At 48.8% G+C, this 71,871-nt stretch overlaps 1 protein-coding gene across 2 annotated transcripts; it reads right to left on the bottom strand.

Moving 5' to 3' along the window:
- Positions 1-2,058: 2,058 nt before the first annotated feature.
- On the bottom strand, positions 2,059-60,076 carry ICE1 (interactor of little elongation complex ELL subunit 1). Of its 2 annotated transcripts, XM_045089192.1 has the most exons (19): positions 59,746-60,076; positions 46,989-47,047; positions 46,435-46,469; positions 43,756-43,774; positions 42,902-43,013; positions 41,308-41,384; positions 40,258-40,295; positions 38,785-38,867; positions 38,562-38,601; positions 38,424-38,480; positions 31,488-31,574; positions 28,173-28,582; positions 21,288-26,069; positions 19,893-20,061; positions 16,963-17,123; positions 13,020-13,210; positions 11,005-11,111; positions 3,893-3,991; positions 2,059-3,120 (listed from the first exon to the last, which is right to left on the bottom strand). In XM_045089192.1, exons 1-19 carry the CDS (start codon positions 59,827-59,829, stop codon positions 2,939-2,941), a joined length of 6,792 nt encoding a protein of 2,263 aa, XP_044945127.1. In that variant the 5' UTR covers positions 59,830-60,076; the 3' UTR covers positions 2,059-2,938. The 2 variants fall into 2 exon arrangements, with proteins under 2 accessions (XP_044945127.1, XP_044945130.1); XM_045089195.1 differs by lacking the exon at positions 21,288-26,069.
- Between the last annotated feature and the right edge of the window lie 11,795 nt (positions 60,077-71,871).

The raw sequence follows: 71,871 nt of genomic DNA on the forward strand, positions 1-71,871 counted from the left end.
ACCCTTTGTGTCCAGCAGCCCAGCCTGGAGCGTGTGGCCCCATGAGAGCGTCATCGCAGGAGCAGAGGAGCAGATGGCCAGGCTTGTCCTGGCTGCTCAGCTTGGGCCACCCAGAGCCCGTGTGCTTCCCGGGCGCCCGGTGGACCCAGCGCTAGGCTAAGGCCTCCCCCATTCACTCCGGCTGCAAGTGCTCACTCACCTGTTGACACGCTCGTTTAAATCCTACACCCCACAGCCCAGGGATCTGCTTGGATACCAGAAATTCAGTCTAACCGTAGCTTAGAACTGCTTCACAGCCTGAGGTTGCCAGAGCGCTCCAGGGGACGTCGGGTCTGTCCAATAGGCCACAACACCGAACGGACACTGGCAAGTGAGCTCCACACACCTGGTGACCAGAGCTCAACAACCAATGGAAAAAGTCTGGGGTTCCCTATCCTCTGCCAATTAAAAACACATAAGCCTACTGAGCTTATAAAACTATGACCAACCCATTCACCAGAAATTCCCCTACAAGCCACCTGCAAACCTAATCTCTTTGCCTTAACATGCTTACCTTTGGGAAATGCTCCCCAAGGTCACTGCTACCCACTGAAGATAAAATGCACTCATCACCTCGCCTGACCCGTGGCACAAGTGGCCGCCTGCCTGCCTCCCCCCCTTCTTCGCTATGGCCAGGAAACAACCGTCAAGGGACCACACCACTGCCTCCAGCCCCTGCAACTTCAAGTCACAAGGAGGTACTTGTTGGCAAGGTCTTCTCCCTTGTGACTTCACATGTGCATGCACGCGCATACACACATACACACACACACGCACACAGGTACACAGCTTTTAAATAGTCTCCCCACGATGTCAACTCCCCAACTTCTGCCCGATTTATTCTACCTCCATACTTTTGCCTATAAAAATTATGCTCGTGATTCCCACATCCTGAAAGCACACTTAGTATTTGTGATTCCAACCACCAAACCTGTGCCCATCCCCAACCCATGGTGCCTAACCCAGTAACCTCGGAGTCTCGACTTCTACCTGGCCCGTTCCCCAGTGCGTGAATTTAGCAGGGAACCTCCAAGATAGATTTGAAACCCACGTACCCTTTGTCTTCCGCGGCCACCCCGGGCTCTCCCCAGACTTCCTAAGCGGTCTTGGTGCCCCTCTTGCCCTGCTCCCATCCTGTGGCCCCAGAACGGCCCTACTAAAATGTGATCTCGCATAGGAGACCTCTGCTCAAACCATCCAACCACCACCAAGCCTGGAGCTGCCAGGTCCAAAGGATGGCAGTCACCTGCATGACGGACCAAACGCTCGCCTCCTTCAACAGCGTGTCCGGGCTATACCAGCCCCTTCCCGCATGTAACGGGCTCCTCCCCTTCAGAGCCAGTCCCCGGTCCAGGACGGTCACTGGTCTCCTCTCGGGGCTGGCTCCCGCCTCCCAGACCCTAGCTCACCTTCTGCCTCCTCAGAGGGACCCTCCTTGCCCAATACACAGAAAGAGAGGAGTCACCCCTACTACTCCTGTGCACAGCTCCACGCTTCCTTCATGCCCTCACTACAATTTCTGACTGCTCATTCACTGGGGTGGGGGGTAGGATTTTCTCTCCCAGCAGGTCACAGGCCCTGGCTTTCTGCTCTCTGGCTCCTCCCAGCGAGGCCCCTAGCGCGAGCACATACTCAGCAAACACTGGAAGAAAGAACAACACACCAACAAAGAGCTTCCAAAGGGCAATGAAGAGTTATTTATAAATCTCAATTATGTTTGTTATAATTACTTTAAAAACACGAGGCAGGAGTAGCAAAATAGTTGTCAAATGTAATTTTTAAAGGGCAGCAGTACTTGTAAGTAAACAAACCCAATCATGGGGGCCAATCAGCATGTAATCATCCGGTTTCCAATGTCACTAAGAGCATCTCGGAGAAACCCGCTAGACAATGGTAATGTAGCATGTTTCTACCACTTGGAATGGCCGTTTTATCTTTGGTTAGAGTGGAGAATTTTCCGTCTTTGGTTAGAGTAGAAGGAATGCCAAGTGTCACTCTTCACTGATCAGAACAATCATGTGCATGGCTTACTTTTAATTTTTTATTATAAAAAACACATACAAGAATTTTAAGAAATGATGAATATAAGACAAATCAGAACCACGGTGAGTTATTAAACCCATTTTCTATGTACAAATACTAAAATTCCGAAAGTGGAATATCATCAAATGTGAAGCACATCATAGCACGGTCCATATATACACGGCACACACAGAGACCTGCCTGTGCGTCTCTGAATTGTCTATGTACAGGTCGCTGACACAAAGCCTGCAAGTGAACGTCTACTCTTCAGCCCTCCTCGTCCTGATACAGTGACAGTTTGAAGGGCCTGCAGAGATAGGAAGATGATGCACTAGAGCGGGTCTCTAAGGTTCTCTTGGGTTCTCCTCTGACCAGTCGCGCACTATACCTTGAGAAACAATTTGAAGCCCATTTCCAGCTGAGACAGCCGAAGAGTCTTCTAGCTCTTTCTCAGCCAGCTTATTTTTCCCTAGTCAATCATTTCAGCGCAAAGTTCAAAATTAGCCTGGGAACCAAATCACTGCTTTTATATTAAATTCATTATAAAATGCCACTCAATTTTAAAAAGCGACTAAAGGACACTTTCTGCAGCAAAAAAGGGCTAAGTTCAAGTTTTTGTTGTTTGACCAAGACACAATAATACAACCCACATGTCATGGGATCACAACAGCCTTAAGTGAAATGTATGCAGTTTAGGGAAAGGCAGCCCTGCCACGGCTGGCTTCTGTCTCCTCACCACAGTGAGGAGAGCCTCTGGGCATTTTCTCTCTTCGATGTCTTTCCTTTTAAAACCTCAGTTTGTGCTCCGCGGGCTGACTCATCTATTTGTACTCGAGATATGTAAAGGCACTTCTCTAGACACCGGGCGCGGGGTGGCTTAGCCGACTTCCTCCGCGCACAGCGAGCTGACTTCCTCCAGGCAGCTGAGCACCGCGGAGGGCACGCTGTGCGCGGTCTCTTGGCGCCAGGCCTCCAGGATCTTGGATATTTCCGCTGGATTGCTGGGACTCAAATCACAGAGCGCGTACACAGCCGCCAGCTGGATGCCCCACGGGATATCTGCAAGGAATTTTCATATCCGTCATTACACAAGAAGATGCTTGTGATTCAAAATGTTCATGCTGTCCTCCACTGAATCACTATTCACATACAGGACACCCGCTGCCGGCATGAAAAATATGAAAGAAAAGTCCTACAATGAAACAATGGGTGAAGCACACATCTGCAGATGGAAGAAACAGAAGAGCAGCGGAGCAGAAGGGCTGTGGGCAGGCCGCAGTGCTGACCTGGCCCCCAGCCCTGGCAGAGCCAGCACAGGCCATGCGGCCAAAAAGCTCCCAGCCTCGTGTGACCCGCGCCAAAGGTTCCCGGAGCAGCTCTGGAAGGATCACACTCCATTCCAGAGTCTCCATAAAATGTGGATCCCAAAGCATTTGGCAAAGTGGTGAGCCCACTGGCTATCCAGTGGGAGTTTTACACGTTGCTCTGAACACGAGGAACGCAGCCCTGCGGGGAGCTTAGCCCTCCCCGCCCCGCACACCACAGTGCACCACCGGAGCAGCAGCCGGGGCCACCGGGCCGCGGCCAGGCCCAAGACCCTGCTGTGAGGGCCTTCTCATTTCGCAGAAGGCTTTTCAGAAGTTATTTAACTAAAATCAGCTAAATTTTAGTTAAATTGTAATTTAAACCACACACCAGAAAACCCACAGCAGCTCCCACGCGGGGCGCACAGGCCCAGTGGCCACAGGCCGATCCCCGCAAGCGCGCGGCAGTGGGGGGCACCGAGCACCGCGCGTGACTCAAAAACCACTTCAATCAACAAAGGTTTTACCTTCGTCCCGGGCGTGCTGGATGAACATGCCGATAACAGAGCTGATGTTCTTCACAGCGGACGGGAAGCCCTCCTTCAAGCCCAGCTGGCCTAGGCGACCTGAGGACACAAGGAAACCAAAACGCAAGCCACCTTCAGTGAAGTGTGAACTTCTCGTAAAGCTCTAAAATTCTGGTTTCCTTCCTGTAACACCGTGTACGTGAAGGATCCTGAAGTTCAAATGGGAACATGTTTCTTACATGAAAACAGGTTAAAATGTGAGGCACCAGGGCCCCACAGAGCGCCATGTATCTTACTGGGGGCGGTGGGGACCGAGGCGACCAACCACCCCGCTCTCACTCACACACAGGACACAACAGCACCTGGCTGTCTCAGCAAAGGTATCACAAGGAGTGGAACTTGGGAGAAAGACTGGCTGCCGCAGGCTCACTGGGAAATGGTGGACTTCTATGAGGTTCCAGGAAGCTCCGCACAGCTGCCCAGCAGGCCTGGCTTTGGTCTGACCCACAGCCGTTCTGACCCAGCCGAGAAGCACAGCGACACTTGAGTGTGGTTCGCAGACCCCCAGAGTCCTCAGGGTCAAAACAATTTTCACACCACCAGCACTTTCACTCAGGAGTGACCTGCCTTCTTCCCAGGGCTCAGCCCAGACGGACGGCACGAAAGCCGGGGCCCCAGGGCCTGGGAGCTGCTGGCACGGGGAGCAACACCCACATCTCACTGAAAGAATGACTGACTGACTACAGCTCTTCAGACCAAGACAGACACTTTCTCAAAAATGAATAAAGTGAACCTAGTCACTGCAAGGAAATTTATCGCTGTTGTCCAAGATAAAATGTGAGCTCTTAAGCAAAACCAGAATTTTGGAAAACCTTCCATCAGCCACCCAGAGCTTGACAGCTTCAAAAATCTGATGAGATCAGTGACGACATTAATGCCTGTTTTCTCGATACTGTTGATATTTGGAAGACCTGTGCAAGTCAGTACTTTCCAAGTGCGCGGAGCAAGTCACAGAATCACGACTGGGCAGAAGGCCACCTCCACGCACTGCGAGAACCCCAGGCCGCTCAGTGGAGACTCCCTGGGGAGGCTCAGATTTCAAGCTGCATCCAGCCTTCCGGGAGGTCCCCCTTGTGGAAGTTCACCACAGTGTCGAAGAACATCCATAATGATCTGAAGAGGCTATTAAAATACTCCTCTCCCTTTATCAGCTCCGCACAAAACTGTATTATCTTCACACACTTCAACCAAAACAATGTCCTGCAAGAGCCTGAGTGCAGAGCAGAGAGGCCCCCGAGCCAGACAGTGAAGAGGTCCGCGACAGGATAAACGCCTGCGACAGGATAAACGCCTGCGACAGGATAACTGCCCGCGACAGGATAAATGTCCGCGACAGGATAAATGCCTGCGACAGGATAACTGCCCGCGACAGGATAAATGTCCGCGACAGGATAACTGCCCGTGACAGGATAAATGTCGCGACAGGATAAATGTCAGGATAAATGTCCGCGACAGGATTAATGTCCGCGACAGGATAAATGTCCGCGACAGGATAAATGTCCGCGACAGGATAAATGTCCGCGACAGGATAAATGTCCGCGACAGGATAACTGCCCGCGACAGGATAACTGCCCGCGACAGGATAAATGCCCGCGACAGGATAAATGTCCGCGACAGGATAAATGCCCGCGACAGGATAAATGTCCGCGACAGGATAAACTGCCCGCGACAGGATAAATGCCTGCGACAGGATAACTGCCCGCGACAGGATAAATGTCCGCGACAGGATAACTGCCCGCGACAGGATAACTGTCCGCGACAGGATAAATGTCCGCGACAGGATAAATGCCGCTGCGACAGGATAAATGTCCGCGACAGGATAAATGCCGCTGCGACAGGATAAATGTCCGCGACAGGATAAATGCCCGCGACAGGATAAATGCCCGCGACAGGATAACTGTCCGCGACAGGATAAATGCCTGCGACAGGATAAATGTCCGCGACAGGATAAATGCCGCTGCGACAGGATAAATGTCCGCGACAGGATAAATGTCCGCGACAGGATAAACGCCCGCGACAGGATAACTGTCCGCGACAGGATAAATGCCTGCGACAGGATAAATGTCCGCGACAGGATAAATGCCCGCGACAGGATAAATGTCTGCGACAGGATAACTGTCCGCGACAGGATAAACGCCCGCGACAGGATAAATGCCCGCGACAGAATAAATGTCTGCGACAGGATAACTGTCCGCGACAGGATAAATGTCTGCGACAGGATAAATGTCCGCGACAGGATAAACGCCCGCGACAGGATAACTGTCCGCGACAGAATAAATGTCTGCGACAGGATAAATGTCCGCGACAGGATAAATGCCGCTGCGACAGGATAAATGTCCGCGACAGGATAAATGCCCGCGACAGGATAAATGTCCGCGACAGGATAACTGTCCGCGACAGGATAAATGCCTGCGACAGGATAAATGTCCACGACAGGATAAATGCCGCTGCGACAGGATAAATGTCCGCGACAGGATAAACGCCCGCGACAGGATAAATGCCCGCGACAGGATAAATGCCCGCGACAGAATAAATGTCTGCGACAGGATAACTGTCCGCGACAGGATAAATGCCCGCGACAGGATAAATGTCCGCGACAGGATAAATGCCGCTGCGACAGGATAAATGTCCGCGACAGGATAAACGCCCGCGACAGAATAAATGTCTGCGACAGGATAACTGTCCGCGACAGGATAAATGTCTGCGACAGGATAACTGCCCGAGACAGGATAAACGCCTGCGACAGGATTAATGTCTGCGACAGGATAAAAGCCGTCCTCGTCCTCCTCACCGCTGTCGTCGCTGGGCAAATCCTGCCCACAGAGAATGAATGTCGTCTATGTTAACAATGGTTTATCGTTATTAATGTTAAATGAAGAGCTACATGTTATTTTCAATCCTGAACATGTTAACACCTGGTAGGTACGACCTGGAGTGACAGAAGCTCCGGGGTTTCTCGCTGGGGGCAGCGAACGCCAACTGGAGGCTAACGCAAACAAGAGGAGGCCACACAGCTAGTTCCCACTCACCTGGTCCTTCCATCATTCCCAGGATCCGGGGACTCGAGCTTGCTTCAAAGCAGAGGCCCCATTCTCTGTCTCATGGGGAGAGGACTCTGGGACACGCCCGGATGCACTCGTACCACCTTTCTCCTGGGTTCTTACGACAGGCCCCTGCGATCTCTCAGTTCTGCACCCACGTGTTCTCGGTACCACACACATTCTCGGGTCTGTAAGTGAACCCAGGCCCTCAGCTGCATCTCCTTCTCCAATATGGAGAAACAGGCCGAGGACACTACACAGACCTTTACTACTTACTATCCCCAAGAAAAACCAACTTAGTGCTGGTTACATGCACCCTAAATGCTATGACAGAGAGCAAACGCTCCATAAATTCCTACTGATGGATGAATGCCTGGAAAATTTCAAATCCAGGATGAAACTATAAATATCTGGATAATTTCTGGTAAATCTTCCACTGAGGCTGAAAAGTATTGTACTTCAGGGATCAGGAACTTCACTTACTGATCATTCAATAGCAGGTAATTATCTGCTTCCAATCGGATCAGACTGGTAATGGTATATCCCCAGATCTGTCCTGCAAGACAATCTACCAGGGGGGTTCAACCCGTTAGTGACAGCAGAGATAGGAACGGGCGTGTGCCAAACACAGATGTGGGCTCATCCATAGGATGTGAGTATAATCTCAGGTAATAGAGAACTCTATGAAAATGGCTTCTGTTCTTTCAATTAAAAATGCTTAATGAATTGGATTTTGTAAGTGATTTAAATTAATGGAGCTATCAGGGTTATAGTAAGAGGAAGTCATAACTCAGAGGTAGGTGGCTTAGGGGAAAAAACTTACATACATGATGACAAAGATGATGGACAAATTTGCTCACTACATGGGGAGAAAAGTCCTCCTACAGAAGGAATGTGAGTCCAGGGTGGCCCAGCCACATTAAAACATAACAAGTAAGAGATGTGGACTTAACCTCCAAGTCTAAGGACTGCCCAGCACCCAGGGAAGCGTGAGGAGGGCAGCTGGGGGCCAGCTGGGAAGGTGCCTGTGTAGCCACCAGGGTTTTCATTCAAGAGTGCAGATACAGACATCCCGAGGGAAAAGTGTGCTGAGATAATTTCAAAAAGGGAAAAAGCCCAAGAAGAGACTGGGTGCAAATCAACAATGGTTACACAGCTGGCCCCACAAAAAACTGCTGTGCGAAATGGCATTCTCCTAGCTTCTAGGATCCAGTCAAGACCAGATGGGCCAGGGGTAGTTCACGAGCTCTCTGGGGGCAGAAAAGGTACCACGTAGCCCTGCACTCAACGTGATCCAGCAGTATGCCAACTGCGGTCCCCGCTCTGCCACTCCCCACGGTGTGGCCCCAGAAACAAGGGCTGCGCCTTTCCAAGCTCATGTCTGCCCGACAGAGGTAGGTTCTTCCACTTCTCACGGCCCCCTGAACCCACAGCAATGCACTCTACAAAATGTGCTAACACGTCATCATTGCAGATGTCAGACCCTGATCTCATAATCCTACACTGGCCAAGAGCAATCTTCACACCCCTGTCCAGCACCAGACAACACAGAACTGCTCTGACAGGAAGCGTCTTTATTTCCCATGGAGTGAAACTCCAGTTAGGGTTTTGCAAATCTAGAAATAAAAATAAACATAACTCCTTTATTTTATGAATGATTAGTGATTTTGGTCATTATTAAATCATAGCCCAGCAATTTAATTACTTGCTAAATTCTTCAGTGTCAGCTTCAGAAACCGCAAGAAGTTCTCCAACGGACTATCTTCTTAGAAACCGTTCCAACTCCCAAGTCTGACAGGTGTGCAGATGGGCCCACGCACATCCGACCCTGACATGACTCCTCAGAACTCTGCCAGCAGGCCTCGCCTGTCTCTGCCCCCCACCCTCGCCATCCACCCGCATCCCGCCCCGTCACCCAGGAATATCGCTTCGGTGGACAGCCAGCCAGAGCAGGCAAAGCTGAGCCGCCACTGGCCAGCCCCAGCCCGCGGAACCATGGCCAGCCCGGCTGTCCCGGCGGCCCTCTCCTGTCTACGGAACTAACGAGGCTCCCCAGGCCTGCCTCTGCTCTCACTTTCACCATCGCCACCTCTTTGCTATCCACCCTCTGGATCACATTCGATATTTTTATGTTAACATTTTATCCCACAATACTGGTAACTATGTATTGTCAATTATTCCTGTAATATACAACTATGTATGACTTTAATTATGTCAGTATCCACACACACACATCTTCTAAAAAGCTTTTCAGGCACTTTGGACATCCAGCCAAATGCGGAAGACTCCTGAAAGCCCACTGTAGGGGAGATTCAAGCATGAGGCTGACGCTCTGCCACGGACGCCCAGGGACTGTGAGGAAGTTACCAGAAGTGACCAGCAGCCTTCCGCTCTCCCACACCCGTCCCCTCTCCTGTTAACGGCCAACACATATGTGTATGTAAACAACAGCAAAAATCACACCATATTTCCTAAGTGTGACTTCAAAAAGTTTATCATGTTCTTTTCAAGATTCCAAAGATACTTTATCTAGATCAATAGATCTATTTAAGGATTTAACAACATCTCCCAATTTTTTAAATTTTCAAATAGGTTCTATAATTTAAAATGTCATTTCCAAGTATGAACATTTTTCTTGAATCCTGGAGAGAAGATGCTATTGAAAGCAGAGCGAGATGTCCAGGTGCCAGTGCACTGCTGAGAACATGTCCCCAGCCCTGCTCCATCCGTACTGCTTCCGGGGTAGGGCTGAAATGGTTTCTCAGGGCTTCCTGAAATAAGGGACTCTGCACACTGTGTTTTGAGACAGTCCCCCAGGGAGCAGTTCATCCACTTTCACACCTCAAGCTGTCTTTGGAGGCATCTCTTCGAATTCCCCTACCGCCTCCAGCAATCACTTGGCCCACAGGCTCTCTTTCTGGTAACTTCCCCCCAGGTGTACTTCTGGCTCTATCCAGTGGAAGGAGATGTCTTCCCTAAGAGCAGGCTGCTGCTTGGACCATTTTGCACATTCACTTAGCACCACGTGCTTCAGAGCAGCGATGCCTGTTTACTGGGACGGCAACCTAACTAGCTGTTATATACACGTCACAGACGATCTAGTTATGGGACTTACTTAGGTAACTTAAATATTCGCAAACCTTACTTCAAGTGGTACTATCTTGAAGCTCTAACTAATTAAACTCCAAAGATCCTTAAAGGTCACGGTGAGTATGTTCTAGGATCTGAGGGGCTACAACACTAGTATCAGATGAGCCTTGATGGTGTGGCTCAGGGGGTAAGACTATGTGCTAGAGATGGAGAAGTCCGTTCAAAGTAAGAAGAGCCTTCCCCAAATTAACCGATCTCATCAGTGATAACTCTGCACAGTCTGGAGAGCAACTCGTCAAAGATGATGCAAGGAGGAAAAAATAAGTAAAAATAAAAAATAAAAAAGTATGGGCGACAGGGAGTAGAACCAAAAACCCCAGAGATCCTGCTTACCCACGATGGAAAAGCATCTATGTCCCATTTAAAATCTATTTAAGCAAGATTTTAATTTCCGGTACGGGCTTGGAGGAGAACAAGGCTAGTAGTCCCTAGTCATGGAGTTGTGTGATGGGACCCTGCCCGGGCCGGCAGAGAACGTGCTACACGAGCAGGACACAGCATGTTACAGACATCGAATGAGTCCCGAGCATCACAGGCTGCAATTCCATGTGCTGCTGGGCACGTGGGCATGTGCGTGTCCCAGGAGGAACCAAGCAGCACACGTTCAATCACATGTCCAGTGGACCGCGTGAAGACCTCATCTCTGACAAAGTCAGAGAAAACAGTGATTTATAAAGAAAGGGTCTGAGCGAGGAGAAGGAAGTGAGAATGCATCTGATGCGGTGGTGGCAGAAATCCGTCACTGCGGGAGGGTTTGGTCAGCGACCGCTATTACACTTATTCTCATTATTACACTTATTCTCCCACATATATAATATGTGATCAGTAACAATAAACATTTTATTAAAACAGACAACTCACCGATCAGCCTCAGTATCGACGCTATAATAATGTCAGGAGTATACGCAATGTTCGCATGTCCTTTTCTGTATTTTATCCACTTATCCATTACAGGCCACAGCTCTTTACTAAAAAACAACAGAATATATATATACATACACATGCATATACGTACACGAATGTGGAAAGCTTGCATGCTCACCGTCACTCAAAGATCAACAACTTCAAAATGGTCCATGAGAAACAGACAACTGATAAAGAAGGACTTTTCTTTTTAATTTACTTATTTTAAAGTAGGCTCCATGCCCAACGTGGAGCTCAAACTCACAACCGTGAGATCAGGAGTCGCAGGATCTACTAAGCCAGTCAGGCACCCCAGAACAAGGTCTTCTGAAGATGTAACCTTTTAGGTTAAAAAGAGACCAGACACAGGAAGCTCACACAGTCTCCAACCATTCAGATACTTGGGTCCACACTGACTAAAAAGAAGCTGCAAGTACCTATAGGCTTGGACCTTTATTCTGTTTCCACCCCTTCTACAAGGCTTTGAATAGGGACGCTAGACAATGTCCCCAAGTCACAGAACTGGAAGAGGTGGGAATCTGGATTTTTACTGGGGATATTACAGACGTGCATGTGGCACCTGAGTTCTAGAAGCCTCTGCCATGTCCTCGGAGGAGCGTGGAGCTCAGAGGCAGCAATCAAACCACACCTTACAAACTCTCTACTGACTGAAAACAGTGCCAGCTCCTCTTTGCTTTCCCTTTCTTCCAAAGTCTATTTACTTCTTATATAGTATTCATAGTATTAAAAAGTTAAATGCCAACACACAGAAAAAAAGGCAAATTAAAAGCACCTCAAATTAAGACATTTTCAGATAACATTACTCAACTAATTCTGGACTTTTCTTTCCCTGTACTTCTCTAGGCGCACAAGTATAAATCCAGTGAAGGTGAGCACAGCACTCGGGGCTCCGGGTGTGGCACTGGCTCAGGCACAGATCCCACTCTTCACCACTCTGTCCTCGCCCCCAGCAGGGGTGCCCAGAACCACCTGTGGTGGACTTACTTGTCACCCTGCCTGCTGGGCTCCTCTGAGGCAGGAGACGAGGCCACAGGAGGCACTCACATCTTCATACGGACAGTGCTAGACATGCTGCACTCCCTTAGCCAGCAAAGCATGGGAGCTACTTCCATGTCAGTATCTACACATCCACTTACAGCGATTCCTTTAATGTGGCAGTACCATAATTTAATTCCCTATCATTTGACATTTAGACATATAATCTGTCCCTACTGTTAAGGAGGAACAGTTTTCCACAGAACACATTCAAGTACCTGCAGGATACGGACTATTAATCCTTTGCGAATCCTCTATAATGCCACAGACTCCTTTAAATCAGTCTTTCTCAATCAGGCTTCCAAGAAAATTAAGATCTATGGAACAATCACCTGAATGACGATTTTCTCCGCTTTCCCACCTCCTGTTCTTCCAGAGATAGTATATGGCTAGTGCTAGAATTCTCCATGCACAGAGAAGAGCAGATTCATTACATAAAACAGATGCCTGAGACTAAGCTCCCTCCAGAAAGCCAGGTGAGAAGAGCTGCTAACACGGCATTTTTCCTATGTCTGTTCACATGGGTTTCCCAAGTATCTGAATGTTAAGATCTGATCATGGCACATTCCCCTACACCAGTCATGGAGGGCTGCCTTTCTGGGCACTGCTCTATGAGTTGGGGATGTTCCAGTGAACCCAAACCCCTCCTTCACAGGGGTCACCGCTCCTTGGGAGAGAGAAAGTAGTATCAGAATATCAATAAGTTACAGCCACCACAAAAACAAAGCAAGGGGATGTAACAATAATGCATGTCTTTTAACAAGAGTTTTACCAATTTTTAACCAAATCAAATGTTGCTTGTAAAATGTTTCAGCAACCTTCAAGAGCAAAACCAATTCAAACCACAATTCAAACCATGTGACAGCCTACCTTCCAATTCAAGAACCCAACTTTCAGTAAGCACAACAGCCTCGTACCTTATAATGTTATCATGTGTCCAAATCCACTTCTGATGGCAGCAGAGCAGGTCGATAGCAAATATATACTCCCAAGTGTTATCACTTAAGTCTTCTCCAAATTTTTCACTGGACTGAAACTCCGTTTTGGGACACAATTGTATGGTCAACAGCAGCTTAGAAACCATGAAACCCACATCCACAGGAGCATTCTAGGAAATGCAAAAGAAAAAAGAAAATTTAGAGTTTCAAATATAACACATCTTATATTAGTCATCTCATAAGTAAGAACGTAATAAGCATTAGGTGAATAATCATTTAATTTTAAAAAACATTTATTCAAAGTTGTATTTTAAAAGGAACTCTATTTATCGTAGTCCTATACTATTTGCCCTAAGATGATTATATGCACAGAGACTGCTAGGCCAGATAAGAAAACTCCAGGCAGGGGCACCTGGGTGGCTCAGTTGGTTACGCATGCCATCTCTTGGTTTTGGCTCTGGTCATGATCTCAAGGTCCTGAGGTCGAACCTGGGGGCTCCATGTTCCAGACTCTCCCTCTGGCCCTGCCCCAGGAAAGAGGCTTACTCACTTGTGCTTTCTAAAATAAATCAATAAAATATTAAAAAAAAAAAAAAGCCTCCAGGCAGAAAGCAGAATCTAATCAGGCAGGAAGGAGATAAGCAGCAATACAGACAGAAATGCAGATTATTTTACCTCAAATCAGGGAAGAAAAGTTGTAACTTTTTTAAACTTTGAAAAAGTTCTTCCAGTTCTATCATCCTCTGACCCTCAATATCAGTCTTTTTACAAAAATTCATAAACTCGAGTCAGCCAGCACCAGACTCCTCACCCGGCATCTTTCACACCTGTGCACATCTGATGCTATACGTCCCGGGAGCCCGAATAGTCGCTCCTGCAGCTGAATGTTATCCTTTATGTGAGGGACCAGTCTGCTTACGCACTCACCGCGGCACACAGCCCCACTATCCAGCCCAGGTTACCCGTGAAATGCTATGAGCGTGCATATAACCTGTCTTTATGTGGACATTAATTTGACATCTCTTGGATAAATACCTAGCAATGGATTTGTAATTTTTTTCCTTTCTTATGCCTTTTTTTACTGGGTTCTGTTACTAAAAATAAACAGGGGGTGCCTGGGTGGCTCAGTCGGTTAAATGTCCGATTCTTAATCTCAGTTCAGGTCTTGATCTCAGGGTCATGAGTTCAAGCCCTGTGTTGGGCTCCACAATAGGCGCGGAGTCTACATTAAAAAAAATATTTCAATAAGTAAAAAACAAACTTGCAAAACATACTAGCAAAAGACTGGAATTACTGGGTTCTTCAGAAAACTAGCCAAAATTCAGTGGAATCTACACATGCTTTTTATACAGTAAACTATACATCAACATTTCCACCTCTTTTGTGACAACTGAAAACAACTGATTTATCAAGCGTTCCACCTCTAAAACCAAGTTTGGTCATTTTTATTTTGCTAAGAAAGCATCCTCAGCTTCTAGCCTGTCACTACAAAGCTGCAGGTGGTGGGCTTCTCAACCTCTCTCCCACATCTGGAGTCTGTTTTCTTTCTCATTTTTGAAATCCTCACTATTTTCTATTTTCTCTTTTTTCATTAATCTGATCTGGGAGCTCTATGTTTTGCTACTATTTCTTAAAGGCAATGAGTTCTTTTTCTACGTGTTTTTTCCTTCTCTGTTTCATTACTATTACCTTTAAACTCTATTCCTTTTTTCCTAGATCCCTTCTAGGATCTCAGATATTTAATTTCTAAGATGACAATCAGCCATTCTATTATCTAATATTAAAACATTTAAACTACCTTAATGAGTATAAGTTTTATAACAACTAGAGCTCTTTGGTATGGAATGTTTTCCTTCTCAATGACTTTTACAACATTTGTCTTACTTTTGAGTTCCTGTTTATTCCCAGGTTGTCCAGGACCACGTATGCCAACTTTCAAGTAGTGTTTATGGAATCTCTGAGTTACTTATAGAGGATTTCATGGAATTACTACCAAAGAATTTTGTGTATGGAATCTTTACTTTTTAGGAATTAAAGTTTTTATGTGGCCAAATTCATCACTGGTTTTATAAATGTGCCACAGACATGCAAAGAAATATATATTCTTTCCAGTTTACTTGTTGTATTCCTGAATTCCACTGTTCTACTCATTTTTGTCTATCTGATCTGTTGAATTCTGTGAGAGAAAATCTCGAGGTCTCATAATGGTATTTTTATCTCAAGTATTACTCACTTTTTATACTTTTGATTTTATATTTTTATTTGATATGATACAGAACAAACACATTTGGTGAAAGTCTATTTTCTTTTTAATGTCTTTGACCATCAAACTACCATGTCTGGTTTCACCCCGACCGGGCCACCAGGAGGCGCCGGTGCACGGCAGGAGGACCACGCAGGGGCTCCTGGCCGGCAGGAATCTGGGAGGATGCGCATGACTGAGGCAGGCCTACGTAAGGCATGAGGTGGAAGGGCTCTTCTGACTAAGCTGCTGACCTGAGTCCGATGGTGTCTCCCAAGAAGACACTCATTTCTCTAGACGAGTTGCTGGAAAGATGATTACAGTCTTGCTTTTTAATGTTTCCTTAACTTCTGTTTACCAATATTCCTTTCCTCTATTTCTTACAAGAAAATAGAAGTCGGGGCACCTGGGTGGTTCAACCAGTTGGGTGTTGGGACTCTTGATTTCAGCTCAGGTTAGGATCTTCGGGTTGTGAGCCTGAGCCTGGCCATCAGGCTCTCTGCTCAGCACGGAGTCGGCTTGGGATGCTCTCTCTCTCCCTCTCTCGTGTCCCTCCCGTGCTCTCGCTCTCTCTTTAAAAAAAGAGAAAAATTCTCTCTCCCCTTCCCTCTGCCCCCACTCATGCTCTTAAAAAAACAAAGAAAATAAAAAAGCCTAATGAATATTAATATCAAAAAACACAAAAATGGAAAGCAAAATGACATATAAAACTGCACTACACACATAAGCCAGGATAACTACAAGAGGAAATTAATATACGGTCATTTAAAAACAAACCAAGGCTGGGACTCCGGGGTGGCTCAATTAAGTGTCCAACCCTTGATTTAGGCTCAGGTCATGATCTCAGTTTCATGAGTTCAAGCCCTGAATTAGGCTCTCTGCTCAGCACAGAATCTGCTTGGGATTTTCTCTCTCCCTCTCCCCTGTGCCCCTCCTGCACTCTCTCTCTCTTAAAAACAAACAAACAAAAAAATCCCCAAAAAACAGAGATTCTCTCCCTCTGCCACTCCTCCCACGCACATGTGCACACTTTCTCTAAATAAATAAAAAATAAAAAACAAAGATCAACCTCTCACTGAATTCTACATTGCTTCTTAGAGTTTACCACTGTCAATTCAGCCTCCAGAGATTCTCACTAGACCACCGCTGTAACATAAAAGAACACTAATCTAGATGGTATATTAGCACTCAGTTACCAAAGAAAGTCAAAAAAAGAGGAAAAGAACACGTAAGAACTAAGTATTTAAATAAAAATTCCATCAATCAAAAAGAAAAACACAATATTTACATTTTAAAAAGTCAAGACAGGAACGAGTTGCAATGCCATTTTTCAGTTCTCCAAGTGCCCATCACAGAAGCCAACGCCATGCAGCTCCTATGAACCACCCCCTACCTACACATTCCACATGATCATCAGTCATAAATTAGTGAATGAAAGAAAATTTTTGGAAATTACCAAAACGCCTACAGCTCCAATCCTTCCCAAAGTGCCTCATGCGCATTTCCTGAACTAAATGCATAAGCTTAAGCTAAAATGGTATTTTAAAGGATTCAATAGGAAGAGTCCTGTCCCTGAAATGCCTATGAACTAATTCAACACGAAACACAAAACTGAGTAAGGACATTCATAGGAGATCTACAAGTAAGGTCTGACAATTGAGAAATAAAAACAAACCTTACCTTTTCCCAGTTGAGAAAGGCTCTCAAACAGTTCCGGACCTCTCCTTTAGCACGTTGCCTGGCAACCAACTGCATCGCCTTATTAATCACCGATTGGGAAATAAATATATCATGCCACATATTTGCAATGAACAAAGTCAGTTTCTCTGACTCTGGAAAATCTATGAGGAAAAAACAAAACAAAACAAAAAAACCTTTATGTCTAATCAAGTGAATAAATTACAAGCTAAGAACCAATTTTAATAATTTCACTTGTGCCTTGCAGGGTCTCCTACCACTGAAAGCGGGTGCCCGAGGAGGCCCTGCTTTGTGCAAATCTGCTTGTTTCTCCCCCAACCTTTTCCCTTTGGCAAACCTTCCTTAACTAGATCTGGAACAGAATACCTGGACAATATACAGCACTGTCTCATGAAAAGAGCCATCAAATCCAGACACGAAGCAAAGGCAAGCCTCTCTCTTCAGACTTCTGAAACCCTAGAACTTCCCCATTTGAGAAGTGTCATTTCAGGCTATTTCTTATGCACTGGGAAGACAGAACTCACCTGTGCAACACATGAAAGGCTTCGGATATGGAGATGTTTTTATACATCACGGATGAAAGCCTTCTACTGTGCATGCTTCCCCACAGTTGGCTTTGTTTCCTCAACCTAACCCACACGCCGCTCACACACAATGACACACACTCTTAAGCACCGTCTGATGGATTCTGATGAGTGAACATGTACCCCCACCACAGCCAACACAAAGAACATTTCCACCCTCCCAAACCCCATGGCCTGCACCCTTCCGGTGCCTCCCTTCGCCCCCGACACAGACGACCCCGACCCGCTCCCGGACACTGCAGGTTAGCTCTTTCCTCCGCTGTCCGTCGGCGCGCTCGGACAGCGCGACTCTTTTCTGCCCGGCTCCCTGACTCAGCAGAATGCTTCCGCGACCCACTGTGCTGCCACCACCTCAGCAGCCCCTCACTTTGTGTGGCCAAGCCGTACTGAGCTGCTTGACACCACACACCCGTCCTTCTGCAGCTCACAGACGTCCGCTCACGCACTCCGGGATCTGCGGGTGCGGGAGCACCAGTCTAGGGGAGGTGTGGCTCCACGTCTGCTAGATAAGGACCTGCGAGTGGGATTTCTGGGTCATACGACCAATGAAGATTTTGATCTTGTGAGAAACCGTCCGTGTTTCGCGACTTGGTTGAACCAGTCGACACAGATTTTTACCGTTTGGCAGGAAGCCACATCTTGCGTTTCCAGAGCAAGTAAGTCAAAGCAGACGCTCAGTCTATTCTGACCTGCTGTTTCGGAGACAGAAAATCCTCCCACCCCAGGACCCTCTCCACATGCGGCGCCATCTGCCCGGCATCTTCTCCCTCGTTTTTCAGTTGTTTTTTTTTTTTTTTTTTAAGATTTTATTTATTTATTAGAGAGACACAGCCAGAGAGGGAACACAGCAGTGGGAGAGGGAGAGGGAGAAGCAGGCTTCCCACTGAGCAGGGAGCCCGATTCGGGGCTTGATCCCAGGACCCTGGGGTCATGACCTGAGCCCAAGGCAGACGTTAACCGACTGCGGCCCTCAGGCGCCCCCTCCCTCACATTTCTTAGAGGCACTCGCTGGTGTCTTCACACCTCCAGGTCGGAAGCTGCTCTGACAAGGAGAGCTTCTGTGACCCCCCAGTCTCACAAATCCCCCTCCACGGCACAGCCCCTCAAGCAACAGATCCTTAATGGCTGCGTACAATGCATCCTTGAGGGGTAGGGGGACGTAGGGACAAGACCGAATCCCGGCCCTGACAGAGCACACAATGTGGTAAGCGGAGACGGCAAACAGAAGCGTTCGGGATACAAGGCCGGGGGGTAAGCACCGTGAAGAAAAAGCCAGGAGCCTGCAGGAGGAAGGCCATGGGAGTCCCGACAACAGGGGGGGATCGCTTCTGAGGGAGAGACCTGCTCCCCACGAGCCTGACAGAAAGGGGGCTGGCGGTGTTTGACAAGAACAGAACCTCGCGGGGGCCTAGCAGAGTCCACGCCGCTCGCCTGGCTAGTACCCGCCACTGCGGGAGCCCCACGTGCGCCGGGGCCACGTGACCAGCAAACACGGGCCTCACCACTCGGGCGGGTCTGCGTCTGGTTCCAGTCACCAGTCACCGTCCGGGCCCTAACACCTAGCGAGCACAGCGGGAACTACTGCGGACCCACCAACGCCGGCAAGAGGAAACCAAGAAAGGCAGAGGGCCGCGGAGGCAGCCTCGCTCACAGACGTACACACGCCGGGCACCTTCCACTCCCGGCTTCACAAGCCCTGGGAACGCCCTAAGAAGGATGAAAAACCCCGTCGAGCTCGGACTTTCTGACAGGAAACTGAGCTGCGTTTGTCTATCGTTACTCTGTTGACAAACGTGCCCACTGAGCGCGTCCTATTACAGAGGCGGACTCCTGACCCGCCCCGCGAGCGGGGAGGGAGGCAGGGAACGGAAAAGCCGCCCCGGAGAGCCCGCCTTCCCGCCCTCTGCCCCCTTCCTGCTCCGGCCCGCTGTGCCGCTGGAGAGTTCGGCCTTCCCCAGCTTCCGATGCAGCACGGGGGTCTGTCCCTGACTTTACAGTCACGCCCTTACCTCGTGTTGCCAGCATCTGACTCTTCAGTAACTACACCAGGAGACAAACACGCAGCGATGAGAGACCCTGAATTATGTGCCAGTGCACATGTATGTGTTGAGAGAAGCACGTGTATGTCACGTCAACTCTCCCACTGAAAACCAGGCAGGGCGTGGGACAGCTCAGGCTCTTCATGGCCTCTGATAAATGCCCAAACATTAACACTATTTTGAAAGATACACCGCAAACACTTAGCTGCAAACACAGATCCAAGCGTAACAATGAGGTAAAAAGGCAGAAGTGGGCTTCCAAAACAGAAATGTCACTACCTAAACGTACCTTCCTTAAGTAGGCTGTAGCAAAACAAACGAGCTCTTTCCAAGTCCCCAAGTTGTCGACAGATGCCCACATACACTCTGCAGAGGGCGTGAATGTAATTGCGCTCCATGGAGATCTTCTGAATTTTCAGTTCTGAGAGGATAGAGTGCAGCAAGCACTCTGCTAAATGCTAGGTTTGAGAAAAAGAAGAAAAAAGAGAAGGTAATGTACACTTGAATTGCTTCTGTCTACTAAATAGCTCAAGTTACAAAACTGAAATAGGGCCAGCCATAAATCTCGCACTCGATCAGCCAGCAGAAAAGAGCGGTCACTGTGGCAAACCACCTGCTTTTACTCAGCCCAGTGACCCACCTCCCGTCCCCCCGCCGGTGTGGGGGGCAAGAGGTCCAAACCTGCAGGCTGCCTGCAGGGGCCAGGGGCCCTGGCCGAGCACATCCGTCTGCCTGCGGCCGTGCCAAACAAGTATTCTTCCTTGTTTGGGCTAAAATAATTTAGTGTGTGTGCACTGCACTCGCTCTACATTCTTCTCCCATTCCTGTTTTCTGAATTCTGATGTGCCCTACACATTTATCCTGTTTAGGTCTTAAAAATACTGGGCAACCATTTTCCTACATAAGAAGAAGGGCATTAAATAATTTGATCCATTTGTTCACTTGAAAATAAAATTATCTTTTCAAAGTGACATGTATTACTTTCTCTACTTTCTGAAAGTAAGCAATCAACAGAAGACACATCCGTATTGTTCCCACCATGGCTCTCAGGGTGTGCAGGAAACCAACACGGCGCAATCCAGGAGACACTGGAAAGAATCCACACAAGGTGTCGACATGGAAACTTGGAAAATACAACCCTAGAGAAGTCCTAAAACACCAGTTGTGTGAATCTGCACAGTATTCCCACTTTAACTGTCCCTATCTTGAAACCAAGATCGGTTCCTGTTTCATAGGTGACAGATACTAAAAAGGAGGCACAGGGGAACCCCTTGCTCTCTTTCTGGAAGGTGCTCAGACTCAAATGTGTGCGTACTGTTCACAGAAAAGAGAGGCTCCATTACAGGAAAATAATTTGATATTTTGGAGCAAATCATTTTGAGCTTTTAATCATGCCAGAATTGATGGGAAATATGCAACTGTAGTCCTGACAATCACTTTTATTTCTTTAAAATTTTAAGGTATTTGATGAATACAAATGATCAGATCCCCAGTGTCTTTTTCCATCTCAAGTACACAAAATGCTGACTAGAAACAAAGTGTAGGTCACAATGTTTATATGGATATCTGTCTATCTCTGAAATCAAGTTTCTGTTCAGGGTCATCTACCACTTTGCTGAGAGCAGAGAGCCTGTCTCTGAGGACATGCAATTCCTAGCGCTCCTACAGAAGAGCAACCACGTACCTTTTTGGTTGTGCTAAATTCATGAACAACTTCCTTCTCTTGATCTCTCATGACAGGCTTTTTGGAGATATTTCCTACATACACGTGACTTCGAATGACAGGTAAGAGATCAAAAGACGACTCTGCGATCTTCTTCAGCGCATCGGCTATGGCTTTGTCATGGGACTCTACAGTTTCTTTTGGGTTTGGAGGCAACTGTGAAACGGCACTGACGGTCAGAGGAGAACTTTCTTCCTCTGCCGCCACAGCTTCAGCTTGCGGGAGGCTCCTCCGGAGGGCCTTGCTGACTCCTGTAGTGGCGCCCCCAGTTTCTGGTTCTGGGGACCCGCTGTCCAGCCGCAGTCTTTTGGCGCTCCTCAGTGTAGATGCGGACAACGTCCTTTTCCCCCCTGCATCCTGGCGAGTCCCCCCGTCTCTGGACTTCTCCTGACTACAGTCACTCCCTGAGCTGCCCCCTGTCTTAACAAAGGCGGTGGATGTTGAGGTGATTGCCTTGAAGCCTGTGATAGCACTGACAGGCCCCGCTAAGCTCTTCCGGTCTGCAGGAGGACCGCGAGTGAGCTGAATGTTCCCTTTGAGAATGTTGAGGGTACGGGCCCTGGCAGACAGTTCTGGGTACATGGTGTCGAGGATTTTAACGGAATTCTCTTGGGGTCCAGCCACAGCTGTGTGGGCTGATGCCAGAGGCGGGAGGCGGCCAGGCACAGGGAGGGCATGCTTTGGGGTGGCAGCACAAAATTGCAAGGGTGAGGACAATATCCTCTCGCCGGCCGGTGCAGCAGATGGGGACGGAGATGTGCATGGGGGAGAGAGGCCTCCCGGCCCTTCCGGCAAAGGAGACATCACAGGAGGCACAGGGAGTTCACACAAGGGAGAAATCTGGCCAAGAGGAGAGGTAGGTGAGGAGGGAGAAGAAGTTGCCAGCAGCGGAGAAACCGGCTGCGAAGTCCTTGGAGGTGTAGCGACCAGAGGAGCAAGCAAGGGCGGCAGAGGGGGCCCCACCTCCCGCCGGATTTTACTCAGCGTGTCAGACCCATCTGTAGGGGTTGATGTGTCAGCATTGGCTAGGATGGTCTGAGTTTGAGTTCTCTGAGTTTTTGTGTTCTCTCTTTCCCCTGAAAATGACGGAGAACCTTCATTCTGATTAGTGTCAACTCGGCTTGATGCCAAAGCCTTTGCCGACTTGTTCGATTGATCTTTGTTTGAAATCTTTGATCGATTCTTATTTTTGCTGAACGGCTCTAGTTTCGAGTTAAAGTACGTGTGATCAGATGCAATGGTCTGAGACTCAAAGTTCTGATCATAGATCTCAGAACTAATCCTTACGCTAGGTTTGACAGGCCTGTTACGCAGACGGCTTTTATCAAAGTTGGTGCTCTGGCTACTGCTGGAAATTTCCTCTTGCGCACATGATAGGTTGCTGCCGCACTGGGGCTCTGGAAACGGAGGGTCAGGGTGACCAGTCTCTGGAGACTTCTCCATGGAAGTAAGGGAAATGAAGCCAGCTCCGAGGCCTCCTCCATCTGGGGAAACAGGGGTGTCTTCAGGAGTGTCACACAGTATGACCTGGTCCACATCTGGCATGAGAGCTACCCCATTTATGATGGTCCAGTGGTCCCCCTTTTCAATGACGAGATTTTGATCCTTATTGATGAGCACGTTTATGACTTCGGAGGTCACTGTGGATATCTGGCACTGAAACGTTTCTGCCTCCTCCTCAGCACTGCCTTCTATGGTCTGCCCCGCCACGGAGTCCGAGCGCTGGGGGGAGGGCCCTGCCCCACCGCCGATCGGGCTGCTCACACTGGGAACACCCTCAGGACTGCCAGGAGTGACGTCGTGACTCGACAAGCCGCTAGCAGAAGGGCCCTTGCCAGTCATGCTGGCTACCGGAGGGGATGAACCTGAAGGGTGTGGCGGGAAGCCACTCGCCCCCTGAGGGGGGACGTGCTCTCTGCCAGGCTCACCGGTCATGCCACCGTGCGTATTTGAGAGCACTAAGTCAGCAGCGTCTTTTCTAGGAGAGCTCTCGCAGCCGGCCTGAAGCTCCCGTCCAAACCTGGTGAGCACCTCGGACAGCGCTTCCAAGGAGCGCCGAGTGAGCCGCCCTGTGCTCTTCAGAGCACCGTCCTCGTCCTCCGATTCAATCCACTCTTCGGAGGTTTCCAGGGTTTCTTCCTCACAGAGCTGCTTTCTGTACTTTCCTCCTGAGAGGTCACCTGGCTTTGAGTCTTTGTTCATTTCTTTATGCAGGGTTCCTTTGCTAGAACATTCTGAAACAGAGTCCCCTGAACTGTAATCTCTTAACTGACAACTTTCAAGAAACTTCACGACCTCTGACGTAGAGAGCCCGTCGATCTCAGAAAGAGTACTGATGTTGAAGTCCTGCAGTGCGGAGGTCAGACGGCCCACCTCGACGGAAGGCCGGGTCTCGGCTGCGCCAGCACCTGGGGCTCCTAAACCTCTTCTGGAGGCACGGGCAGCCCCCTTCAGTCTGTCCCCCAGCGCGGCTTCGGGCTCACTCTCCCACTCGCTGCCGCTCGGCGCCTCACTCTCCTCCACCTCCGTGTCGCCACCTCCTCCCTCCCGAATGCCCGAGTAACAACACAGAGGCCCAGTGAGAGCACTCGCGGGGACAGCACACGTCTCTTCATCTTTTCTGAGAATCGCCGACAGGAGAGCCGTCCCTGTGGTGCCTGGACCTTCAGGAGAAGCAACGCCAGGAGTCTGAGACGGCAGCTCTGGGGACTCCTGCAGGCTCGGGCGGACACGGGGAGAGCCCTCCGGGATGGCCAGAGCCTCGCTACCAGACCTGCCCGTGCCCCCATAGGGCACTCTGTCAACAGCGAAACTTCTCGACACTGGCCCTTCTGGAGCGGGACGGAGTCGGTCCCCATCCAGCCCAGGGGAGTCCAGACTCACGGCATGAAGGAGCAGACTTTGCTTCGGCACTGCCTCCTGTGCTGAGGCTTCGGTTGTGACGCCTTGGTTTGGGACAGGGATGTTTTTAGGAGAGAAAGACGGTTTGCTATTTGTGGAACAAGGAGAACTTCCGACTGGTGAAGAACCACTTGGAAAACTGAAATTTAATTTTCTCCACGAGGCAGAAACTTGTGGCGAGGTCCCTTCCTTAGCAGCAGCTCCCTGGGCAGCCCACGCCGTGTCCTCTCTTTCTCCGCCATATCTGGGTACAGAGGACGCGGCAACAGCCCCAGGATCGGCCTGTGCTGCCACGAAGGGAGGCTCAGTCCTCTGCTGCCTCCAGGGTTCCAGTCTAGCGCTCTGCACTCTGTCGGGCCGGGCCTGCTTAGTGATCACGGACACTTGGTTAGGCAACAGTGACGTAGCAACCCTGAGCCCCATGGGGTTATTTTCTGAGGCAAGTTCAGGCTTCGATGCGGACCGTCTACTTTCTAAGGAGGATGCGGCCTGTTGTACCTGGTGGTTAGTCTTCTGTTCGGGCTCCGACTTGGCCCTCAGCCTTTCTTCCCCACCTCTCCGCAACACATCACTATGGTGCCATGAAGGGCTTTTCAAAACAAACCCACCCTTGGTCAAGCTACGCTGAGACGCTAGCAATGGTGTAGAATCCGCCCTAGTCCCGGGGAGCTCAGCGCTGGGACCCTGGCTTCTGCACTGTGCCTCTTTCATAGCTTGTATAAATACTGACTGTGCAAGTGAACAGACTTTGGGAATGCCTTTCAAAACGTCTCTGGACTTGACCTCACTGTCGCTCTCATTATTAAAATGTGATGCTCCCAACTCAGGGCTCAAAGCACACAAGCTCTTCTCCAGATGGTTCTCTCCGGCAGGACACTCTGGGGGCGCAGGCTGCAGATCTAGCACATTCAAAGTTTCAGCTTGTAGCTTCTGTTCTGAGTGGTGCAGTTCCATCGCGGTAACTTTAGCAGGAATGTGTGGGTCATGAGCATACTTTAATCCAGAGGAAGATGGGGAGTCACTGCAGACAGACGATGCTCCCGAGGTAGAAGAGGAAGAAAGGCTGGCATCACCACGGAGCCCTGGGGCACCCGCTGCGTCACCTGCATCGTCCTCTGGCTCAGGCGATGCTCCTAAAATGAAGCCTTGAACATCTCGCTTCTTTCCCAATACGCTACACATTCCCTGCAAGTGGTCAGAGATTGACAGACGATCTGATTCAAGAGGGATTTCATTAGTTAATGTCCACTTAGTAAACTGTGATTTGGGGGATCCTATCATTTTGGATAGTAGGGTTTTTCCTTCAGATTCCATGAGTTCACTGAATGGCCTCTTGCCGAGGGGAGAGGAACCCACGTCAGACTTCCGGAGGGCCACTCCGTTGCCCTGTGCCTGGCTGCCAGACGACATCTCAGCACACACATTTCTGATGGGTTCATGAAGTGTGTTCTCGGTCTGCACTGACTTATCCGCCTCCCTGACTGCTCTCTGTCCTTGTGCCTCATCCGAAACGGCTCTTCTCCCGTCCCTCGCGGACTCACGTGACACCATCCAGTGTTTCTCGCGAGCTCCGGGGTACGCAGCTGAAGGCTCTCTCAGCGTCGCTGTGAACGTCCCAAACCCGACAGCTGTCACTTCATTTACTTCCAACGTAGTCAGAGCCTGGGTGGCTTCATGTGATTTGAGCTTTTCCTCCCAGGTACCAACACTTCCTTTACTTTTTCTGGATGAATCAAAGTACTGTGATTCAGATGTCTCATCTTCTGAAACAGACTCAGCAGAATTTCTATGTTGAGACAATTCATTATCACTGGAATCTGTATACTCTCCGAAGTACGTTTCCTTAAAAACGAATGAGTTATTCTTATTAGTTAAATGTTAACTAAAACGACTAAACATACCCAACAATTAAATGCCTTAAAAAGCGATTCTTAAGAAATACTAATTGGACCGACTGTGTCTAACTATCAATCAAATGCATTCCTGAAGAATCCTTTCAGACACAGCCTAGGAAAGGGGGAGGAAAGGGTAGCCCCATCCGGAAGCTGCCAGCAGGGAGCCGAGCTTAGGCAGAGCAGCCCCTGCCACCATTCCGGACCGCCTCCCCGAGCCCCCAACCCCCACACTCGCAAGGCACGCTCCTCCTACAACAGACAGGGCCAGCGTTAGTCTATCCTCCAAAGGGCCAAACATTCCTACTCTCTGGCTCTTCCTCCCCGTTTCCGGGCACAGAACATGTCCAACTCCAACTGCACAGCCTTCCACCCCCCGCTTCCAGGTCACTCCTCTGCAGGCGTCCAGCTCCAGCAGAGCGGAACTGGCCACCACTCTGGGAAGCGACCTCCACGTACCTCCTGCAGACATGTCCTCGTGCCTGGGCTGCATCTGGGCTGCTGTTACCAAGTGAAGGAGCTCTACCTCTTCCAACAGTACGCACACCGACACTGCTCCTTCCCACTCAGCCCCTCCCCGTCTCTGCTCCAGAAACGCCCCACACCCCAGGGCAGCCCCTGCTGTTTTGGCTGAACTGCCCCCATCACAAGGCGCAGCAGGAGAGCTGGCTCCTCCATCGCCACCAGGCTCCACCATGCTCCGGGCTCTAAAATCCTAGTGCCCATGTCCCCTGCAAGCCAGTGTGCCCCGCACCCCCGCAGGCCGGGCTGATACCGGCGCGCCCCGCCCCTCCCCAGAGCAGGGCCCCTGCTTTCCTTCGCTATTTTGCAGCATACTCGCCTCCTCCACCTCCAACCACCGCACTAAACACCGCGCCGAACGCTGCTCGTCAGCCTCCGAACGCTTCTCAAACCAGCCCCAGCTCTTGGACCCCAGTGCTGCTGCGGGGAAGAGGTGTGGAGAACGCTGGAAGCTGCGGATTCAGGCCGGGACACCCCCCTACGCTCTTACCTCTGTCCAGATTATCCCCAGTCCCGACGCCATCACACAGAGGCTACAGGGAAACTTGCAACTGAACGTCTAGCTTTAAATGCACTTCCCAGGTCCAACAAGGACTTCCTCCTGCCCTCACGATAAAATGGAAAGTCCTAAGGACAGACGGCCTCTGCTGCCCTGGTAAGCGTGAACGTTCTCTGGCACAAGCTCACCTTTGGTCCCGTGACCCTGTGTAAGAGGTCCTCCACTGGAAGCACCCCACCCTCTTGAACACTCAGCTGGGTCCTGTCTTCCCGGAGCATCCCTGCCCTCCTCGGCCTCCCTCAGGAGCCTGGGTCCTCTCCAGCTGGTGTGCCCCAAGACCGGCAGTCTCTATCACAGCTGTGCGATCACCTGCTCCCTCCCCCGCCCAACTGCCACACAAGATCCAGCCAAGTGGTAACCACGGACGGACGAAGTCACATCCGCGTTCCCAGGCCAAGCGTGGCCCTGGAACAGAAGAGATGTACACTGCTTCCTGAAGAAAGGGAGTGACTCAGAGCAATGCATTTATCTGCTCCTTAAGCCAAAAAGCATACAAATCTGCTTCATCAAGACTTAACTCCCTAAGAATTTACAATAAACCATTCTGCAAAACATGAAAAGGTGATGAAGTCATCAAACGGAAGCAGGGAATCTGGCAAACAGAGGTTAATGGGCATGTGTGTTACGTACATGGATTCCCCATCTCTGAAAAGCTCCAGGCCTGCAACCATACCTTAATGCATTCACTGCGCTAGGTTCCAGGCAGCAGAGAGAACAACAACTAGAACACGGTCCTCCCACAGGGGAATGTGAATTAGGGTGAGGATAAAGACACACAGAATGCAACCTTAAGTGAACATGTCATGGGCTCCACGTTCTTGTAAAGAGCATGGGCATGCCCTCGTCAATGCGCACATCTGCCCCAAGAAAGTCTGGTTTGAAGATCACTGAGCAGCACCCCCTGAACATAGCCAGCGTGCCCGCAGGAGCAGCGCGCCCACAGGAGAACTCAAATGCCAAGTACAGACTCACAGGCGCCAGTGCCGACGGTAACGTGCTCAGGGGTGGCAGGGACACCAAAGGGGGTGACGGCACCGGAGACAACAGAGGAGGAGGACGTCTGAAGAAGTCAACTGCAGCCTGGAGGTCTTCATCGAAACAGTGATCACGGTCAGAGACGTCAGCACTGTCCTCGTCAGTCCCCGGCGTCTCACGCTCAGGACGCAGGCCCTCGTCCGCTACGTGGTCACTGCAGGGCGCGGCTCCACCGTCCTCGCGCCTCCCCACGTGTCCACATGCAGAGAAGTCGCCCTCTATTTCCATGGATAGTTCTGCCAGGCACGTCTGCACAGCTGCGCCTTGGAGTGGCCTGCCTCCTGCTGGAGGGGGCACACCATCGTCCCTGGACTCTGTGGGCCCGGGGTTTTCTTTGGCAGGTCTCTCTGTGGGAGAAAAAAAGTAAGTATCAAACATATGTAACATTAAGAAAACTTTAAAAATTACCCTAAGTATTCAAAATGCCTGCTTTATTGAAGAAACCCAAAAAACAAGAACATTTTTTTAAAAACGCCCATTCCCTTTCTAGTGAATAATCACTCTGTAAGACCTAAACACATTTCCTGTAGGTACACTTCCCTCCCTATACGCAGGACCAGGAGAAGGGCAGGTGGGTGGAGATGATGCCCTGGGGCCCACGGGCCTCAGCGCGCACAGGTGGAAAGGCATCACGGCGGCGGGAACGGGCCTCGCTGGCACACTCCCCTTTTCAGTAACTGTCTTTCCACACAACCAGCAGCATTCGGAGACACATCTTTGTGCCTGGGAGACTGACAGGGAACACAATTTCCTCTGTCTGCAAAACAATAAAAAATCAGCCAACGATCAAGCCTACCCAATAACCATGTTCATACAATGCTATAATGAAGAACCTCAACTAGGTCACATACATACATCGCATTACGGTGCAATGGGAAAGTTACTATAAAAGGCAAGTGATTTGGGGGTCTTGATTTTGATGAACTGCTGTGGTCCCAATTATCAGTGAAGATATTTGTGTCCTGGGAAATAACCACAAATAACCATTGTTCATACTTGAAAGCTGTACATAAGGACTCACGGCTCCCTGGAGAAGTGACTGACTATAGGGCTGGGGAGTGGGAAATACAAACAGGGCCTGAAACATCTTGCCGAGCCAGAAAGAAGTTCTCAAAACAGGCTGGGGTATGCCTCAAGGGCCCAGGAGTCAACCCAAAACCAGTCCCAACAACCAAAGCTGGAGCAATATGAATGATGAAATAAACACAAGTTATGGAGCACAGGCAGAGAATAGAGTTCCAGTTAGTAGAGGTAGAAGGAACAGAGAACTATAGAATCACTAGCAGACCAGGCAGTAGTGGTACCACGCAGGCTTCATCGGCAGATGCTAGACTCAGCGGGCCCGAGCGGGGAGAAAGTGACTGACTGCAGAGCATCCACGTGTCTCTCTCAAGATAATTCACAGTAACTTAACACTGGAGAAGCCCGGCAAATACCACCTTAAACAAGCACTTCCGCTGTCACCCCAAGTCATCCATTCCTCCAATCCCTCGCCGGTACAATGTCCCGGGCAGAGCACAAGGAAACCACGGCAGAGTTCTTGCTGGAAAGAGTCGAACTTCACTTAATATGAGAAAACAGCACACGAGACAAAACTGACAGGTTTCCTATGAAATGATGCTTCCTCTCTGAAAGTAGGAAGACAGGAGACAAAGAGACCCGGATGAACCGCCAGACCTGGGGGCCGAAAGGCAGAAGACTGCTAGGTGCAAGGTGGGCTCCGGGGACCAACACGCGCCCACACATCCATGTGAGCTTTCACCGAGCTTAACCGTCTTGCACCAAGGGTTAAATTTAGGGGAATTTGGATTTGGAGTCTAAGAGAATTCCCTGCACTATTTTTGTAAACCTTCTCATATAAAAACAAAAAATTACAAAAACAAAGAGAGTATGTTTTAAGACTGAAGATTCCAGGGCACCAAAAAAAAAAAAAAAAAAAAAAAAAAGATTCCAGAGCGCCTGGGTGGCTCAGCGGGTTAAACCTCTGCCTTCAGCTCAGATCATGGTCTCAGGATCCTGGCATTGAGCCTCACACCAGGCTCTCCGCTCAGCAGGGAGGCTGCTTCCCCTCCCTCTGCCTGCCTCTCTGCCTGCCTGTAGTATCTATCTGTGACAAATAAAATCTTTAAAAAAAAAAAAAGATTAAATAGGGAGCCCTTTTAATAACATCTTAAACAACATAAAATCAAGTGTTTAGAATAAAACACGGCAACTAGCTGATGAAGCTGACTGAGAAAAGGCCCAGGCTACTTCTGCCCGAGCTACTTCTGCTCATGGACCATGAGCCTCGGAGGCTGGCTCAGGAGACCCAGGTGCCACCTGCTTGTATCAGCAGGGTCCCCACACAGCGCGTGACAACTGACTGAACAGCGCCCCATCCAACAGGCCTCTCTCCAACTCACAAAACCTCACGGAGTCAAGCACAAATGAGAATCAGCAACTTGCCTGGTAACACTTTTCTGAGGGAACTCTGCCTTCTGGAGCCTGAGAGAGAAAACTAGGTACACACCTCTACAGACTCAGATCCTCAGCAATCTGTGAACTCATCAGAAACCAGTATAATGGGGGGGGGGGTGTTAAGTAAGGAGCATTTTAATCTTATGCACGACAGCTAACTTCTCCCCATCCACTCTGGGATAACTAACACCTCTATCCAAAGCTTAAATCCTAAGTAGGGTGTAACTGAGAGCGTAGCAGAAGGCCTGCACAGTTTTGCCTGCAGATCAAGGCAGCCCACAGTTAAAGCCACACCTGAAAATGAGGGGACAGTACTGAAGAGTGCTAATCTGATATGACAGCATGAAAGGAAACCACTGCTTATCGGACACCACCAGTATTCTAAAGGACACAGTGAATGTACAGCAGACAGTTCAACCAAAGGAACTGCTTACAAAAGTAAATCCAATGAGGCTGCTACTGGACAGAGGACACCGAGAAATGATTCGGAAAGCACCAGGCCTCCCCAGTACTCTGCATGTTCCCGCCACACGCACTCCACTAGGTGTCCTTCCGGCTTCCCCGCACGCCCTCTGACGGAAGCCACCATTGGAAGAGTACAAGCCAAATGCACTTACTGAGACAAGAAGCCACGCTGAAGGGGAAGGAGCTCTGTAACTGAAAGTACCCATTCCAATTTATCCTATTCTTCCAATGTCAGATTCAGGAGGCAGCAAAGGCTGAAGGCATATAATGCCCACGGTAAACATTTCTACTTCCGTACATGAAATGTACTTCTGGAAGCTTCTCTCTCACCTGTGATGCATCGGCTGCCTTCACCAGGTAGTCTGTGTGTTGTGTTTATGCAGAGCCAGAGCTCCTTCAGAAGTAGCTTTACTTTTCCTGCACAAAAGAGCAGAGTATTAAAGACATGTCATATGGCTCAATCCAAAAAAGGCCGACACATACTCCTGGGAAATCAGGATTTCTTAGGGGCTGGGGCAACAGCTAGGGACCAAGACTTCTTCCCCAAATCCAACCACTGTGCATAAACAGCTAAGCTGCTGATGGGAAGGCCTGCAACGCTCCAGCTGAACGATGAGGGCAGGCTTGTTTTTTCCCTAGGGGTGAGGGGAAGGGGAGGGCATAAGACTCCTAAGACCAAATCTACTTGCTGGTAAAAGTCTTTATCACCTATTTGTATGAATGGACCATACACATTTTTGGCACTTTCTATAGAAAGTGGTGAGAGATGAGGGACAGAAGCACAGATATAATGTCTGATACAGGAAACGCTGGCTCTACGTTTACTGCAAACAATAGCAGAAAACACCCCTCAGTGACATGAGGGGGTCAGAAAACTCATCAGAACTGACCATGCTGGGTAGAGTGTCCAATTCATGATCTCAAGGTTGTGAGTTCAAGCCCCACGGTGATGTAGAGATTACTTTAAAAATCTTAAAAGACAAAAATCAAAAGACAAAAAAACTGACCATGTTGTAACTAACCTGGGGGCTTTGTGGAGAATAGGACTCATTAACAGTCTTAAGGGGTTAACAGGGTGGAAGACAGAAACGTGTGTGTAATAAACACGTGGAAAGGAAGAGATTATCGCACAAACAGGCAGACTCACAGAGAAACATAAGCTTTTAAAAGGGAAGTGAAAGCCTTGGAATTTTTATACATTTTCAAAAGGATTAGGATTCCTAGAATAGTTAAGAACCATTGGTTCAGGTTGAGTACACATTTCTACAGATTTAGATCCTCGATCATCTGTGAATTCAGATCGTTTTAAACACAGCAAGCCTAATGAAATTCATATAACTAAGTGACACTATGGTTTTATAGTGAGTTTAACATTAATATGTATATACATTCCCAAAAAACTCCCAGAACAAAAAATATTCATAAAAATTTAAGTATGACTAGCTTGTGGCCAAATATGCATAAAAGACCAACCGTGCTAATAAAAATTCAACTAAAAAAAGGCTTTAAGTATTAAATAATTTCAGGCCTCCTCAAGTTCTATTATAATTTCCCTTAAGTTCTTAAATCGGCCTGAAGCATTTATTGAAAATACTGAAATCTTTAATCCAGTTCTAGAGAAGATAAAGACCAACCTTTTAACCCAAAATATCTGCAAGAACTCACATATTTTGAAATAGGTCAGCCCTATCTAAGCTGCCCAGCTGCATCACTCCACAAAGAGCGCTGTCCCCAGAAGAGCGGGCCAGGCTAAGTGGTGAGGACACAGTAACAAGGCAAGCTTAAAAGTTTCCCATTTCCAACCTCTCTGAAGCCCAATCGACTTCTGACTGTCACCGTGTATGAGGCACACCCATTCTCGAGTTTGAAAATTCCGTGATCAGGTAACTTATCCACATTGTGATTTAACCTACCCAGAAGCCTGCTTCCAAATACTGTAATCCCCTTTGCTTAAATGACCTGACCAGGAGCCCTGCTTATTACGTATACCCAAAGCAGCAAACAAGGAACCTTAAAAAAAAAGAGAAAAAGTTACTTTTCTATTCCTATGGAAGCTATTAAGCAGAGCTATGCCTTTTCTGAGCACTCGTTCACTACCTCTCATCTCACAAAGCAGAACTATCCTTTCCCAATAAAGCAGGACAACACAAACACACCCCTCCAAAAAAACCGCACACTGTGGCTTCATTACTTAGCTGTGAAGAGAAAAGCTCATTATGTTGAACCGCACACCTTCCACCAACCCCCAGATCAAACCGAAGTATCAACCTGCCCGTATCAAAACCTAAGGCGTCCATGCGTGTCTCTGTACTTGTCTGCTCCGCTGACCTGTCCGGCGTCACGCGAACGCCACGCTCTCACAGTGACACCATCACAATTGTGTTTTATAATCTGGGTACGCATGAGCCTCACTCAGGTTTTTCCTTTTCAAAAACCTGATTATTCCAAACATCAATTATTCTACCCTGATAAGCCTAAATTTACCATCTGCTTGCCCTTTCCCATCTGAAACTCAGTGGGATTTGAGTAAGGCTGGACCCTTAGAAATACACCTGGGGGAACTTCCCATCTTTATGCTGTGAGCCTCTGACCCAGTAACAACGTCTGCTCCCGTGTCTGGGCTTTCACACTCTTCCGCAGCTTTACAGGCTTCTTCACAGAGGCCTTGCACACTGCTTGTCGATTTTTCTCTTCCTAGACACGTTGGTCCCACTGCCTTAACAGGTGGTTCTCACTCCGTCCTGATTCCGATAGGCTGAGGACAGTGCATTCGATGTGCCCGAAGCTTATGTCACCACTCTGCCAAACTCGGATACTTGTTTTCCAACTGAGTCTACTGAGACGGTCTCGTCATTTGAAACCATGACAATTCTGCCGTGACAACTTACAGCCCCCGCTCTTCCGTGAGGGCTCTGCTGCACAGCTCAGCGGGGCCCCCAGTGCATACTAAAGAATGGAGGTAACCAGAAGCGCCCGTGCCCGCTTCTGACAGGCTCTTCAGCTTCCACCTTTCTCAGTTTCCAAACGTGTTTTTCGACCATTACCTCACCAAATATTTTTTTTTATGAAAAACGGGTGCTGAATTGAGATGATCGTATCATTCTTCTCTTAGCCAGTGGTCGTGGTCTTCCTGAGATAAACCCTTAAATCATAATGAGTCCATATATTCTACTACCCCGAGAATGGAGTTCTCAGAATTTCATTTGGTATTTCTGCAGCTGTATTCCCAACTGACAGCACGTGTGTGAGTGTGTGCGTGTGTGTGACTCTTAGCTGGTTCTGGTACAGGCCTATTTGAGTCTAAGACAATGACATGGAAAGAAGTCTATATTTTTCTAAGTTCTCAGACACAAAGAAGACATTAGTTTTACTCACTGAAGCCTTTATAGAACTCACTTGCAAGTCATTTGGATCTTGTATGGTATTAGATCTTTAACTAATTTTTTAAATTATTTTTGCATTATTTTCCTGTTCAGGTTTCCAACAACCATCCCAAGTCAATCTGAGCATGCTTCCCTTGAAAATGGTTCATTTCACAAACAAGATTCAATCGGAATATAAATGTGTGAATTTGGAAATTCTCTCATTGTGGCTTTTTTGTAGCTTTCCCAGCCGTGAGGGCGCTGTGTTTCTGTTCCTTCCTTTCTTGATCAGACCTGCCGACAAACTGTCGGTTTCAACAGCCCTACGAGGTTCCAGCTGTTTGCTCTAATGGGCCCAAATCAACAACTTCTCCTTCTTCCCATTTTCCTCATTTCTGTTGCATTTTCCAACTTTCCTGTCATTCTTGCTTTCTAAAACAATCACGTAAGATCACTCAGTCCAGTGAATACCACACTGACAATATCTCAGAGACTTTAATACTGCCCTACAGTTGTTTCAGTTTTTATGTTCTCTGCTACCCAAAAGGAGTTGCTTTATGTTAACGCATGCTCACTTATCAGACAGACATGGAAAGTTGTGGGGTTCTGGGGGGATCGGGGGGAGGGAGAGATTTTTATTAATATCTTATTAAATTTCAGTATCATAATAGTATCTCATATTAGGATGGAGTTTCTGCTGTCTAGCAAACAGATTTCATATATGTCTGAAAGGATTTTAAAGAATCCTAGGTTTGTGGTTTAAGAGTTAGATGTAAATCATCAATCCTGAAATTACAAATCCAATTCCACCCATTCTGTCTGCTTTTACAGACGACAGCATCTGAGAAACACACTAAAGGCTCTCACGGAAACAGGCGACTACTCCCTCTAGCATTTCCAGGCATTTACCACAGAGTCTCACATTCCTAGTCTATGACAGCACCATCTCCTTGGTGAACTGCACCTAACCTGGATATTTCCTTTCAATCCGTATAAACTCATTTGTAGGCTTGAATTACTTTTTGCCTGGTTACTACTATCAAGTCAGCATTGGCTCCAAATTTCGCTATCCATCTCCCTACATTCGATCTTTCCACTTCAGTTGATTTTAAAAATACTTCCTACTAACATGCCAGAAATAAAGACCATACACAAAAGTCATGCTCAACACCTGACAGGCCTTTCTAGCAGAAATATTGCATGTGTGTCCTGCTCTGAGATGTGTCCTCCAATCACTTCTTGCTGACCTCTTCCGCAGGGCTCTGGCCTCCCCTTGGACAGGTCCTGATAGGTGACCAGTGCAACGTGTATGATCCTGTTTTCCCACTGGCTCAATTTCACTGCAGCAAGAGATTCTCTAAGGGCTCTAACTCTGTTTTTAATATTTTCTTCCCTCCCGTCGTGATTTAATACCATCTCCTCAGGGTTTTTTCCTTGGTACCTTTCTTCCCCATGACTGCTGCTTCTAGATGAAAGCTGAGGCCGGCCATCTCTGAGAGCCAGCGTGCACTTCTTCAGCCTACAGTCCTCTGGCAATACATGAAGGTGCTCACTTCATGGACCTATGGGGCCCTGCCTTCGGGGGGAAGGGATGCAGAGTGAAGCAGTTACGAGGATTTATACGGAGAACCTAAGCATCTCATCTTCTGCGAACAGGAGTGGCTATCCTTCAAAGCTGGTGTAATTTCCCAATTTTCTGATTTTCTTATATCCACACCCACTCCGAGTGCCTCCTATGTCGCAAATGACACTTCACAGAACTAAACTTCAGGCCACAACGTGTGGATAAATGCCAGCAACTGTTTCTGAAACCAGAAGGCTATACATGTATTTTTCAACCTGAATCCATTACGTGACAAACCACTAATGTCCTGCTCCATCTCCCACGCCCTGCACCTCTGATCTTAAGAAATGCAGGGCTTCTACAATCAAATTTGTTTTTTGAAGCCTGCTATTTTTGCTGTAATTTGGGGTTTCATCACCAACTGATACCATCTGCTCTATATTTTCCTCCACTGGTAGTAAACTTTTTAACTTTAAACAAGAGTTTTTTGTTGTTGTTGTTTTTTTTTTTTTTTTTTTTTTTTTTTTTTTTTTGGATTGTTTATTTTCTGACATCTCTGATGGACTGAGAAAGGACAGGCAAATGCGGCATTCGGGCGGCCTTTCCAAAAGTGAAGTCGACCCAATACACTTGCTCACTTGTGAATCTCTTTCAAAAGTACAGATGAGCCTTGAACATGGAGGTCAGAGGCGCTGACCCCTGCAGAACTGAAAATCCATCTGTAACTCTGACTCCCCTAAAACCTAACTACGAATAGCTCAGTGTGAACCAGAACCTTTCCTGATAACACAAAATGCAATATGTATTTTATATACCATGTGCATCATATACTATATTTTTACAGTGAATAAGCTAGAAGAAAGAAACCTGTTAAAAAACCGTAAGAGAGAGAAAATACATTCACATGAGAAAATACATGCAGTGTATTTATAGGAGAATACCCGCACAGAAGTGGATACGCATGCGGTTCAACTCAGCGCTGGTGAAGGGTCAACTACATGGGAGAAAAGTATTAAAAATATACTTAGTAATTAGGAATTAAATCTCCCAATGTCCACAGGTAAATAATTAACAGATTCCTAAAGCCTTCGTGTATTTACCTGGAAGAAGTAAAATGTACAGCAGACAACACTCCCCCTCTGGTGAGGGCAGAGAACACAGAGCGCCGGGACAGAGAGCAACTCGGAGGACACAGAGCGAGGGTCCGGTTTTAAATAGCAAGGATTGAGAACAGTCAAATCCTAAAACAAACCCGTCAGCCCAAAAGAGAAGATGACAAAAGCAGCTGACCACTGGCTGGGACAACCGAGCCCCGCGAGCCCTGCGCTTCCCTGGGCAGCACTTAGAACTCAGAGACTAGCCTTCCACAGGGAGGGCGAGGGAAAGAGGGTGGAAGCGCGTCCCAGGAAGCAGCGACTGTGGCAAACAGCAAACAGTGCCCAGGCAACGGAAGGTGTTAACTACTAAAGCCTTTAGTCCAAGAAAAGGTGATCTTGTGTTCTGAATTAAAAACAAAAGGGCAGGATGAAGAGAGGTAGAGGAGGCATGTAGAGAGACGCGGTACCCTTGTAGGAACAAGGGAAGTGGTTTCAGTCATCTCCACTTAGAGGAAAAATAACACACTGGTGACATAAAAATACCATTATTTCCTTATTTATCATTTGAATTTTATCTCTACCAAGAAAGTAAGACAGGTAGAGCAGAGACCCATATCTCCTTTTTAAAAATGGAGAATGAAATGCAGAGAAGTAAATGGCCAAGGATCACACAACTAATAAAGAGAAATATTAGAGCAAACGCTTCAACTTCTCAGCACCCAGTGCTGTATCTTCTCGCCTGCAAGAAAACACACTGCATGACAAAACAAAGACCGAAGCGTCTGTGACTCCCCGTTCCACAACTACTGTCTTACGTCCCCAGAACACTTGGCCTTCCCTCCAAAAATACACTGGAGGGCTTTGATTCCAGTTTTCCTGCTTGACTTTAACAATTTTTATATACTTGGCACCCACAAAATTTTATAAATTAAACTGGCAAACTGTAACCTAATAAAAAAACTATACTTACTTATTGAAAAGTATGGAGATTATAGCACAGACTGGTTTCCCTTTCCCAAGCAATATTGCTTGTTGACTCTCATTCATCTGATTATTTGACCAGAAAACACGGTGATATCATACATACAACAGATCACACAAAGATGCAAAATGGGTTACGACTTCTCTAACACAAACATCTGCTAAACCCTAGCGGTTCTGCAATCACAGGTAAGAGCAACAAGCAACCTCCCAGCGCACAAGTAAGGCACAGAAATTCGTAAGAAATCTGTAATATACTCACTTTTATCTATGCTTCCGTAAGAATCACTTGAAATTTGTGTTCCAATATGCCTCAACTCTAAAATCATGGGAAGAAATACAGTTAATAAAGAATATTGCATATCAAAACAGAATTTTCAAGCAGTATGTGAACACTCACCCTTTTCATTTTTCTGTTTAGAAAATTCATCGAGCTGTTCCTGTGGAAACAAAGCGCTGAGAGGATTTGAAAGGGGCAGGGAGTGCAGGCATCACATACCCGATGTAATGGGGGGGGGGGTCGCTTCCACCAGGCGGCCCAGTTCCTGACTCCCGCATGACAAGGGACGCTCTGGAGCCCTGAGGCCACAAGCGTCACTTGGGTGCACACTATTATCTATTACCTGTGTCTTCTTAAATTCCTTTTCGAGTATTTTCTTCTCGTTCCTCAGTTGCTTGAAGTCCTGTGTTTGCTTGACAGCAGCCTCTTTAAAGACACAGTGAACAAGACACAGCAATAATTTACCGACTTCACAGCTACCACTAAGAAAATACTCAAAGTATCATCTACTGAGAGCTTTTCTCTTTTCATAAAACTTTGAAACAAATTTTGTAAAAAGTTACTGTCCCTTTAGCACTTCCTCAGTCAGGGATAAATGAAGGAACACAGTTTGTTTAAATTATTAACCATAAAACCACTGACTTGGCAGAGGCCCCAAGACGCCTTTGCAATCCCAGCACAAGCCAGCCCAAGCCTTCTGGTCAAACAAGAACCCAACACACATGACCTCTCTAGGAGGGCACTGTTCCCTCCTGCTCTTCAGCAATAAGCAACATTCATGTTTCAAAGATTTTATTTTTTTTTATTTTTTTAAAGATTTTATTTATTTGACAGACAGAGATCACAAGTAGGCAGAGAGGCAGGCAGAGGCAGAGAGAGAGAGAGAGGGAAGCAGGCTTCCTGCAGAGCAGAGAGCCCGATGCGGGGCTCGATCCCAGGATCCTGAGATCATGACCCGAGCCGAAGGCAGCAGCCCAAACCACTGAGCCACCCAGGCGCCCCACATGTTTCAAAGATTTTAGAGCTGTGGTTTCATCTCAGAATACAGTCAATACTTCCCTCTGTACTGGGGAAGTGGACAATCTTCTCCATGCTTCTTATATTGGAATTCCCATCAACAAGCTGATAGTTCCAGCTGCTAATACCTTTGCTCTAGATCTACTTTTAAGGTATTGTTTTAGTTCTTCTCTGGATCTTCAGCAAATTCTTCAGTCTGGTTTTTGACTCTGAAGCTCATGGTCCAAATACATTAGTAAGAATCTAACCAGTATTAACTTTGCCCAGTACATTCAGACACAAGTGCCATGAAAACTAAAATCCCATAAAATGCCACAGTACCAGTTCTTGCCTGACTCCTCTACTGAGCTGGACTGTTTCTTTACCTGATTATTACGCCACATCACTCGCTAGGGAGAAATATTTTTGTCACATGAGAAGTAAAGGCTGTACTTCCCTTCAAAGGAAATCTGTCCTGAAAGTCGCAGAGTCTGAAACACACAGGCACCTCAGATCTCTTTTAAAACACTTCCTCAGACACTTATCTCCACACACCAGCAAGAGAAAGCCATATTCAAAAAGAACACAGTGATGCCACATTTACTGCCGTATTGTGCTTGTGCGAACACCAAATCAGAGGAAAAATTGTTAACAAAGTATCTGTACAGTTTAAATCTAAAAACCTGGGCTCAATCTCGGTAAATTCAAGCCCGGAAACATTTTCAGCAAGTTCTTGCCTATATGCCCCACCTAGCTAAATTTAAACTTGCACCAATGATCTGTGCAAAGACCATAGCTAGATAACAACAGTGCCAGTTACCTTCCAGCTTCTTCACCTTGGCTTCTAGTTTCTTCTTCCTGAGAAAACAATTTTATAAATAGTAAAAACACATATATGTTATATATATACACACATACATTAACATATATATGTGGGTGTATATACAGTATATACACACAATTTGTGGTACATTTTTTAAAATTAAATTTTTTTTAATTAGTAAAATTGATATAACAACGAAATGTTGGTCATGGTGGGCACGGTGCGCATCAACCACTGAAATCGTCAGCAGCTGTTCTGAGGTAGAGTCAACTAAGAGAGAACAGTACACCATTTAGTTTATAACATCTCTAGAAAGAAATCTGTATCTTTCTGTCATGCCACATCTGGGAGTCTCCCTGAGCCACAATGGCCTCATGTCCAGGCTAAGCTGATGCCCCCCCACTGGCCTACAACCAGTCCAGCATGGCCACTGTCACTCTTGGGGAGCATGCGTGGTGGCAGAGATCACAATTCCATCTTATGGGAAGAAGAGGCTGGAGAGCTGCACCAGTTTTCGGACAGAGTTTTGGGTCAAAGAAGGCAGGTAACTCTGAGAAACTCTCTGAGGTACCATGACATCACGTCTACATCAGACTACTATGTGTGTAGCTCACAAGCTCTGTGAATTATGTGACTATCATCACTTGGATGCTTGCAAACAGCTTTTTATTAATGGTAACAAAGACACCCATTCCACAGCACACCTGTTGAAGTCCCGGTACAGAGGACGGAGCTGACGATCATGTTTGAAAACACACAGACATGTACACATGCGTGCATACGTACAGACATAAAACACTTCCTATGGAGTTCTTCCTTTGTGCAGCTTTTTAACTTATCAAGACTTATCGATCCTCCTTGTAATCCTCCAGGGGAGGTCTAATTTCCACTTGACAGACCTCTAGACTAATGCTGCGTGCCTAACTAGTTTAAGCTCCCAGTTACAGCCCATAACCCAAAGACAGAGAGGAGAGAGCACTGATCTAAGAACTAGCCATTTTCAGACATGAAAACCACCCTAATGTCGACAGGCATTTTAGAACTTACTGAGCATCAGTTTTCAAGCATTCTTCTTTTACACGTGCATATTCCTGGTGAGTATCTTGGTACAACTTGAGAGAGCTCTAAGAAAAAGATAGCTGTTGTCAATTTGAAAGTCAATGACCATCGGTGAGAATCTACTTGGAACTCTGACCTTGATAAGTGAAATTATTACCATTTTTACCAGTAAGAAAATCAACCAAATGAGTACATTATTATTAGACAGGAAACCAAAGCATATTCTTTGAACATTTTAATAGAGATAATCAGATGCTTAACAGATGTAATATGATTAACAGTCTCATCAAACAAAGCTACGCCAGTTAAAATGTACTAATTTTAGGGCAACTCCAAATCTTCCTAAGACTGAATAGCCAATATTTTCCTTGACCAGTTAAAATTCAACAAAATCTAAAGAAATTCTAGAGCTCAACAAATAATAAGCTATCATTACTTGTACACAAAAATATAAAACAAATCATTATATTTAACGATCACTAAGGAAAATGTGCTACCGTCACTCAGCAGGTACCTCCTGATAGCCACCACGGGACAGGAAAGAGTCTGTTGCCAAGCACTGTATCCTACTACAATGTGCATATGATAGGTCTTTAACGGCCACCGACCAGATGGACTTTATGATCCCCTTTTATAGATGAGATATCTGAGGATCCAGAAGCTGACTTATTTTTCCAAAGTCACAGAGAACGAGTGACTAATCAGCATTTCACATTGAGTCTGACTCCAGTGTTCATGCTTCCTCTCAGACAGAGCTGACAATACTGGTATATATTGGAAGCAGACAAAATTCAATGTTGTGGTTGTTTCTGTTTAATCTTCTTCAAGTAGTTACATATACAATGAAGACTTTCTACAGAAGGAGGAAAGCCAATCGCTGCTCAGGTACTCCGTAAGACCTCAGCCTGGTGCATAGCATTACACAAACAGCACCTGTCGATGACTGAGAGCCAGACTCCACCATGAAAAGCGCTCACTGAACAGGCTGAGAGGCAGGCATCATTCCAGCTTGGATAGGATATGTCTCACGACCAACTAACTTCATTGGCCTTTGAATTATGTTATCTATAAAAGCTATGAATTCTCTCCTAAGACTCCTGAAAAGAGTAAACCAAAACTTATAACAAGCAAGTTTATAGCATTTTTTTTGTACTGCCCCAAGCATAGCATTTTAAATAACTGTGTTACTGCAACTTGCTTTTGAAACAGAGAACACGATCTCTCCACCTTTAAGTTTAAATTTTTGCAGATTCTTTCACACTTACAGCAAAACCAATGTGAAAAGGCAACCAACACAGGACACACAGAGCCCTAAAAATTCCCAGCCAGAAGGTTCCTCTGCAGAATCTCAAAGACCACATAAGCAACTAACACAGCATCAGAGAGCTAGTAATTACTGTGAGGACCAAGCCATTAATTAACAAGTTCGATGTTCTCTAAATAGAGGCATACACTTAGTGATTCTTGAGTACCCCTTGTTTCTTCTGTTAAGACATAAAATACCCCCTCATACCAATGACAGTGAATAAACAGATGTTAATTTATGGAAGATAAACTTTTGTAGGAAAATTTCTCTCAGTACCTTCTTCTCTTCCAGCTCTGCTTTTAAAGACCCCAATTCTTCCTGACATTTCTGCAGAGGAGAAATTTTTTGAAGCATCTGTTCCACTTGGTGATGCAGGGTACTATTCTCTCTAAAAATGGACAAGATATTAGCATTATTATACAGAAGCACCTACAACAATTTATTAAATATGTCGACTGCTGCTATTCTATTTTTTCTAACTTGGAAGAAAAAAGGAATAAAAGAATCTCTCTTTTTAATGCCTTCCTTTTATACCAACATGATTTTCACACTGCTCTTTATTCTTTGACATTATAATCTGCTTCTAATAAAAGTACATGAAAATCTCCTTGAGAAGCAGATTCTCAGTCTGATAGACAATATATGAAAGGACAATAAGCCAAAAAGTAGTATTAATAATAATTATGTTTTTCCAACCTTAAACTCAATCCCCATTTATCCAAATTAAATGACAGGCAATTTGTGATCTGGTTTATAACAATGTTTTGCTTTTTTCTAGGAGATGAATGTATTCAGAATATGAAACACCACTAAATTTTCATTCCATTTTAAATTGTTTAAAATACACATGATAACCACCTTACTAATCCAATTCACGCAGACAACAATAAGCTACATTTCAATGGCCACGCCATCAGTAAAACTAACAACTTAAATACCAGGCTGTAATTTAAGACCTTGGTAAGAAATTCATTTGGGTAATTTAATAGTAAGGAAAATATAAATCTTTTATGATGACCATCTAAGCAACATTCTATATGATGGGTCAATCCTATGCAGCGCTTTGACTATTTATAAATCTAGTCTGATCAGGGTCCACCCCCCAACCCACCATGCAGACATGTACTTACCTTCTTGCAAACTGCAGCTGTAAAACTTGTTAAAGAAAACTCTCAGTTTTATCTGATACTTGTCAGAAGATTAAACTCACTTAAAAACACCTGTAAAAATCTCTGTTCAATGTGTAAACCAGGCAAGTTCACAATTCCTAAAAAACAATTTTCCAAGGTCCATTTATAAAACAGTGTTAAAAAATTTTTACTAAGTTACTCTATTTACCATAATATATACCTAAAGTTAAAATATCTACTTCTCTAAATTAAAAGGCATTCAATTACATCAATGATTAACACTGAGTTCGGAGAATAAATACAAAGCAACATTCAACTAATGGAACACTACTTTGGATCCTATAAATAACAAAATCCCCAAAAACCCTAACCTGAATTTCTCAAATAGTCCAGAGCATAATTCCAACAAACAAGAGTCAGATACTCAAGGAGAACCATATATCACTATACTCAATGAGTAAAGAAAAAAGAAACAGGGGCGCCTGGGTGGCTCAGGGGGTTAAAGCCTCTGCCTGCGGCTCAGGTCGTGATCTCAGGGTCCTGGGATCGAGCCCCACATCGGGCTCTCTGCTCGGCGGGGAGCCTGCTTCCTCCTCTCTCTCTGCCTGCCTCTCTGCCTACTTGTGATCTCTGTCAAATAAATAAATAAAATCTTAAAAAAAAAAAAAAAGAAAGAAAAAAGAGACACATAAAACCTAGATAACCTCTCACTTTCACGATTTACACAATATGGTAACTCCATTTCCTATCTCATGCTGCCGGTGAAAACAATTATCCTTTTAAATTTCACCTCCTCCAAGTTTCTATGCATACACCATGAGGTGGCAAATGTCTGTAACAACATGTCTCTGTAACAACACGCCTCAGAATACAAATACAGACTTCTCCAGATTAGGGATTATACTCACCCTGAATTACCAGTCCTTGCAAAAAAGAGAAGTTCAAAAATACCTGATGAAATAAAATGTATCCTCTCCTTCCGAAAAAGGAAATAATAAACTTAACAGAACAGTCAGAATTACACAAAAAGGTAAGAAATCAAGGGGTGCCTGGGTTGCTTCGTCACTTAAGCATCTATCTGACTCCTGGTTTTGGCTCAGGCTATGATCTCAGGATCATGAGATGGAGCCCCTCGTGGGGCTCACTGCTCAGCGGGGTGTCTGCTGGAGAGTCTCCCTCTCCCTCTGCTCCTCCCTCTGCTCGCTCTCTCTCTCTCTCTCTCTCTCCAATAAAATCTCTAAAAAAAAAAAATGGGTAAAAAATCAAGTTACATAACAAACCCATTTAAACCGGCACCTTTAGCACCTTCGGTTGGAAGAGCAAACTACTACACACCTAAGGTACAAAAAATACATATTTGGGGTAAACACCAAATGTGTTAAAAAAAAAAAAGAATCAATATTTACTTGTACCCAAACCTGAAGATTACCATATCACCGAATGGGTATCCCACCATAATTCCAAGGTTTATCAATTTTTAATAAACTATTTTAATGGTTTGGATTTAAAAATTTTATAAATTTTTAAAAGTAAACCAATTTCCCTGCTAGATTACATGTGTAATTACCTCATAAAGTTTATGCTAAAAAGGATATAATGAAAGTACGCTGTCCTGATACTGGAATTAATTGGCTACCTATCTCCTATTTAGCTAATTAAAATACTTATAATAACTGTTTCTGTACGGGTTTCATAATCAGAGATATTATCCTTGTGATAATATACGTTTATAGTTTAACAGACTGAGAATGTAAACAAATGAAATACAAATATTCACTGACCTAAATTTTTTAATGTAAAAATTCAGTACTAAAAATAAATCTAAGTCTTAGGCCTTGATTTTATTACTGTAATCAGACAAGTCAGAGATGACGGCACCAACACAAACAAGTAATCAGTGACCACGCGTAAGTTCTAGGAGGCCAGAACTCCTATCACAGCAGGCCTGGGGTTCCTGCCGAAGTGGAAGAGCAGCATCTGTCCCAAGACCTAGGCTGAAGCGGCACTTCAGTGGATGCCTGAAAATGGATCCATGCTCATTTTCATGGGAGATTTCATTCACAGTGTTTTCACCAAGAAATGCAGAAAAGTCAGTTACACACACACTGTTTTCAACCTATCAATAACATATCTCCCAGAGGCCAACTACACTACAGGTGCACTGAATGGTTACTGAACAAATGCTCACCAGACTTGTCTTGTAAATACAAAATCACACTGTGATTATGGAGATCAATCTATCCATCCATCCATCTACTACCCACACTCATTCTCTACAAACCACAAAGCGAATTAACGGAAGCCCTTTTGCCACTACTCCGAATATTCCTACACTGCAGGCTCTACAAAAATCCTGAGAAATTCTCACCATACACGATTCAGCTTCACTTATTCCTGAGCCTGAAGAAGCTGTCATGTCTTGAGTACAAATGAAAAAGACCTACCCACTAAAAAGTTAGAAGACCTGAAGAAAATGAAAATCGGTGACAAAAACAGAATATTCTAAAACAGAGACCATCACGAATCATGTGCTCACAGGAAAAAACTCCTGTTCACTGCGCTGCTCAGAAGCTCCTGAGCTGTAAACACTACCTTCAACTGACAATTCCCATGGTTCTTCTAAGAAACTACAAATAAGTAAATTTAAAAACTCAAAGGAAAAAGCTAATAAAAGGATATCATCACATTTCTTCTGATATTCTGTTAATAAATTACTGCAACAAAGAAAAGAATTATGTTACTTTTTTGATCTAGAAAATACTGTTGACATCACTTTCAAAATATGCCAGGCCCCTTTCTTCCCAGGCCTCCTGCAACAAAACATGTTTAATTAATTAAATATGTATACACACACACACATATACCACCTTCAATCCTTTTAAAGCATTGCAATGATATATGAACTTTAAAAAAATAATAAATCTCCTACCATGGCTATGAAATACTGTGAGGAAATCTGAGCTCCAGTCCTAAAGCTAAGGAGGCTTTAAAGATAGAAAACAGCTTTAAAATAATTGCCACCTTAGGAAAAATCACTTCCTGACCCGCAGGCCTGCTGCAAAGGGCTTTGGACCAACAACACAGGCTTCAGCCTGCGGACAAAGCCCACCAGGGTTCCACCATGACCCACAGCCCAGTGGCCCAGGTGAGAGACTGAAGGCCTAATACACCACCCGCTCTGGCTTATCTGTCAGGTTCACAAAGTTCAACAAAGCACAGGAAAACATACTCACTCTGTATTAATAATTTTCTGCTTCAAGGTAATTAATGCTTCAACATACTCATTTAAATTCTGAAAGAAAAAAAAAAAAGCCACAGTCAGCTACTTATTTCTGTAATATGAATGATTATAAGTATACTTTCCATACCATGTGACTTACTGTAAAACATGAACATACTTACTCTTACATAAACATACAAATACATACAGGTATTATTTACGTTGCAGAAGAACACAGACCAACTGTTTGATCTTGAACCCATGCTGTACCTCTCTGAATCTTGCTTTAGGTGAACGGCGCGCTCTCTGACAGTAAGGGGGTGTGCAGACTCTCTCTCTGACTGTGTGCTCTTAGTGGGAATCTGGTATGTATTTACTATTTTTAGTTCACCAATTACCAGTAATCATCAGTCTACAACTCACTCTGCACTGTCTCTGAAAGGATTTAAGACACCAAAAAGTCACATAAATCATTAAAAAAAAATAACATGGGAAGAACAAATAAAAAACTTAAAATAGGGAGGAAATTCAATGAAAAATTCATTTTAAAAGGATCTATATATATTTTAGAGACCAACCACAAATCTGGCTCTAAGTTACTATCAATTCAACAGGGAAAAGATCATTAGTAACACCCCTTAAAACGTTACTAAGATTTAAAAACCTATTTTTTTTCTTTCAAGGCACTATGAAGAAGTATCTTCATATTTCTTTAGTAAATACTTCAGAAGAACTTATTTTTCACTGATTATCCTAAAGCATCTTTTTCTATATAATCCAAATGATTTTGAGAATTACAGAAATATTTCCCTTTATAGTAGTCTGGGCCTATCCTTTGCAGTCAGACATGTAACGTAGCAGTTAAAAGTAAAAAAGGTCCACACAGAAATACGTAAATGAGAAGTCTTAGTTTGGGGTGCATACGTGGCTCAGTCAATTGGGCAACTCAGGTTTCAAAAAACTCCTGGTTTCAGCTCGGGTCCTGATCAGGGCCTGGATGCCCACTGATGCTCAGCTCGAGTCTCTGGGTCCCTTTCTTTTTTCTCCATTCCCTGCCCCCTGCCCCAGGGCAAGCATGCACGCTTGCACGCGCACACACACACACACACAGGCTCTCTTATAGACAAATAAAATCTAAAAACAAACAAATAAACAAACACTTTGTCTTCTTTTACTGCCACCAGCAATGAAAAATCTCTATTCCTCCTCGCGGCTCTCCTCTCAGAAGTGTTCCTGCACACGTAAAGGGCAGCTGCGTGTGCTCAGTCGGCCACTCACCACTGAGGGCCACTCGGGTTCTTCTGTCCCCACCAACCGCATACCACCATCAATGTCCCTGCCCGTTCCTGTGAGACACTTACTTCCCTAGGATCAAGTCCAAATAGGCTTCCTGAGTAGTCATGAGCTTTGAAAATCTTAGAGCCATATTTTGCCACTTATATTTCTGTAGGAGTGTGACTGAGAAATCTCTTGCCGTTCAGTTTCTCTCTACTAATAGTTCCTTAACTCTGCTCGCTGGTATGGCTGCACTTTCCTAGAGCTGCGATATTTGAATAGCAACATTTCATTAAATGTTACAAATATACACATAATATCTGTTACTTGCTCACTAAAATACAACCACATAGGTAGGCATGAAGAAATTCTAAATATTCAGAGCTGAGGGACGCCTGGTGGGCCGAGTCCCTTAAGCGTCTGCCTTCAGCTCAGGTCATGATTCCGGAGCCCTGGGGTGGAGTCCCACATCAGGCTTCCTGCTCCGTGGGGAGCCTGCTTCTCCCTCTCCCTCTGCCCCTCCTCCTGCTCGTGTTCTCTCCCGCACCCTCGCTCTCTCAAATAAGTAAATAACATTTTAAAAAATATATGTATTCAGGGTCACCTGGGTGGATCAGTGGGTTAAAGCCTCTGCCTTTGGCTCAGGTCCTGATCCCAGGATCCTGGGATCAAGCCCTCCATCGGGCTCTCTGGTCAGCGGGGAGCCTGATTCCCTCTCTCTCTGCCTGCCTCTCTGCCTAATTATGTTCTGCCTGTCAAATAAATAAATAAAATCTTAAAAAATATATATATATATATACATATATATATACACACACACATATTTCAGAGCCAAATCTTTCACTTTTTAAATATTTTGGTTTCCTGATATATTTAGAAAATTCTATTGCACCCAAGATGCTAAGGTAAAAGGATTCTTCTCTATGTTATTCTACTACTTCTGTGCTTTTGTTTTGTGTTTTCGTATCTTTAACCATCCTAATATTCGATACAGTAAACTCTAAACATAGTAAGTCAAAAAGACAATTAGTGGACCATACCATATTTGTATTTAATGTATATTTTGCTTTCCACATTCAAAAACAATCTTTCATTATATACAAAATAAATTTCACGTAACAACAGATTTCTGGGCCCTTTGACTCCCTCCCTAAAAGGCAGCTAAAACTGAAGCCAGGAAACTTTTTCCCCAAAGGCAAAACCCACAAAGATGAAAGCCGACTAAAACACAAATGGAAACTGGAAAGCAGATTCAAGATACTGACTTAACAGGCTACAGAAAGTGGGAGAGGTGGGAAGAGGGGAGAGTCTGTGACCCTGGGCTGCTCTGAGACAGGAGGCAGGGGCAGCACTAACAGGACTGGTGGCAAGCTCCCTTAGAGGAGTTAAATCCTCAAACTCCCACTTCTCTGCCACCCCACCATCCAGCAAAAGGTCTGCTGTTTAAAGAATTCTCTGACTGGGATACTGTGACCACTGTGCCAAAATCAAAGGGACGAGGCAACCCTGTGCACGCTAACCTGACCCTGACCACCTGCTTGTCCCCATTTCGCTCCCAGACAGGGGCAGTGGCAGCCAATCCTTTGCCCTCTAGGCACGAGACAGAAAGTGCTTTCTCTGAGGACATCTAACCAACACTGCCGGGATATCCTTCCAATAAACGGCCCACCAGACCTTCTGCAACGAAGCTCAGACTTCAGAAGCCCCACACACTCAGCATTTCCAGTCAACATATTAGCCAACAGTTTTAATAGGAACAATCATGGACTTCCACGTATCAGAGAAAAACCTGTAACACCAAAGTGAGACCAGAACAAGAGAAAGCAACTTGGAGTAAACAAAAACCGAGAAGAAAACTTCAAAAAGTAATATGGTTAGAGATAAATGTTATATTCACAAAGCAACAATATTTCTGAAAGGGATATACAGAGTTCCTAGAAATTTTTTTTAAAAGCTCTTAAAAATTAAAAATATCCACACCCCGAGGATGGCTGAAACCAAAATGGCAGATGACAAGCATCCATGAAGATGTGGAGAAGTGGGCCTTGGATTCTGTGCCCGACCGAGGCTGGCGTGGACTGGCCGCAGCGCACAGCAGTCTGGTAACTTCTTCGAATGTCCGACACAGTTCACCACGTCATCCAGCAATTCCACTCCAAGGACCCTGCCCAGGAGAACCGAAAACACACATCCATGCCGAACTTGAACTCTGTGACTCAGAGCATTAGCCACACTGGCCAAAAAGCAGAAATACGCTAAAGGTGCACCAAATGATGAAGGAGTAAATGAGAGATCACACAGCCATACCACGTGATTACTTGGCAATGGAAACTAACGAATGACCCCTGCATCGACAGGGACGAACCTGGACAGCGCCGCGCTACATGCAAGGGGCCGGTCACAAGAGGCTCCATGCCACACGAGTCCATTCATAAGAACTGTCCGCACCAGGCAAATCCAAAGACAGAAGTAGACTAGTGGCTGCCAGAGACTGGGAGTGAGGGAGACAGGGAACGACTCCTACTGCCTCAGAGGGCTCCTGGCAGGGGCACCGTGAGGGCGATGTAGAGGAACGTGTCTGACAATTACAAAATGGGGACAGAGTTGCATAACTGTGACTGCACTAAAACCCACGGAATTGTACACATGAAAAGGATGAATTTTATGTGAATTATATCTAAAACTGCAGACCTAAATTAAAGACAAGGAAGAAAAATAAAAGCCTCAAAAGATTTGATGATTAAAAAAAACAAAGTTCCTCCAAATAACGCAAAACACAGACATGAGAAAGAACAAGGACAAATAAAAACAGGTGTACTGGTGTGAGATCCTCACATGCCCAACAATATGAGTTCCAAAAAGAAAGTAAGAGAAAAGACAGTCAAAGAAACTGTGATATTCTTCAAATCTCAGAACTGAAGCCAGAAGTTTCCAAACCGAAAGGTCCCAGCACATAAACAGAAATAGCATCCAAACCATAGAACATCAGCACCAAATTTCAGAGCATCAGAGACAGGCAAAGACCCTACAGAAATCCCAAGAGAAAAATAAAACCAAAACATCCTATACAAAGAATCTGGGAATCAGAGGGGTTCAGGCCTTCAGCAACCATCTAGGACCTAGAAAACGAGTCTTTACGATTTGAAGGAAAGTGAATTCCAGGATAAAATCCGTACAAGCTACAATCGATTGCGAGAGGAAAACGGACATTTTTAAATCTGCAGAATTCCTACAAATTGACTTCCCAGACATCCTTACTTAGGGAGGTACTAAAGGATGCAAACACGACCCGCCAAAAGCATGGAAGTCAACCCAGAGAAGATGACGCAGCATCCAAAAGAGAGGTAAGGGGAATCCAGGAAGGGAGCTGCGCCCCAGAATTCAGCAGATACAAAGGCTCAGGAGGGAATTTTTTTCCCTTAAGAAAGCGCTAGAATACCTGGTGGCATGAAAGCAGTAAGAGGACATTTCTACCTAACTGGCAGAGAATTCCAAGTAAAACTGACCATGCACTTACATCATGATTGTGTAAGTACCAGTGATCCCTCCCCCCATCCTTCTTCCAGTGGCTAGTGGGCCTCCTTTTCTCCACCGTGCCTCCAGATGCCGTCCGCACCGATAAGTGCTATGCAAGAAACATTCCAGAAACCGGACTCCAGAGTCCCACACAGCGGGATGCAAATTCCTGTCCCACCTCTTTCTGGCTGAGGGAACCTTGGGCAAATTTGTTTAGCCTCCCCCTGCCTCAGGACCCTTTCCAAGTCTAGAGATAAGTGGACTGACACGCTGGGAGGGACCGAGTGGGCCAGCTCTATGGAGTACACAGGATAAGCCCCAGAAAGGGTTTAACCCAGTTCGTAGCATATGGTAAATAGTCCTTAACATTATGGAGATAAGCAATTGAATCAAGGATATCATCATCCATCAGGGGAAACCAGAAAACACACGGGAAAGGAAAAACAATCACAATTTACTCCAGAGTATAGCTCTGAATAACACACAGTGATAACATCCACTCTGAGTAATAGCTTAAGCAGAACCCTATGCCGGCTAAGACGACGGGGGTGGAGGGAACAGCAGGGATGCTCAGGTGGTGGGGTACAGAGTGGAAGGGGAGTTCAGTCTGCACCTTCCAAAGGCAGAAATCGAATATGCCCTACACTAAAAAACAAGAAGTAGCAATACAAGGCTATTATTTCACGATACTAGAGCTCATCACAGAACACACAGTGCAGGTCAAAGCAGAAGGGGAGAGGTGCAGCAGGGAACTGCCGGCTGGCTTCACACGTCTTGCACATCTAGCTACCTCTCTGAACTGTGTTCACGTATATTCGATAAAGAGAGGAATTTAAGACCACAAAGCATGACACAGGAAAAACCGGAGACGGAGGACAGAAGGAGTCTCAGCTTCCTACAGAATTCCAGGTCCTGACTTTTTCCTCAGAGCTCAAATTCGGGCAGATACCACAGCACCCTAACAACACAGTCTCTTGTTCTTCTCCATTCTGGTCCAAATGCTATTTACCAGGGCTGCAACCATTTCTAAAGCATCTCGGAAGCGTCAGAGTGCAGCAGGCTGGGTCTCAGCAGCCTGTGTCCGTTTATGGGGATACCCTGCACCCCACTGCCGCCCAGCCTCTGGGAGGAAGCAAGGTGCAGGGTGCACCCCCCCGGGAGAGCTCAAAGTGATGTGCTTCCCCTGACTGCTGTTTCTCCCCCGGTGGTCTTGCTCTTCTGGAACGCCTCCTCCAATGCTCAGGCTTCCTCCCAGTCGTCTCCCCTAACCACCATCTATCTTTCTTCTTTCTCTGGCTTCTGGCTTGGTCCCTCAAGCTGCACTTTATGCAGCTAATACAATTCCCAGAGCAGCACGTTCTATGACTTCCCATTCCCCATTTGCTCCTTTTCTAAAGCATACTCTTTTAATTTTATCCACACAATATCCTCCAGAATGTCGCTGTGAACATTTTAGCACTTGGGGAAAAGAAATCCAGGCTATGTTTCTGTTCCCTCCCTTCTCAGAGAAGTGGAATCCACACAGTGGCTGAGCACACAGGGCGAGGAGGGGGCAGCAGGATAACCTTGGCCAAGGGGCAAGCCAGGTTTCATGGGGCAGAGGTGGGGAGAGGGGATGCCAGCACGCTTGGGAAAATGGCAATACTAAAGGAGTCAGCACAGTGTGCAGATACGCAGCTGATAAATACAGGTGGTAACAGGACAAGCACACTGCCAAAGTCAACCTCAACACTAACATCATAGGCCGGAGGATTCTTATTTGTGATGGCTCTCCTGTGCCCCGTGTAAACGTTCGGCTGCATCTCTGGCCTCTACTAACCAGGTGGCCAGAGCACTCCCTCAACCACTAAGGTGTACATGCAGAGTTAACACAGCAGGTCTGAGATACTGTCCCTGGAAAGGCCTGCTAGGAAGGTGGGCCCTTGGTGGTGTCTGGGAACTTGGATTTCTAGAGGTTTCCCACCATTCTTCCAATGCTAAGAGAGGTTCCCTGTGCTTAACTACATGATGTGCTTTATGCTGAAACTTGCTTTCCTTCTGGGAGCCTGGAATTTGGGTAAGTTCTAGGTAGGCATATGGGACCAGTGCCCAAGAGACACTGCGCCATGTCACAGCGCACTACTGGAGAACTTCAGTGAGTCCACTCACCCTCACTGGGCTTCCTCAGGGTCCCAGCCCATGGCCTTTTCTCCTGGCGGATGTAGCTTTGTACGCTCTCACTATAATCAGCCATTTGGAGAGCAGGACGACACTGAAACTGGGAGTGGGTCTGGGAACACCTGATACAGCGTGACCTCCCAGTGTCTCCACACCTCCCCAAGGAGAATACAAGAATGTGCTCTTCAAGCTTTCAGGTACGTGAAAGGCAGAGAAAGTCTGTTGGAGGCGGCTGAACAGACGCGACCGTGCTCTACGACACACATGCCCAACCAGACCTGGAACCAGCAAGGCAGGCGGGATTCCTGGGCCCACAAGCAATGCCCGCAGGGCCGGGGGGAGGGCACGGAGCGGCACCGACGTTCATGTCCGGACTGAAGGACTGAAGGCTCATCCCGTTGGAAGGTGTTCAGATTGCGGGAAACACACCCTGCGGCGTGTGGGGCAAAGCAAGCATGTGTGTGCCTATCAATGACACCGCCAAGGAGGAGACATCTGAACACCTGGTGAATGGGGTGAAGAGAATACCAGAGTGTTTGGTACTATTCTGTGATTTCCTTGTAAGTTCTTAGTTATTTCAAAAGAAATTATTTTTAAAAATCACACCAATGCCATTCATTGCTCTGCCGGGGGCGATCCGGCTCCCTGTTCAGCTTGAATCCTCTCTGATACCGACATTTCCTCCTCCTACTTGTTAACTTGTTATTCACTGCTCTTAGGTAAAGCCTACACCGATCTGCATCAGAGCTGAGTGTATCTCTGTATCTCCCGAGCTGTGCTCAAGGACCCTCATGGGGCATCCTCTGCAGAGTGGACTGGAACAAGGCAGGAGGTTGCGAACCCCTCCTCCCCCACCACCAACTCCATTCTGGGAACTTTTCCACCAAACCAGGTGAGAGGCTCCGCCTCCTGGGAAGGCAGGCCCCAGGCTCACATGCATGGTCTTCAGCTGCCCTGACCGCATACATCATGCCTCCTCCAGCACAAACTACCTTCTCCCACCCCGGTCTCTGCACGTGGCGCCCCTCTGTCCACAACACGTTTCTTCCATCTCTTCCTCTTATTCAACTAAGGACCATCCTTCAGACAGACCTCAATTCAGATTCACCTCCTCCAGAGCCTTCCTCTGTCCCTGCTAGGTGCTCGCAGGCTCCCTTGGGTGCCCCCCAGCATGGGACTTATTTCATATACTCCTTCTGGGGTAGTTTTCTCACCATCTGTCACCCTGACTAGATCTCGAGCCCCAAGCCTCTAGTTCATGACCGTATTCCAAAACAAGGCATGGCATCCTAGACCCAGAGATGCCCAAGAAATGTTTACTCACTGAATGAATTACAATTCTGTGAGCCTTCTTTGTCATATAATCATTTACAAGTCAGTGCATCTAAGAGAAATCATGATTTAGGTTCCAGATGATCAAGTTCAAACCACTGGCAATATCACTGGGAGTCCAACACAAGTTCAAATAAGTAACAGGCTCAAATCTGCCCCGAGGGCAGCCGAACACCACCTATTCTGAATCTACTGCAATGGTATGAGCTCCGCAGTAGAACCGCGCGCTCTCTCACCAGGGTTCCCAAGCGCTAAACTGTTTATCTCTGCAGTGGAGGATGCTCCTGAAGAGGGGGCTCTCCTCCACCAGAACAGCCTGTGCCGCTGGACTGAAAGCAACTCAGCTTCAGAAGTGTGGAAGTGCACACGGCCCCTGCAGGAAGGACCCGCGCTGCTCCGACGGGACTGCTCAAGTCCAGCAACACGTAGGGACCTTGGACTGGAGCTCAGGGACCCACCATCCCCATCACTCAGCGGCCACAGACAGGAGGTGAACTGAGGGGCTACAGAGCAAAGGCTACCAGACAGGTGCTAACCCACAAGCCTTCGAACGGAGCCACCCATCGCAGACATGGCGCCCATTTGTCAACACGGATGCCCAGACCGCAGGGACAAAGTTCCAGCAAGAAGACAACACGGATGCACAGACGACAGGGAGAAAGTTCCAGCAAGAAGACGAGACGGCTCCACTCAAGAGACAGCTTCCTGCTGCGGTTCCGAACCAGCCCAGTGTGGCCGCGACCACCTCCAGCGGGGAGACACCCGCAGCCTGCCTGCCCATTTCCGGTAGGTGCGAAGTGCCCATGTGAAACCACCCAGCCGGCCACCTCCGTGCAGGGCGCCCGCCAGGCTCGCGGACACAAGTGTCTCTCAGGGAGGGAAGCCGGCAGCCTGTCCTAAGGTGATGTACCGTGCCGGACACCTGCTCCGCTCTCCATCTTCCCCACCCTCATTCCTGAGAGCGAGCTTCCCGATTTCCTTTTCTCACCACTCCTCGGCCACCTTCCGTCAGTAGCCAGCATTCCCCTCAATGACGCCTGAGGACGGCACCTCGTCTCATCATGTGCCACAAAGGCTCTCAGTCTCTCTAAAGGACCGAACGTGCTCACCCGTGCTCCTACCACACTCTCTCCCCCTAAAACTTCTCCCAAGGAACTCCGCGCCAACCCACCCAGGCCTCTGCTCCATCTCAGCGGGCCGTCAGACGCTCTGGGGGCCCAGGTCCCACCAACGGCAAATGTGAAAGCAGCGGAAAATGCCAACTCTGACCTCATTCCAGAACTTCAATCCCACGTTTCCAACACCTCTTGTCTTGGTTTCCACTTCTCTTCCCTCTAACAGCTCTCGGTCACTCTGGTTTTAATCTCTGGATCCTTTCGTCCCCAGATCTGAAATCCATCTCCCCTTGGTAGTTTCTCACACCGAAACCCTTTCGCTCTCTAGTCCCACTCGTGGGAAGCTTCCCACCCAGGCCACTGTCCCCAGCAGTGCGCACTCGGAAAATACCATTCCGAGCTAGCTGCACCTCCTCCGACCCAACCTGTATTCCACCACCTGCTATTTTTACCCAAAACACAGCTCTTATGTGCTAATGTGCAAAATCTGTCTCTACACCATAACCCTGGAAAAATAAGTATAAAACTTAAATGTGGTTAGCATTCAAGATCTTCGATGATCTTCCACGAACCTATTTTTTCAGCCTGCCTTTGCAAAATTTAAGATTCATTTGAGACTCTACATGTAACAAATCATCCTCTTCCCCTAAAAAGATGTTCAAGCAGAAACCCAAATGCAAGTATTCAAGAGATCTGAAAAAGGCAGGGTCTGCTTTTGTAAATCCAGTTCCCCTGGAGCCCAGCTAGGCCCACCGGTTTACTGCTGCCTGCTCTGCTTGTTCCCTGTCCAAGCAGGTAGATGACCTATGAACAATGGGCACACCACAAGCCCTACATCTTGAGGATCTTGCCCCTCGCAGAACAAGTCTGCAGACCCTGGACTGCAGGATTTAACGGGATTCCTCCCACTGCTGCTCTGAGAACAGGAGGAATGCGGCAAGGGTGGAAGAGGAGGCGTCCTCAGGAGACTGGAGCCAGAACCTCCAGGCCAGAGAGCACACTGGTTCCAGGACTGGAACGGGCAGCAACCAGTGAGGAGGGAGTGAGTCATGGAGGTGGTCAGGATGTTAGAGAAAGACAGGAACCAAGGAAGACACCTATAGTTTCCCGCCAGGTGCCACCTTTAGCGAAGAAGAGGACTGCCATGGGCAGATCAGGCTTTTGGAGAAAGACCAGATCCACAACTGAAAAGCATCACTGACGCCAGCTGTTCTCCTGCAGAGGCACCTCCAACAACTCACTAGCCTTTCGGAGTAAAAGCCCAAATCCCTGCAATGGTGTCTGAGGGCCCACACAATCCCACCCTTCTTTTACTGATGTCATCGGACTTCCTGACTGCTATACCTGTTTTTCTGCCTCCCCCCCCAAATTCGTATGCTAGGACACCTTTGGGAAGTGATCAGGTCATAAGAGCAGAGGCCCCATGAATGGAATTAGTGCCCTTTAAAAAAGACCTCACAAAGCTTGGCTTTCCCATGAGATGATCCACCAGGTGACAGGGCAAGTAAACAGCGGAATCAGGCCCTCTCAGACACCAAATCTGCCCAGGCCTCATTGATCTAGGACTTGCCAGTGAACAGAACTCTAAGGAATAAAGTCCTATTGCCCAGAAGCCACCAGTCTATGCCCTTTTGTTAGAGCAGCCCAGAATAGAGCCAGAGCTCTACATTCACTCCGCCCCAGCTACAGTGGCCGCCTCCTCTTCCCAAGCACATCTAGCACGCCCGCATCAGGCCTCCAGAGCTGACCTTCCCACTGTATGGGACGCTCTCCTCCTCAAGTATGTCCAGAGCTGCTTCTCTCTCCACCTTGGCTCAAATATAACCTTCTCAGAAAGGCTTTTCGAGGACTTCCCACATGAATCCCACCGGCCAGTACCCCTTCCTGGCCCATCTGCCCTTTCCACCCTCTTTGCTTAATTCTTCTCTCCCATATTATCTTCTCATGTAACTTGCTTAATCTGTCTGCTCCCCCTCCTTGAAGCTCCAAGAGATCAAGGATGTTTGCCTTTTTTCCTGCTGCTACAATCACATTGCCTACAACACAGCATGTGACCTATAAATACTTTTAGGATGAAACTGGCACAAAGAATAAATACAATTTATTCAAGATCCAAGAGAACTTCACTCATGCTCCTGGGGTTTTAAGGGGAAAATAAAAATGCAGGTACACACGCCTCCACAGTGCTGCTCAACTCAGACAATGATTTAACTGTTTCCCTTCCATCCAGAATGCAGTGCACAACCCCTTCCTCTCTCCCGTGTTCTCAACACTTAAAACATCTGGGATCACTACGCAGATAATGCACTTAAAAAAAAAAAAAAAAGGCAGCTTATCTCGATAGCCTGTAGCCTACATTCCTTTCTGGTCTCCTCACCACAGCCACTCTGCCCTCCGCACCGAGCTCATGTCAACCAGACACTGGTCCGCTTCTTAAAGGCACCCTGCTCCTTCCCCTCCTATCCTTCCCACCTGTTAGTCCCTGCACGGAGCAAGTGCCCCCCACATCTCTGCGGCTCGACATTCAGATCGCCCCATCTCACCTCCCCAGAAACGTCCTGCCCACCAACCCAGCCACGAGACAAGACCACCATTCCAATTCCTCCTTTATTTTCGGAATATTTAAAATACTCTACGGTCGTACTTGGACACGTGTCTTACTTTCACGAGCAGATCATCTATTTTGCTCCCCACTGTGACCCTGGTGTCTAGAACACTAGGAAGAAAGGGTGATCATTTCATTCAATCTAGGAGGGAGGGCGTGTCCTACTTTGCCATTAGAGGCCCTGACCCTAGAAGCTAAGAAACTCTCGGTATCGGACAGCGAAGAGGATCTGCTCGGAAACAAGTGCCCGGACTATTTCCACGACCTCACAGGGCTCGGGAGTCGGACCCCGGGAACGCCTCTTCTGTCACCGCAGAGAACAGGCCATTGTGCTGCTGGAGACGTCCAGTAGCCGCAAGCCTTTAACTGACCCACGACCCTCCCGGGCAGCCCGCACGTCGCGCCTCCAGGCAAAGATCCCTCAGGGCGGCCGGAGCGTCGAAAACCTGACCCCTCCGGGAGGGAGCGTCCCTCGCACTTCGCCCATCACTCGCCGCGCGAAGGCGGCCCCGGGGAGCCCTGAGACCGGGACGTGAAGGAAGGGGCCCTCCCGATCTCGCTCGCCGCCCGCCCCGCATCCCGCACACGAGTCCTGGGCCGCAAGCCGCGATACACCAGGGAGGCGGCTCCCCCACCCCAGTGCGGCCCGAGGGAGCGGGCAGGGGAGGAGGGGAGCTTCCGCCGCGGGGCGGGCGCCGCCAGACCCCCGGCCGCGCGCCCTGGCCGGCCGGCCGCGCTGCTCCGAGCCCGCGGCCCGGAAGGCGCCGCACCTGCTGCAGGGAGGCGCAGCCCTGACACCGCGAGAGGTCCGCCGCCGTCCCGGGCGCCGCCGAGTGGGTCTCGCCCGGCATCATGGTGCCGAGGCCGGGCCGTGTGGGCCCGCGCGCCTCAGGGACCCGCGGCCTCGGCCCCGTCCTCCCTCTGCTGACGCCGCCGGGGCCGCCGCCTGCCAGGCCGCTTCCCGCCGGGCCCGGGCGGGTCCATCCGTGCACGGAGGTCCCCGTGGAGCTGGCGAAAGGCTCTACGCACGGAGCCGCCTCGGGCGCTAGAGAGAAACGCGACCCGGCGCGGCCCCCGAACGCGACAGCGCTCAGCCGGGACCCCGCCCCGCCCTTGGTCGCCCCGCCCCGCGCCGCGGCCTGGGGCTGCCCGCAGAGACGCCTGAGCAACATGGGAAGGGGCTCGGGCCGAGGCGACGGCAGAGGCGCCCGCCACAGAAGAGCCAGGTCGATCCGAGGCACCGGAGTGCACTCCTTGTGCCGCGTAGACGGTTCGTCTTTTATTGCCAGCTTCTGTGGGACAGACTTTCCATAGACACCTCAAGCCCTCCGCGAGGGGGCGGTGCCCGTGATGACGTCACGCAGGCGCCTGCGAGACTGGAAGGACCCGCACCCGGACGGGCAGGTGTGCGGTTTGCGACCGGAGGGAACCGCTCCGTGCGGGTCCGGCCGCTTCCCCGAGCAGCCGCGGGACTACGGCTCCCGACGCCCCGCGCGGCGGACGCCCCGGGCGACCCTGAGGCCGCGCCGGGTGCCCTGGAGCGCCTCGCCACGGCGGCCCGTCGTTCCCGCGCGCTCGCGGCGGCGGCCCGTTCGTGGGCTCGGAGGCCCGGCCGCGGCCCGAAGCGCCGCCGGATCCCGGCTCCCGCGGCTGCGGAGGGAACGTGCGACGTCCGGGCCGCGGCTGCTGGTTCGGCCGGGCTCCGACGCGCTCCTCCAGCGGGCTCTTTCCCTCTCGCCGCCGCCGCGAGGCGCTTCTCCGCGGTCGCTGCGTCGCGCGGAGCCCGGCCGGGGCTCGCGGCGTCTGGCGACCGAGTCCCAGTTCGTGGCGCGGGGTCCGCGCGTCCGCGTGGAGGGACGTGCGGGCCGCGCCGGCTCCTGCCCCGAGCGCCCTGCCCGAGCGCAGCCCCTGCGGCGGCCCGTGCTGCGGCCCGAGGACCCGCGTCCCGGACCCGACCGCGGCGCCCCTCGCCCCTGACGCCTCCGACGGCGCCGGGCAGAGCCGCTTTCCTGGGTCCCTTCCCCCGAGAGCGCGGGCGAAGCCGGGCCCCGCGGGAAGCGGACGCGCCTGGGGAGACCCGCAGCCCGCCGCGGGCCGGGGGGGAACGGGGAGGGCACCGCGCGCGGTGGTGTCCGCTGCGGGCGGCGCGTCCCGGACAAATGGGCTTCACAGTAACTTCCGTTGATTTACGGGCTCCCAAGAGGGCGTTGGGTGTCGTGTGTTGTCTCCGTTACTCCGGTGGGACAGCGGCGTGGCCCTCGGCCTGTTCCTCCGGGCGGTCCCCCGCGCCCGCGCCCACCGCGCACCGCCCGTCGCGGCGCGCCGAGCTCTCAGCCGCCTTCCCGCCTCGGTCTCTGCGCGGAGCGCGGTCCCCCGCACGGTCCCCCGCACGGTCCCCCGCGCTGTCCCCCGCACGGTCCCCCGCACGGTCCCCCGCGCCCCGCCGCCTGCCGTCAGAGCGGGTCCTTCCGGCGCCCCCGTTTGACCTCCGCCACCCGGACTACTCACACCTGCCTTTTCTGCACTCTTTTTTTTTCCTTTTTGGCAACAAAACATTTTGACTCGGATCAACGTGACTTTCGTGTCCGCTAAGACCTCTCCGTTTCCGTTTCAAACCGTGTGCAGGGCTGTGCGCAGTGGCTGTTCGGTGACCGTCCGCGCGGACCCAGTGTGCTGCAGCTAATTGAAGGGGAAAAGGAAAAAGCACTCGCGCAGAAGTGAAAGTGCGTGTGTTTCTCCTTCTGCCTGTCTCAAACCGTCCTACGGCATTTACAGAAAAACAAAAGTCTTGTTTGTGTAAGGCAGCGTCAGCAAATTCTCTGTGAAGGGCCACATGGTAACCGTTTCAGGCTTTGGGGGCACTACGGATTGCCCTTCATATTTGTCATGAGCTTTTGGTTCGTAAAGAACCATCTAAAAACATAAAACTTGGGCTCCTGCCTGGCTCTGTGAGTGGAGCATGTGACTCTTGATCTCAGGGTTGTGAATTTGAGCCCCAAGTTAGGTGTAGAGATGACTTAAAATCTTAGTGTAGAACTCATTCTTCCAGGCTATACAAAAACACCTCGTAGGTAATAATGGGAATTGATACAGGCCACTCATTGAGGAATCCTGAAAATGGGGTTTTTCCTCCCATACCTGTTCGTCATTGTGATGGAAACAAGCAAGTGTCTACACGGCAGAGAGCCGTGAACAGTGAATTTAGAACCATACACCTGACTAAATTCTCAAGTGAGTGGCCTATTTGAGTTGGTATTCCCTTACAGAGCATTAGCTGTCATTTAAGTGAAAGGTGACCAGGACAGGACCAAATGCACAAGATCGGCTATATAGTTCATAACAAGCTATCGATGGCGTGATCCACTTGGGAAAACAAACACATCTTTACCTTACTCACAGAAAAAATACTAGGTGGTTTTGGTTTTCGTTTTGGGGTGTTGCTCTTTTTTTTTTTTTTAAATCATTTTTCTTATCAAATTTCCAAGAAAAATGTTGCCTTTTTGTGTCCATGTCACCAGACCTGGAGGGATGTCTAGATTCTGGCTTCTGATGTGGGAGCTTCCTTGTGGCCGTGGAGTCCAGTCCTCTGTTCAGAGAATCTGACTCTGAAAGTCACAGTCCTTGCCTCACAACCTCCCAGATGCTCCGTCACTTCTCCAAATTAGAATGTAACATAATTAAAAGGCTAATTACACTGATTATTTATTAACATGTGCTTCCACCGAAATGGCTGATAGATTATTATCATATGAACTCAAAGTGAAAAGCGATTTGTTCTCTGGAAGTTCCTATATTTTGCTTCATAAAGAGCATTCTTTCATTTGATGCACTTACCGTAATGAAAATAAACCATGTACATTATTTCCTTTAAAAACCCCTAGGTGTGGGGGCACCTGAGTGGCTCAGTAGGTTGAAGCCTCTGCCTTCAGCTCAGGTCATGATCCCAGGGTCCTGGGATCAAGCCCCACGTTGGGCTCTCTGCTCAGCGTGGAGCCTGCTTCCCTTCCTCTCTCTCTGCCTGCCTCTCTGACTACTTGTGATCTCTGTCTGTCAAATAAATAAATAAAATCTACAAAAAAAAAAAAAAAAAAACCCTAGGTGTGTTTTATGAAGTCCGTGGCGGCTCTAACAGTTGATTCGATTCCGTGACAGTATCCGATGAAGTTCATGCATTTTCTGCTCCGAGATGTAATGCTGACATATAGCCACAAGATGCCAGTCTTGCCCTGCGTCCTAGAGACAAAGGGCCTTTTCCAACAGATTTCTGCTCTCTTCTTCGAGTCCCAGGGGGAGGCACTCTGCAGGGTGCCTGTGCCCCTTCACTGTCCCCCACACGTGGTCCTAAGTTACCTTTGCTCCAGTGTTTCTCACTGTCCTGGGTTAGGCCGTGATCTGTCCCTGTGGGCAGCAGAGGCCCTGGACCCTCGCTTAGAGCCCAGCTTCCACCCTGGAAGTGATACAGAGCTGGGGGGGGGGGGGGGGGAAAGGGGTGCTCCCTGGCAGATTAAGCTCACTCAGCAAGCAGAAGAATCCATTTCCGAAAACAAGCATCGTTTGCAATAGAGCACGGAGCCGACACGACGGTTACTAACAAGTGCAGTTTTAAAGGACTCACAGTTGTGCAACTGTCTTCAGGGGAATAGGGGATCACTCCCTTTGTGGGGTATCTTGTGAACACCAGGCAGCTGTAACAGCTTGTCTCCTAAGACGCTTCAGGTGGCTCCGGGGATTTGGAGGAGGGAGGTGGCTGGCAGTCTCAGAGGGGCAGGGGGGAGAAGATGCTGTTCGGGTTGGTGGTCAGGGTGCAGGGCAACCACCTCCAAGAAGAGGGCAAGAGAGGGAGGAGGGACAGGGAATGTGAGGTGAACCGCTCCAAGCTAGACCTGTGCCCCAGCATGACTCCATGGGAACTAGGAAGGCCATTGGGGTGGAAGATGCCCGAGCCTGTGGGGAGTGGGGCACGGAGCGCTGGGAGCAAGAGGCACTTTGGCATGGGACAAAAGGAAGGGTTTTGGGTTTGTTTGGGTTTTTAAGATTTTACTTATTTGACAGAAAGATCACAAATACGCAGAGAGAGGAGGAAGCAGGCTCCTTGCAGAGCAGAGAGCCCGATGTGGGACTCGATCCTAGGACCCAGGCAGAGGCTTTAACCCACTGAGCCACCCAGGCTCCCAAGGAAGGGTTTTCTGTGCACTAGGTGCTGTGGGCCTCTGGGTGGAAGCAGTCCAGGGACCCATGAGCTCAGCCAGGAGGCAGGTAAGATGCCTGGCCAGTGTTCTAGATGCCCAGGGCCGAGGCAGAGTGGAAGCACGCAGCTGGAATTAAAATATGGAAAGCCACACTGGGTGTGGCTTTCCACCCACCACTGGAAAATGTGGCTTCCAGTGCAGCTGGAAAGGGCCAGCTCCGGTCACCTAGGTGAACTACCAGCCGCAGATCGTGTCAGGTGCTCAGCAAAGTCTGTTTCCGTTTCTCCAAGGCATTCAAGAACTCCCCGGCCCTCCTCACGGCAGTCATGCAGTTCTGTTCTGGTTGAATGTCAGCAGCAGGGGCCAAGCTTATAAGGCCCTTTCATGCTCTTTAGTGTCCGCCCGTGAGAGCAGACATGAACCCCAGGACACAGTTGGCGATGAAGCTACTGTCTCTCAACCCCAAACCTCCCCTTGTCTATCTTGCCTTGTGATACTGAGACCGTAGGGTCTCGCGTCCACCTTGCCTACTGGGGTCCCACAGACTCTGCTAACAGGCAGTGCTCTTTGTTCACAGTGATGGGAGGAGGGGGAAGGGCCTCGATTCTCCTCCCATCAGATTCCACGTCCTGCCCGCGTCGCTCGGACCGCTGCTGGGATGTCTGAACTGGAGCTCCAGCAGGCGTGCCCTTCAAGCATCCTTGCTCTGCTCATCCCCGCCTTTTCCCTAGGTTGTCTTAAGCCAGCACAGAAGGTCCCTGCACCAACACAGGAGGGTCTCACCCCAACAGCAAGTTCATCGGGCTCACAGTCTGGTCCGAGCAGGTCGTGAACTCAAGTCACAGCAAAGTAGCCCTGAGAGAGGGGGTCTTTGTCTCCGGGTCCTCTCTCCTCCCAGGCCCCACCCTGGAGGGGCTGCACACCACCTGGGGCTGTTGGAGCGAAGCCTGAATGCCTTCTGCCTTCCCACCCCTCCTGCTGGCGTCAGATACCAGACCAGAGACCTCCAAGATGGGAGAAGCTCCAAGCTGAAGACAGGAGATGAGGGGCCGTAAGTCATACTGGACTTGTGTTGCAGGAGGACATCTGCACGGCCCCAGATATGGTCTAGAGTAAGGGAGGCCCTAGAGAGCCAGTCGCAGGGACGCTGACTGGGAAATCAGTGGCGCGGCTTCACGGGGGCTGTGTTAGGGGTGCGTGCGCTCTGTGGCTGTGTTAGGGGTGCGTGCGCTCTGTGGCGCTCCTTCCCACACCTGCCTTGCTGCGCCTTGCTGTGGGCACCGAGCATCTGGCAAGGCCCAACTCCATGGCCCGCACACCCCGCCACTCTAGGACCCCGCTCAGAGTGGTGGCAGTCGGCATCCCCGGTGCTACAACCTCCAGTTCAAGCCTCGTGCCCGCACACCTCCTGTGGGTATCTCCTGGTCTTGCTCTACTGGTCTCATTGTTTTAAAGACTTATCTATTTATTTGGGGGTGGGGGAAGGGACAGAGGGAGAGGCAGTGAGAATCTTAAGCGAGTTTCACACTGAGCGCAGAGCCTGACGCAGGGGGCTCCATCCCTTGACCCTGAGATGATGACCTGAGCGGAAGTCAGACGCTCAACCAACGTGCCACTGGGCACCCCCACATATCTCCTGTTATTGTCTTGATATCATTCCTGCTCTTCCTTTTCCCTCTCCACTCTGCACAGCTGAGCATCCTCAGACCCTGTGGGGACCATGTCTCCAGCCGTCCACCCGCCCCGTGCCTATAGCCGCCACTACCCTCCAGGAACACCGGCTCCTGGATGGCCTGGGAGCCCCTCACAACGAGCTCCAGCCCTTTGCCACCAGCATGAGTGGCGTCCAGGAGCTCATGACGGCGACACAGCCAAGAGAAGAGAAGTGGACAGGCTCCGGATTCGCTGCTTCGCCTCCACTGCTGTAGAAACAAGGTTGGGACCTCCGTCCACGGCCAGCAAGGCTCCCCTGGATCTGGTTCGTGCCCCGCTTCGTACATGCACCCCACTGTCCTCCAGACCGTCTGGGGCCGGCTTGCTTCCCCGCTCCGGATCTCAGCCCATGTGCCCCTCACATATGGCTCTTGCTTTTGCTTCCCAACAATTCCCTGCTTCTCCCAGGAAGAAGGTAAATGTGACAGTGTGAGGGGCTGCACTTGATGCAAGCCTCGCCTTGTCTCCTGTCCTCCCCAGATGGGAGCGGGGCAGCGGCCAGCCGCTCAGCTTGTGTTTCCCAGACTTGGAGCCAAAAGGAGCGTGGACACCTGGAGCACCCGGCCCTCGGGGGGACAAATGCGCTGCCTCAGCAGCTGCGCGGGGATGTTAGTTTACAGAGTGAGACTCAGAGCCGTGAAGTAGCTTGTCTCCCATGTCACTGGGAGGAGGTGACATGGGGGCCTCCTCGGGGTCACACAGCCACCAGTGCCTGCCTCCACGGCCCATGTTGGCCTGCCTGGCTCTTCTCTGGACGTGGCCAGAGTATCCCATCACCCCCCGCCTGCAGGCTCTCTGGGGCTCTCCCCGCCTCCACCCGGTGCCCTCCTGCATATCCCCAGGTCCACCTGGGATCCACTAGGGTCTTTGCAGTAGGATCTTTGTACTGCAGTTATGTGGTAGCATAGGCCTGCTTCCTGCTCACCTGTGTGCTCACCGGGACCAGGCACAGAGGCCACATTTCATTCACCTTCTCGCATCTTCCCCAGCGCTCACTCACAGTGCAGCAGATGCTGCTGGATGAGAACGTGTGCTGGCGACTGTCGTGGAAACGTGGGAAGCCTCAGCGAGGGGACGTGGGATGCACATCGCTGCCGCCCTGCAGCTTGTCCTCCCCCGTCCCGGGCCACTTTGTCTGTTTGGACCAACCTCACCAGGCTTGCTTCTTAAAAGCACCTGTGCTGCAGGCCCAGCCAGCTTCTAGCTCCTTCCAGCACCGAGCCTGACTACACAATTTGTAGGGCCCAGTGCAAGATGAAAAAGCCAGGCCCTTCGTTCAAAACTTACGCAAACTCTTAAGGTGCCAGCAGCAAAGCCTGAGACCAGGAGTTCCGTGGTGAGAACGCATGACACACCTGAGCCCTGGCTCCCTCCCAGCCCGACCTGCTCCCAGCCCCCACGAGATCCCACTTCCTCGAGGGCCACAGTCACAGCCAACCCACGCTGGATTTCAGAATCTGGGCGCTGTAAGGGAGCTTTGCCCCATCTCTCCCCACTCTAGCCACCGCCGTCTGGCCAGTCCAAGGGCACTGACTGATTTCTCACCATCATCAAGCTCTGGTTCCAGGTCTCGCGCTTCTCCTTTCTAACTGTCCAGGCCCTTCACAATTCTGACTACAAAGGACCCCTCCCGCCCATGCTGTACGGTACTCCTCTCTCCTGGGGCCTGGCTGAAGATTCCAGGGGGCTCTGGGGCAGCTGCTGGGTGACCCAGGGAGAAGCTTAAGAAGGGGACACTTTTTCTTTTAAATTTAATGGGCATAGAGTATGCTATTAGTTTCAGAGGTAGAATTAAGTGATTCATCTGTTGTATGTAACACCCAGTGCTCGTGATGTAAAGAATGGAACATTTCTAAGAGCGAACATCAGGGGGATAGGGCTTCGGGCAAAACTGACCTCACAGGATTTTTGCTGGAGGCAGCCAGCCCGACCAGATGACCAGTTGTCTCTGGGGAACAGTGAATTAGATTCAGGAGGGTCAGATATCGAGGGTGTGGGGTCCTGGTTAGACTGACTCAGTGGGACTCTGGGTAAGACTGGATGATGCAGACATGAGCACAGAAGCCCAGGAGTCAGGGCCTCGTTGAGAAGAGAGCTCAGAGCGTCACCAACATTGGGTCAGGAAAGACCGTCAGAGCAAGAGACAGCTACTGTCCCCTTATGCCCACTTTTCCCGGAGCAAATCAGCCACTGGGCTTCCTCCAATATGCTCTCTCAAGGAGAGATCTCACTTCCAGAAGAAACGGTGTCCTCTGCCAGAGTTGGAGCCGGGGCCAGGTGAGGGGGGCTCTCCTCCTAGGAGTCCACCAGGACATTTCCAGATCAGATGCCTTATAAAGAACCTTCCAGTATGACCACCTCAAGAGAGTGGGTTCCTGTACCCAGTGATGGGAGCAAGGCAGACGGCATGAGAGATCCACGCTAAGAGCTACCCTGACCTTCAGGCCGTCTCCTGGCACCTGCCCACAGGTTACATGTGACCCCCCAATCCTTGTAGGAGGGCTCTCTAATGGGCACGGTCTGAGGCCGGTGATGCTCCTTTAAGACGGGCTCCCCTGCTCTCTTCCATGTGAGTCACAGCCACTGCAGAGAAGCAGCCGCAGCAGGACCAGGGAAACTGTCCCGGGCCGGGAGCCCCGCCTGGAAGTGCTGCCTGCTTGTCCGTTTAACTAACACATCTCCCCGGAAGTCAACACTAAACAATGGTTCACCGTCCTCTTTTTATTATTAGACATTGAGGTCTGGGGAACCCCTTCGACGCTTGACACAAGCTGGCCCCTTGGTGTCCCCAGTCCCATGCAGGGACATACTTTCATGGATTTGTGAGCTTGGCCTAGGCCATTCCCCTGGGCTCTGCCAGCAGGGCCTGGAGTGGGTGGCTACTCCTGGTGGGTCTGCTGGGGCTCTCAGAAACTGGGGATCGGGCCGGGGGGCTGTCCTGAGCCCCCTGCAGCCATGTCCTTCCCGCACCTCCCACTAGATGCAAGGTCCGGAGCGCCCTGGCCCAGCGCCACGGAGATCATGGACACTCTTGGCTTTGCCTCGTGTCCTTGTTGTGGGGGGTAGTGGCAGGGGGCAGAAGAACACCGCTCTCCATCTTAGCAGTTGCTTTTGAAGTTTTTCTGGTGGCTGGAAGGGGGACTGTGGAGTCAAGGGAGAGACTAATTTATTTTATCTATGTATCTGTGCCTGGAAAAGGAGGAGAGAGGAAAAGGATCTCATGCAACTTGTCTGTGAGCTTCACCACAGTGTAAGCCCAAGGAACGCCTCTTGTGTCATTCCAAATGTTGGACCTCCTCCTCGGACTAAAATACAGACCCTTTCCAGGGACCCAGAAGGCCCTGCAAAAGTTGTCCTGAGTCCCAAGGGGCAGATTGATAAGGCTGGGGGCACACATGTTGGCCTCGAGCTTCTGTCCAGCAGGACTCAGCAGCCTTTGTCACGGCTCTGTCACTCTTCCTCCTGACCCCATGAGCTCAGGGCCTTGGACCCTCTGGCTGGACGCCCCCCCACCCCCCGGCCCCAGGCTGCTTCCTCCCAGCTCTCTCGATGGTCGCTCTGCCCCTTCTGCATCTCCAGCCCTGACGAGGGAGTGCTCTGGAGCTCAGCTCCAGCCCTGACAGGGAGTGCTCTGGAGCTCAGCCCTTGACCCCCGCTACCCCCTCCCCCCCAACCCCAGCCATGTGACTCAGAGTGACCAGTTTTAGCCTGGGTCTCTGGCCTAGGCGCCTGAGGCAGGTGCTCAGGGGCCCGTGCACTCTCCCCCTCAGTGTGTGGCAGGAATCCGGAGCATTCCCCCGCTCGCTGCGTTGCAGGGCAGCACATTCTGCACGTGCAGAGTCCAGAGCTGGGGAGACTCCCTCGCCCCTTGTCCGGCTCTCCACCAGCTGGGCCATCCAAGCACCTGCGTCCCCAGAGCTCCAGCCCTCTGCATCACGTGCTCATGCAGATGATGCTTCCAGACGTAAACCAGAGTAGGTTCCTCTGTGGACCAAGGGAAGGGAAAGTCTCAGCCCTCCTGGAAGACCTGTCTTCCTTCCCACCGCACTTCTCCATGTAACCCCATCATGGCCCGGGGTCTCTGGGCTGGAGAGGGTCACTAGACACCCCCTGCCTCTTTGTGTTGCTCTTCCTTCTCACAGAATGCTCTTCTGCCCAAAACCTGCCGGCCTCTCTCCTTACCCTGTTCTTGACTCTGTTGCAAGGTCATGTGACCACAGATCTACCCAAAGCAGTGAGTTTGGGCGATCTCTGTCCCTTTCCCTGACCCCTTGTCTTCTGAGCTCTCAGTAGCATCTGCCATCACCCATTTGCAGAGGGCTTCCCTCCAGTGAAACCCACACTTCTGTGGAAGAGATACCCAACCTTAGCTAATTTCCTTCTCCCTCTGCCCCACCCCAGTACCTAGATCCTGCCTCACATGTGCCAGGGAGTGGACAAACAGTTGTTGAAAGGATCGCTGGGGATAAATAAATGGACGGTCATCTGAATCAAAGTGTAAAGCTAGTGAGATTCAGAAGCGCTCCAGCAGTCGCTCACTTTGGTATTTAACCAAATGAGTTAAAAACTTTTTGCCACACGAAAGCCTGCACACACCTTCATAGCAGCTTTATTAAAGTGGCCAAAACATGGGCGCTTGTCGTTCACCATCTGCCTTCAGCTCAGCTCATGATCCCAGGGCCCTGGGATCGAGCCCCATATTGGGTTCCCTGCTCAGTGGGAAGCCTGCTTCTCCCTCTCTAGCTCCCTCGCGCTTGTGTTCCCTCTCTTGCTGTATCTCTCTCTGTCATAAACAAAATCTTAAAAAAAAAAAAAAAATGCCCCAAACTTGGAGGCAACCAAGGTGTCCTTCAGTTGGTAACAGATAACTCGGGGTCCATCCAGACAGTGGGATATGATTCAGGCCTACAACGAAATGACCTATGAAGCCATGAACAGACAGAGGAAGCTGAAATGCATATTCTTAATGGACGGAAGCCAGGCTGACAAGACTCCATATTGTAGGATTCCAACTCTGTGCATTCTGGAAAAGGCGAAACCATAAAGACAGTAAGACAGTCGGGTTGTCAGGGTTGGAGGAGGGAGGAACGGCCGGTGCAGAGAGGACGCTCCGGGCAGTGAAAGTGTTCCGTAATCACAGACATGTCCGTGTACGTGTGCTCAAATCCGTGGGCTGTCCAGCACCAGGGGTGACCCTAATGCAAACCATGGACTCGAGTGATGACGACCCGTCAGTATAGGTATGACCGCAGTACAAATGTACCCCGCTCTGTGCTGACTGTGACAGAAGCTATGCACCGTGCGGGGACAGGGCCGTGTGGGGACTCGGGACCTTCCACTCTATTTTGCTGTGAACATAAAACTGCTCTAAAAAAATAAAGTCTATTAAAAAAAAAAAAAGATCAAAAAGTTGCAGGCAGTGGGGATAACAATAGAAAGTCTCCAGGTGGAGTGAATTTAGCCCGTCAGAGCATCAGAAACCAGCTCTCAGGGCGCCTGGGGGCTCAGGGGGTGAAGCCGCTGCCTTTGGCTCAGGTCATGATCTCAGGGTCCTGGGATCGAGTCCCGCATCGGGCTCTCTGCTCAGCAGGGAGCCTGCTTCCTCCTCTCTCTCTGCCTGTCTCTCGGTCAAATAAATAGACAAAATATTTAAAATAAATAAATAAATGATAGATAGATAGATAGATAGATAAATCAGCTCTGGGTCTGGAGTCTAGTGAGTTACTCCAGGAGCCAAGCTGACACAGACCCATAGCACAGGGTCTCCTAAGCCAGAGTAGAAATGTTTTAGATTTTAAGTGCTCAAAGCAGCCATTAAGGAGTTCTAAGAAATGGAAAGAAATGATCTGATTTGCATTAAAACCTTTAGTTTTGGCTGTCATATGGAAACAGAGTGGGACAGTGGCTGTCGTCTCCGCACTAGGGAAGGAAGAAGCAGCCGTGGGCAGGGAAGTCAAGGGTGTGCCCGTTCATACAAACACGGAACTTAAAAGA

Source organism: Mustela putorius, unplaced genomic scaffold, assembly GCF_011764305.1.
Source record: "Mustela putorius furo isolate JIRA1106 unplaced genomic scaffold, ASM1176430v1.1 tig00000107_pilon_pilon_pilon, whole genome shotgun sequence".
Classification (NCBI taxonomy): domain Eukaryota; kingdom Metazoa; phylum Chordata; class Mammalia; order Carnivora; family Mustelidae; genus Mustela; species Mustela putorius.

Excerpts from the sequence above, each read along its gene's own strand:
- ICE1 (XM_045089192.1), bottom strand. The coding sequence starts at position 59,829 with ATGATGCCGGGCGAGACCCACTCGGCGGCGCCCGGGACGGCGGCGGAC. Across the intron at positions 38,481-38,561 it reads TAAACAGAAAAATGAAAAGG|AGTTGAGGCATATTGGAACA; the intron begins GTGAGTGTTCAC and ends CCATGATTTTAG. Across the intron at positions 26,070-28,172 it reads TACCGTCGGCACTGGCGCCT|GAAACGTACTTCGGAGAGTA; the intron begins GTGAGTCTGTAC and ends TTCGTTTTTAAG.